This window comes from Diceros bicornis (assembly GCF_020826845.1).
Source record: "Diceros bicornis minor isolate mBicDic1 chromosome 1 unlocalized genomic scaffold, mDicBic1.mat.cur SUPER_1_unloc_3, whole genome shotgun sequence".
Taxonomy (NCBI): Eukaryota; Metazoa; Chordata; class Mammalia; order Perissodactyla; family Rhinocerotidae; genus Diceros; species Diceros bicornis.
In genome coordinates this window covers 3,090,390-3,162,478 of record NW_026690856.1, presented here as the reverse complement: position 1 = coordinate 3,162,478, position 72,089 = coordinate 3,090,390, and positions in this window count along the sequence as shown.

Below are 72,089 nucleotides of genomic sequence, written 5' to 3'. Positions count from 1 at the left end.
ATCCTCATTTATTCAGAACGGATGGGTTTTCCAGGATACAGGATGTTTAGTGTTCAAACCAGGGCAGTCCTAGACAAACCAGGATGTTTCCTCATCTCATAAGCCAGGCCCTGTGCCACATGCATGGGTTCCTGGAGAATCAGAGAGACCTTGTCCCACCTCCATGGAATTTATATTGTATTTGGGAATTTGGATTTTAGACAGTTAATGATGAGAGTGATGTGGGAGTTTGGCACAAGGGGACCCAACCTGAGGGGGCAGGGAAGCCCTCTTGAGAAGGACTGATATGTAGCTTGAGAGCTAGAGTTGGGACTGGATTTAGCTGGTCTGAAAGGTAGACTGGAGTGAGGGTGTGGGAGTGTGTTCAAGAGAGCGTTTCAGGCAGAGGGACCCGCATGAGGACACCCCTGAAGCAGAGAGCCTGTTGTGTCCGTGAACTGAGAAGACGGATGGATAAGCGGAGTCAACTCAAGGGGAGAGGTGTGAGCCAGACCAGCGAGTGGAACAGGCTGGACCAGGTCAGGCGTGACTTGGGACTCTGTTCTAAGACCAGTGGGAACACTCTGGAGAGATGCGAACAGATGGCTGATGTGATTGGCGTTTGGTCTAAGCACTTTGGTTAAAATGGACCTGAGGGTTAAGATTGAATACTTAAGAGGCAGATAAGAGGTGTTGGGAAGAAGATTACGAGTGAGGTGATTGTTCCCTAGGTCTGGGTGATGGCTGTGGAGTAGGAAAGAAATAGAAAGAAAAGATCTTGGAGTGTAGGACCGAGAGAATGTAACGGTACTTTCTTGCCTGCATGTGTCAGATGGCACAGGGCACTGACTTTTCTCCTCGCTGCTGTCCGTGTAGACGTGCAGGCGCCCCCTCACCCAGGTCTGTGTGTTCACCCCACTTGTTCAGTCACAGGCCCCCTTCCACATCGTAAACGAAGTCAGGCCTTACTTGTGAGGGGGTTGTCTCAGACGGGAGACACCAAGGAGAGCCCCTGCAGACATCAGAGCAGCCCATTCAGCCTCTCCCTCGGCCTCCTTCCTTCCACTCTCCCACTTTCCACACCCAGAAGGACACCTGCTCAGTATTGCACAGCCCCATGTTCTTCCTCCACCAGGCTTGAGAAGGGTGGGGCAGTCAGCGGGGTGGACACCGTCTGCACCTTCCACTCTGAGCCCCGCAGGTCCCGGGCTGGAGGGAGAGCAACTCTACTGGGAGCTGAGCCATGAGAACCTGGGCGTCACTCACCTGGTTTCCCTCACCCTGGACAGGGACAGCCTCTACATCAGTGGTGAGGGGCTGGGCTACAGCCATGCTCTCTCTGCCAGTCAAAGTTTTGTGTTGCCTCTGTTGCTCTAAAGTGAGTTTTGATCCATCTCTCTCTCCTTCTGGTCGGGGTTCAGTCTTCTCATCACGGTGTGACCGCTGGATTCAGCCACCTTCCACCTAGTTGCAACCCCCCCTGAACACCCCTCCCCTCTTCCCCTCTGCTTTTCCCTCTGCTTTTCCCATAAACGTCCCTACATCCTCCCTCACCCTTAATCCTTTATGTTCACCCCTACCCTCGCTCAGCTCCTCTTGCCTTCTCTCCACAGGTTATACTTATGGAGCCACAGCCCCGACTACCACCAGTGAGTATTCCTGGCCCTGATGTCCTGGGTCCCATCGCATTTGGGGTTGGGGAGCACTTGTACTCCTTCACCCGCTGTCCTTGGTGTGGGAAGGACCTGGAAGGACCCTAACTCATCCCTTCTCTCTCTCTTGGGTTCTGGTGGAGTGTCCCAGCTCAGGGTGAGGAAGCCTTAGACACAGACATGTTCTCCACCACATTCTGACTCCACATGGTTTTCACTTTTATTCCCCTGAAGCCCCACACTTGGTCCTCCTTTTCCAGGTATCCCATCCGTCTGTCCAGTTTTCTGCCCGTCCATCTTTCTCTCCTCTGTATTCAGTCTCTCTTATTCACCCATCTTACTCTCTTGGGCTCCTCTCATCCACAGGCTTGCTCATCCCTCTACTCACACAGTGACCCGTCCCCTCACTCTCATTTGTGCTTCACCTGTGAATGGTGGTCCTGGGACAGCCACTGCTGGAGGCTGGGTGAGCTTGGGAGCTCCTCCTACTCTGTCCCTCCCTGATGACAGCCCTCTCCACAGCTCCCTAGCCGGCCACCACATCCCTGCATACTTGATCATCACCTGTGCCACCAGAAGCCACCACAGGTATCTGGGTGCCCCTTTTCCTTCCCAAGAGAAGCTCTCCAGCCCCTACCAGCCAGTTGTGATCCAGGAGCTGGGAAGCCAGGGTGTGAAATTCTGGTTTTAGGACAATCATGCTGATCACAAAGATTATACCAATGATTCAGTCTAAGGCCAGCCCTCAGAGATCCCCTAGTCTTGTGAATTAACACACCATTATAACACAATGTGGGAGGTTTCGGGGAGTGGCACCTGGCATAATTTGGAGGGGAAGAGCTTGCTAGAGAAAGTTTCACCTGAATGGAGTCTTTAAGAATGAGTAGGACGAACCCTGGCAAATAGAGGATGAAGAGTTTTCCTGGCAGAGGGGATTCCATGAGCAAAGACTCCAACCAGAAACAACATGCCGTACGGGGAGAATTGAAACGAATTTGGGTTACATGAAACATGAAGTTTAACTCGCAGTAGATAGATAAAATGAGACTGAAAGGTCAGCAGGAGCCAGATGGAGTAGAGCCTTGAGTGCCAGGTCAAGAAGGTTGAACTAAACACTGAAGGCCATAGGGAGCCATGGGTGGTACTAGAGCAGTGGTGGCCCTAGTGAGGTATTCATTTCAGAAAGATTCTTCTAGTAGTCCATGTAGAACATCCTTTAGACAGAGCATCCAGTGTGCCTGCTGGGGTGTTGGTCTGGGTGAAGGAATTTAAGACTTGAGTTGGGACAGGGATGGAGTGTATGTGAGGACAAGTGTGCAAGGTGAATGGGTGTTACTGGGAGGGAGGAGGAGCTGAGCAGATATGCTGGTTCTGACTTGGGTGACCACACGGGTGGGTGGTGGTGCCACTGTGAGAGAAGATGACAGATTATAATGAGTGCAGGACTCTGGTGTGGTCTCAGTCCAGCTCTCAGTGATGACCATCGCTCTCCCGGTCGTCTTGCAGCTTTGGGGCACAACCTGAAGTCCCTCACAGTCAACGTCACCATCTCCACCTTCTGGTATTTATCAGACAGGAGCAACAGCTCAGCCACGTTCAACTCCACTGAGAGGGTCCTGCAGAGCCTGGTGAGACCCTGGTCCCAGCAGCTCCTGGTGGGTTAAATCCCACCCAGCTCCTCCCCCAACCCCTGTCCCTCCTACTCATCCTCCTCCTCCTTCCTCCCCAGCTGGATCCTTGTTCAATATGAGCAGCCTGGGCCCCTTCTCCTTGAGTGGCAAACTGGTCTCCCTCAGGTAAGACCCTCCCTTGAGCACTTGCCCCTAATGAACACTTTTGTGACCACCTCTCTCTCAGTTTCCCCACTCACCTCCCATTTCCTCCTTCCTGTTCTGGCCCAAACCCCAGAGGTTTCAGGACCTCTCTCTAAATTCCCCACGTCCCTCTGTCCCCAGGCTTGAGAAGGATGGGACAACCACCAGTGAGGACGCTGTCTGCACCTACCACCCTGACCCCGTGTGCTACCATGCCTCTGTGCTGGGAGCTGAGAGTCTCCACCTGTCTGCTCTTCCTTTCAGTGGCTCCAGGCTCTGCACCCTGGAGTTTATGCATGCAGAGAGAGCACCAGCTGCATTTCCGCAGCATCAGCTCATTCCTCAGCAACCCGGAGCCCGCATCCTCAGAGTACACTGCTCTGCTGAAGGGACAGCCAGGACCAGGTTGGGTCTCCCCTCTCCCGTCTCTCCTTGCCCTGAGAGCACCCTCATTCCTCTTCCTGACTTACATCTGTTACATTATTGTTTCAATCCTTCACTTTCCCAGCGTGTCTGGCTTCTCTCACTTTCCAGAGGTGATGTCCTAGCTGCCTTCCCCATTTCTCAAGTGGGTAAACTGAAGCTCAGAAAGGGGAGTATTGTGCCTAAGGTCACACAGTGAGTTAGGGGCAGAGCCAGGAATTCAAGTCAGGTCTCCCTTGCTCCAAGGTCTGTGATCTTTCACTGGCTCCAGTGGCCCCCTGCATCCCCAGGAGATATCCATCTCACCCACTCTCCCTCCCATTTGTTCTAGGTCACCAAGCTCTACAGAGGCAGCCAGCTGTGAGACATATTCCACTCCTGCCTGGTCACCGACTTGATGTAGGTTGAGGAGATTGGAAACATTGGTTGAGATTATGGCTGATGGTTCTGAGCTCCCGTGACACATCCTTGATCTGGAAGTCACTTACATAGTGCCCATTCTCCCCCACATCTCTGTCAACTAATCCTACCATCTCCATCCATAGGTTTTCGAGGGTTAAGAAAAGCATTAACATTTGAGGCCACCAACCTCGAGCATCCTCCTCCTCCTCCTCTTCTGGAGACTTTCAACAAATATCAGCAGTCTAACTGTGCTCTCCAATAGTGAAGCCACTAACTACATGGGGCAATTTAAATTTTTTATACACCTGTTGGGATACGATTCACATATTGTGGGGGGGGGGTTGTATTTTTTAGGTTTTTGTATATACAATATCTTCTTCTCTGCAAAACAAATAGTTTTACCTCTTCCCTTCCAATCTGGGTTTCTTTTATTCCTTTTTCTTGCCTAATTGCCCTCATTAGAACCTCTAGTACCTGTTATTAACATATGAGATGAGGGAAGATATCATTGTCTTGTCTCTGGTCTTAGCGGGAAATTTTCAGTCTTTCACATTGAATATGGTGTTAGCCTTGGGTTTTTCATCGATGCTATTTATAAGTTGAGAAAGTTTTTTTCTATTCCTAATTTGTTGAGTGTTTTCTTTTTTAGGCATGAAGGGTGTTGTATTTTGTGAAATTCTTTTCTATACATATGGTTGAAAATACGTGGTATTGGCCCTTATTCTATTAATATGGTGTATTACATAATCAAGTTTTCAGATATTAAGCCAACCCTTCAAGTAGAGGTGAGAGATTAAGATGTTCTCAAGTCTGTCCTGGCCCTGCCACATCCCTGAGCCTTTGTGGCCTTCTAGATGCCCGGAAATACACTGCAGCTTTTCCAAGCCCCCTGTGGACATCTCATTCCCCCAATTTTTCTTCTAAGTTTTTGGCTCACCACTTACCTGCCTCAGCTGGAATCACTCCCTCAGGCCACTACAATAGAAAACAATTAGCGCTGATTGTTTTTACCAAGTGCCTTGGGGACCGACTTTCCACCCTGGGCAAGCTCTGAGTCAAGTAAGGACAAGCCCTGAACATGGGGCTTTTTCAGGCATCTGCCAGGCAGGTCAGCTAGTGACAGTTCGATGGGGATGGTTCTTTTCAGAGCTCTAAACCCATTATGGCTGCTTGGCTGCTGGTTGTCTCAGCTACAATGCTTCTAAGACTGATGGTTTTCAAAGTTTGGAGGATATTGTGAGAGCAGGATGGGAATAGTGAAAGTTATAGTGCCACAAAGTTTGCTACCTTTATCATGATTCCACCGTGTGTCTTCACTAAACCCTCCTCAGATTCTTACAAGCCTTTGATTAATTTCTAGGCTTCTAAAAAGTTGATTTTGACCATTTTTACCAGTGTTCTCATTGTTTTTATGCATTTTCAAAAGTCCTTACTCCAAAGTTTCAAAAATGTTCTCCCTGTGGTTATTTATTTATAAATTACATACTTGAAATTAAATTACATGAGAAATTCAGTTCCTCACTCACACACACTAGCCACATTTTAAGTGCTTGATAAGAATATGGGGCTAATAATGAGTGTATTTGGTAGTGCAGACAAATATTTACATTACTGCAGAAAGGTCTCTTGGACAGGACCCAGAAACGGGGTATCTAGAATCAGGGTAGAATTAAAGATACTCTTGTTCATCCTTTGTGCCCTTCCAGGTCTGTCCCCCCCAGTAACCACACTGGAGTGGACTCCTTGTGTACCTTGACACCTTGGCACAGAGACTGGACAGAGTTTCCATCTATGAGGAATTCCTGTGGCTGACCCAGAATGGTACCCAGCTGCAGAAATTGACCCTGGACAGGGAGAGTGTCCTTGGGGATGGTAAGTCTCCCTGGTCATTGGGAAAGGAAATGAGGCCTTTCTGGGGACTCTGGATGCCTGGGGATGAGAGAGCATTGAACTTTCTCAGGCTGGCAGGTGGTGGCACAGTCCCCCAGTCTTTCCCCACCATTGAGAGAGAGAAAAGGACACCAGTGTAATGTAGGTGGCCCTCACCTTCTCCTAGACAGCTCTGTGACCTCAAACTAGTCACCGCCCCACTCTGGACATTTGTTTCCTCATCTCTGCACTGAAAGCCACTGGGCCAGATGGTCAGTGAGGGCCTCCACCTGTGCGTGAAGCAGACTTACAAGTTTGGGGGTGGATGTGGTTCCTGATCCACAGGCTGTAGTTTGCCAAGTCCCACTCCATATGAGCACCAATGCTCTAGAACTTTCTGCAGCGGTGGAATGTTCTATATCTGTGCTGTCCAGTGCATAGCCGCATGTGGCTGTTGAGTGCTTGAAGGATGATATTGTGACTCGTCTTTATTGTTACTGACTTTTAATGTTACTGAGGTACTAGAATTTTTATTTTATTTAACTAAAGTTAATATTAATTCAAAAAGAGACTTGTTGCTGCTGTATATCAGACAGCACACCTCTAAGTGGTTGTCTGGATAGAGGCACACTTAGGGGGACCTGCACCCCTGCCCCCATGCCCACTGGGTGTTGTGTGTCCTCCCCTCCTGGAGTTTATGTTGTAGCTGGCAATAACAAGAATAGAGAATTGAAACTTATCAATTATTTGATGTGAACAAACTCCTACTTGCAGGTGGAAATCAGAAAAGACTTCCTGCAGGAAATTACATTGTAGGTTAATCCAAGAAAATGAATATTAAGCAAATAGATAAAGGAGAAGGGGATGATGTGTTTCTAGGCATGGAAGAACACTTTTCACTGTGAATTTACAAATTTAGAGAGATCCCATAGGCTTGCCAACTGTGATGACCCATTCTCCCCCAGGCCGTCGTAAGAAAGTCCATTCAAATTCACTCATCTGTGCCCAGAGGTGTGAATTTGGTTTAAATTATTAAACTTTTGTTCTGTGATAATGGCCTTGGATTTTGCAGCAAAGTGTTCTCACTTTTTAGAGATGGAACTAAAATGGGGTGAAACGTCATGATGTCTACTTGACTTTAATATTTCATTGAATAAGTGGGATGAATCAAGTGTGGCAAGTGTTAATAATTTATACATTGATGAAACATTGTTTTAATTGGATGGACTATATATTGGTAAATCTAGATTATGGATGTTTATGAGACTGTTCCCTTTATTTTTCTGTGTGCCTAAAAAGTTATATTAAAAAGAGAGAAACACACTCACATGCATTCTCCATTTTATTCACTTCCAGAATATTCTCCCAACAGAGATGACACCTTGATTGTGAAGCCTGGTAAGCCTGCAGGAAGCCCCAGCCCAGGGTAGGAGGCGAGTATCTTGATGCTGTGCCTCATCGAAGAGAGCCATGCGCACAGGGTCTTGGATGATAAGTAAAGTTGGCCAACCCTTGTCAAGGAGGGTTGAGGCACAGTGGGGTCACCAGGAGCCCTGGGGCTATGACAGGACGTGGCTCATCCCACCACATGTCTCCCCAGACCTCCCCTTCTGGGCCCTCATCCTCATCTGCTTGGCGGGACTCCTGGTGCTCATCACAGACCTGATCTGCTGTGTCCTGGTAAGCCATGACGTGTTGCTTGTCTTCTTATTATTGAGTTGTAAGAGCTCTTTATATACTATAAATACATGTCCTTTTCTAGGGATATGTTTTACAAATGTTTTCTCCCAATCTGTGCGTGGCTTGCCTTCTCCTTCACCACATGAGTCATTGGGGAAATGTAAGTTACAGTCATCATGAGATTCCACCACACTTGAGAATGGCTAAAATTAAAAAGACTGACTATAGCAAGTGTTGTTGAAGATGTCAAGTCACTGAAACTCTCATCGAGTGCTCGTGAAAAATAGCTTGGATGCGTCTTTAATAATTACATACATCTACCCAGCCATTCCTCTCCTAGTAATCCATCCAAGGGAAATAAACACATATGTCTATACACAGACTTCTACACACATGTTGATAACAACCTATTTATAGTACATAAAAATGAAAAACAACCCAAATGTCCATCTACTGGTGAACGGATACACAAAGTGTGGTTTATCCACACAGTGGGATACTATTCAACCATAAAGAGGAATGAATTATTTTTTTTCTTTTTTAATTAATCTATTGAAATTATAAAGGGTTTTAACATGGTGTAATTTCGGGTGTTTATGATTATTTGTGAATTTCTGTATAGACTGCATCGTGCTTACCAGCGGTAGTCTAACTTTTATCCATCACCATGCATATGTGCACCTTTAACTCTTTCACTCAACACCCAGCCCCTTTCCCCTCTGGAAACCACTAATCTGTTCTCTTTATCCCTGTGTATGTTTATCTTCTACATATGATTGAAATAATGCTAAGTGTCTTTGTCTGGCTGATTTCGTTTATCATCATACCCTAAAGGTCTATCCAGGTTGTTGCAAACAGGACAATCTTGTCTTTTTTTCTGGCTGAGTAGTATTCCATTGTATATAATACATACCGCATTTTCTTTATCTGTTCGTCTGTAGCAGGGCACTTGGATTGCTTCCATGTCTTGGCTATTGTGAATAATGCCGCAGCGAACACAGGGGTGCATAAATCTCTTTGAATTGTTGATTTCAATTTCTTTGGATAAATACCCGGTAGTGGGATAGCTGGAAGGTATTTCTATTTTTAATTTTTTGAGAAATCTCCATACTGTTTTCCCTGGTGGCTGCACCAGTTTGCATTCCCACCAGCAGTGTGTGAGGGTGACCTTTTCTCCTTATCCTCTCCAACATTTGTTATTTTTTGTCTTGGGATTTATAGCCATTCTGACAGGTGTATGGTGATCTCTCATTGTAGTTTTGATTTGAACATCCCTAATAATTAGTGATTATATACATCTTTTCATGTATCTGTTGGCCTTCTATATATCTTTTTTGGAAAAATGTCTGTTCATATCCTCTGCCCATTTTTAGATTGGATTATCTGTTTTTTTGTTGTTGGGTTGTATGAGTTGTTTATATATTTTGGAGATTAACCCCTTGTCAGATATATGATTTGCAAATATTTTCTGCCAGTTAGTGGGCTGTGTTTTCATTTCTTTTTTTTTTTTTTGTGAGGAAGATCAGCCCTGAGCTAACATCTGTGCTAATCCTCCTCTTTTTTTCTGAGGAAGACCGGCTCTGAGCTAACATCTATTGCCAATCCTCCTCCATTTTTTTCCCCCAAAGTCCCAGTTGATAGTTGTATGTCATAGTTGCTCATCCTTCTAGTTGCTGTATGTGGGACGCGGCCTCAGCATGGCCGAACAAGCAATGCATCTGTGCGCATCTGGGATCCAAACCTGGGCCTCCAGTAGCGGTTCGTGTGCACTTAACCACTAAGCCACGGGGCCAGCACTGGCTTTTTGTTTTGTTCATCATTTCCTTTGTCTTGCAGAAGCCTATTAGTCTCATGTAGTCAACATTTGTATATTTTTTCTTTTCTTTCCCTTGCCTGAGTAGACATGGAATTGTAAATGATGCTACTAAGACCGATGTCAAAAACTGTACTGTGTATATTTTCTTCTAGGAGTTTTATGGTGTCAAGTGTTAGAGTCAAGTCTTTTATCCATTTCAAGTTAATTTTTGTGTACGGTGGAAGATAGTGATCTACTTTCATTCTTTTACATGTAGCTGTCCAGTTTTCCCAACAGCATTTATTGAAGAGACATTCCTTTCTCCATTGTATGATCTTGGCTCCTTTGTCAGAGATTAACTGACCACAGATGTGTGGTTTTCTTTCTGGGCTTTCAGTTCTGTTCCATTGATCTATGAGTCTGCTTTTGTGCCAACACCATGCCATTTTGATTACTATAGCTATGTAATATCTTTTCCAGTTAGGATTGTGATGCCTCCTGCTTTGTTCTTTCTTCTCAGGATTGCTTTGACTTTTCAAGGTCTTTTGTTATTCCATATACATTTTAGGATTCTGTGTTCTATTTCTATGAAGAATGTCATTGGGATTCTGATTGGGATTGCATTGAATCTGTAGATTACTTTAGGTAATATGGACATTTTAACTGTGTTTATTCTTCCAATCCATGTGCATGGAATATCTTCCTGTTATTTCAGGTCATCACTGATTTCTTTCAATAATGTCTTATAGTTTTCATTGTATAGATCTTTAACCTATTTGGTTAAATTTATCCCTAGACACTTTTTTCTTGTTGTTGCAATTGTAAATGGGATTGTATTTTTGAGTTCTCTTTCTGTTAGTTCATTATTAGAGTATAGAAATGCAACTGATTTTTGTAAGTTGATTTTGTACATTGCAACTTAGCTGTAGTTGTTGATTATTTCTAATAGTTTTCTGATGCATTCTTTAGGGTTTTCTATATTTACAATCATGTCATCTGCAAACAGCAAGAGTTTCATTTCTTCCTTTCCAATTTGGATTCCTTTTTTTGCTTTTTTCAGCCTATTTGCTGTAGACAAAACCTCCAGTACTATGTTGAATGGAAGTGGAGAGAGTGGGCACCTTTGTCTTCTTCCTGTTCTCAGAGGAATGGCTTTAAGTTTTTCATCATTAAGTATGATGTTGGCTGTGGGTTTGTGATATATGGCCTTTATTGTGTTGAGGTACGTTCCTTCTATACCCATTTTATTGAGAGTTTTTATGATAAATGGATGTTGGATCTTGTCAAATCTTTTCTCTGCATCTGTGGAGAGGATCATGTGATTTTTATTCCTCATTTTGTTAATGTGGTGTATCACATTGATTGATTTGCAGATGTTGAACCATCCCTGTATCCCTGGTATAAATTCCACTTGATCATGTTATATGATCCTTTTAATATATTGCTGTGTTCGAATGGTTGATATTTAGCTGAAGATTTTTGCATCTGTGTTCATCAGCGATATTGGCCTGTAATATTCCTTCTTTGTGCTATCCTTGCCTGCTTTTGCTGTCATGATGATGTTGGCCTCATAGAATGAATTAGGAAGTGTTCCACCTTCTTCAACTGTTTGGAATAGTTTGAGAAGCATAGGTATTAAATCTTGTTTGAATATTTGGTAGAATTCTCCAGAGAAGACATCTGGTCCTGGACTTTTGTTATTAGGGAGGTTTTTATGACTATTTCGTTCTCTTTACATGTGATTGGTCTGTTCATTTTCTCTATTTCTTCTTGATTCAGTTTTGGGAGGTTGTGTGAATCTAAGAATTTATCTATGTCTTTTAGGTTATCCAATTTGGTGGTATGTAAGTTGTTCAGTGTATTCTCTTATTGTCCTTTGGATTTCTGTGGTATCTGTTGTAATTTCTCCTCTTTCATTTCTAATTTTATGTTTTTGAGCCTTATCTCTTTTTTTCTTAGTGAGTCTGGCTAAGGGTCTGTCAATTTTGTTTCAGTCTTCTCAAAGATCCAGCTCTTTGTTTCATTGATCCTTTCTACAGTTTTTTTAGTCTCTACTTCATTTATTTCTGCTCTAATTTTTATTATTTCCTTCATTCTGCTGACTTTGGGCTTCATTTGTTCTTCATTTTCTGGTTCTATTAGGCATAGTTTAAGGTTACTTATTTGGTATTTTTCTTGTTTGTTGAGGTGTGCTTGTATTGCTATGAATTTCCTTTTTAGAATTGCTTTTGCTGCATCCCATAAGAGTTGTATTGTTGTCTTTTCATTTTCGTTTGTCTTCAGGTATTTTTTATTTCTCCTTTGATTTGTTCATTGATCCAATGTTTCTTCAGTCGTGTGTTCTTTAGTCTCCACATATTTATGACTTCCCCATCTTTTTTCTTGTAGTTGATTTCAAGTGTCATAGCATTGTGGTCAGAAAAAAAGCTTGATATGATTTCAATCTTAAATTTATTCAGTCTTACCTTGTTTCACAACATATGGTCTATCTTTGAGAATGTTCCACGTGCATTTAAGAAGAATGTGTATTCTGCTGTTTTGTGAGGGTATGCTCTATGTATATCGATTAAGTTCATCTGATCATATGTTTCATTTAATTCCACTATTGACTTGTTGCCTTTCTCTGCATGATCTATCCATGGATGTAAGTGGGGTGTTCAGGTCCCCTGCTATTATTGTGTTGCTGTTAATTTCTCCCTTTATGTCTATTAATAGTTGCTTTATATTCTTTTGTGCTGCTGTGTTAGGTGCATACATCTTTATAAGTGTTATGTCCTCTTGGTGGAAAGTCCCCTTTATCATTATATACCTCCCCTCTTTGTCTCTCATAGTGTTTTTTATCTTGAAGTCTGCTTTGTTTTATATAAGTATGGAAACACCTACTTTCTTTTATTTGTCATTTGCTTGCAGTATTGTCTCCCATCCCTTCATTCTGAGCCTGTCTGTTTTTAGAGCTGAGATATGTTTCTTGGAGACAGCATATTGTTTGGTCTTGTTTTCTAATCCACCCCACCACTCAGTGTCTGTTGATTGGAGAATTCAATCGATTTACATTTAGAGTGATTACTGATATATGAGGGCTTAATCCCACCTAATCTATATTTCCATTGTTTCTCTTCCTTTGTGTTTCTGACTACCGTTTCATTTTGGTTGTTTTCTGTGGAAGTTTTCTCTTTTTTTATGATCTATGGCTCTGTTCTGACTTTTTCTTTGCTAGTTACTGTGAGGTTTGTATGAAGATCTCATAGATGAGATAGTCCATCTTCTGATAGGCTCTTATGTCCATTAGTCTAAGCAGGTTCCATCCTTTTCCTCTTCTCCTTCTGAGTTATTGTTGTCACAAGTTATTCATTTTTGTGTTGTGCGTTTGTGACTAAGTTGAAGTGTTTATAGTTACTTTTGATGCTTTCCTTCCCTTCTTCTTTTAAGTTATAATTAAATATTTGCTACCCTGTTGTGAAACAAAGCTGTAGCTTTCTGATTTTGTCTGTCTATTTATCTTTTTGCTCAAAGGTTTGTAGACATTTGCCATCTTTTCATTTCTGGTATGAGGACGTTCTTGATCATTGCTTGTATGGGACATCTAGTGGTGTTGAACTCCGTCAGCCTTTGTTTATCTGGGAAAACTTTTATTTCTACATTGTATCATAAGGATCATTTCACTGGATAGCGTATTCTTTGCTGAAAGTTTTTGCCTTTAAGTATTTGTAATATATCATTCCATTCTTTCCTTGCCTGTAAAGTTTCTGCCAAGATATATGCTGAAAGCCTGATAGTGGTTCCTTTGTAGGTTATTTTCTTCTGTCTTGCTTCCCTTAATATTTTTTCTTTTTCATTGGCTTTTACCAATTTTACTATTATATGCCTTGGAGAAGGTCTTTTAACATTGATGTTATTAGGCATTCTCTTGTCTTCATGTACTTGTAAGTCTGGTTCTTCCCCAGGTTTGGGAAGTTCTCAGCTATTATTTCTTTGAACAAGCTCTCTGTTCCTTTCTCCCTCTTTTCTCCCTCTGGAATACATATAATTCTTATGTTGCTTTTATAATTGAGTCGTATATTTCTACAAGAATTCCTTCCTTTTTTAAAAATCAGAGTTCTCTCTCCTCGTCCACTGGAAGAATTTCTATTTTTCGATCCTCTAAATCACTAACTCTTTCATCCATAATATCAGCTCTATTTCTTAAGGATTCTAGATTATTTCTTATCTTTTTAATTATGTTCTTCATATCCAGAATTTCTGCTTGTTTTTTTTTAATAGTTTCATTCTCTTTGATGAAGTATTACTTTTCCTCATTAATTTTATTCCTGAATTCATCGAACTGTCTGAACACTCTTAGAATTTGGTGAGTTTCTTTATGACAGTTATTTTGAACTCTGTCATTTAGATTGTAAATTTCTGTGACTTCAAGGTTCATTTCTGGAGATTTGTATTTTCCTTCTGCTCTGAATTGTTACTGTAGTTTCTTATGCTGTTTGATGAACTAAACTTTTGCCTGTGTATTTGTGGTAGTATCAGCTCGCAGATTCCACCTGCTACTGCTATGGGGAAAGCATGAGCTGTATTTCTGATCCCGCCCCATATGCATGAAGTTGCGTGGGTACAGTGGGTGTTCCACTCACTGGGAAAGCATTCCCACTGGGCTCAGAGCTGCCGCCACATGGAGGCACATACACAGTTGTGAGACCGCAGCACTACTATGGGTATTTGTGCCATCTGGGAAAGCATTTGCATGTGCACATATATCTGCTGCTGCCTTTTGTAATGCTCATGCCAACCTCTGTGCTTGGTGGATGGGGCTTCTTCATGGGTTCTGAGCATTGGCCAATCATTGGGACTGCAGTGGCATGGTGCGCTTTCCAACCATCCAGGAAAGCATTCATGTGCTGGTCCAGGACTGCCGCCAACCCCTCCCAGAGTTGCACCAAGGCGCATTCCTACTTTTGGGGATGCAGCATTACTATTGGCTCTCACACCAACATGAGAAGTGCCCAGGCGTGTGCACAGTGCTGCCAGGGAAGTGTTGGGGATAGGAATGAATTCATAGTACATGCAATGACAAACATAAATCTCAAAATAATTATGCTGAGTGAAAGAAGCCAGTAAAAAATGAGTACATAGTATATGACCCCATTTATAAACATTTTTGTAAAATACAGGAAAATCTATAGGGACATATACCAGATCACTCTTTGCCTGGGAATGAGAATGTGTTTGCAAACAGCAGGGAAGGAGTAATTAAAATGAGCATGAGGAAATTTGGGGAAGCTAGAATTCCTTTTCTTGATTGTTGTGATGGTTCAATAAGTTATAATCAAAGTGTATCAAATTGTTCACTTTAAATGTATGCAGTTTTCTGTATGTCGTGAATACCTCAATTAAGCTAGAACATGTAGGGCAAAGAGAGAGAGAGCCAAACGAGGGAAAAGGGAAGGAAAAGAAGGACTGAGGGTGAAAATTAAGTGGAAAAAACGAAGAGGGAGACACAGGAGGCATCGGGTCTCTGTGGCTTTGGCATCTCCTTCCCCTGGAGTCTCCCATACTGGGCAGCTGACTGGACCATTCTGATGCGCTCTCCTCACCTCACAAGTCACTGTCTGTCAGCGGAAGAAGCAGGGCAACTATGAGGCCCAGTGACGACGCCTGGGCTATTACCTGCCTCATGGTGTCCTACGGAAGCTGTGATGACTATATCTGACTAGATATGAGGTCCCTTTTTCCCAGCTGGGGTCCAGAGGAGCTTGACTGGAACAGAATGAAACCACATTGGATGGATGCAGGTTCTGAGCCTTTCTAGACTTGGCCCCTGACTGGCTCAGAGGGGACTATGCTGAAAGGTTTCACCTTCCTGAAGTCCTGAAAGTGACTGCAACTTCTGTCCTGTGGTGTCACACCAGTTCATCCCTCAGGGACACCAGAATTGGTGAAACCAGCACAGACGTTGCCATCATGTAAAATTGAATCCCCACTTCAGTGCAAGATTTCCCTTCTTAGGAAAATTTGGAACATCCCTCCCCTTGACTCTGTGCAGCCATTACACCCCTCTCCGTTCCTCCATATTCCTCCCCCACTGAAGGCCTGGCAGTCTCAGGTTCCCCTTTTCTGCTTCATTCTCTGAAGCTCAGATTCACCAGGACATCTAGATCAATCTTCCTTGATGGCTCCTCTCCCCAGTCATGGGTCCTCGGTGACAGGAAACAGGCCAAGATGGGAGGAGTGGGTGAGACATGATTCTGCAGTCCCCTTGGGCCTTGGGAGCTGAAATGACTAGGTGTCTGGGAAGCCTGAATCCCAGAGAAACACCAAGGATCTGGGAAGAGAGTGTCTGCTCTGAATGTAAAAGTGAATAATACTCGGCAGGAGAAATCTGAGGGAAACGAAAGATTCTTTTTTCATCTTTCTCTGTACAGAATCCAACTAGCCTCACAGCAGCGACTCCCCAACAAGCAGCCCAGCGCATCCCAGGCATGAGGCAGGCTGCACTGTTCTGCAGTGTGTCTGTTGGAACATATTACATTATCTGTACACACTGTACAGATGACCACAGCTGAAGATACTCAAGAGCTGAGAATTAAAGTCACAGTCATGACACTCTCTCAGACTTTTTGTGTATGAGCTTCACATTCTCAATCTGAAGCAGTGATTCTCTGAGAATGCACACTATGAAGAAGATTCTAATGATTAATAATATTAATATATTATTATTATACATTGCATATATTATACATTATATACTGTACATTATAATTATAAATTAATGTATAATCATTATTATACATTAAAATATTATTATATAATCGTTATTATAATATCATTATAAAGGTTAATAATCGTTATCATTATTGACTAATTTCTTCTAAGTAACATGACTGGAAAGCTCTGCGTGTATTATCTCAGTTACAGTCACAATTTTAGGGATTTATTCCCATTTTCAGCTAAAGATGTGGAGGCTCAGAAATATTAAATAACTTGACAAAGAAGGAAAAAAATTACTACAAAGCTAAATTAAACACCTATTCAAACTATGTGTCAAAGAAAGAAAGACGTTATCTGACCTACATACATACTCAAAGTTGACCTCCCACAGGCCCGCAGTGAAAGAAGCGGTAAAGAATGTACATCAGGAAGAAGAATTGTGAACCCAGGAAAACATAACAGGAGTCACGAGGAAAGGAAAAAACGTCAGTCTAATTTAGTATTAGTTTTAAAACAAGAAATTAAAAAAACATTCGAACCAAAATTCCAGATGATTAACACATGGAAGAAAAGAGGAGAGAAGATTTAGCTAAAAAATAACTCATTTTTTAGGGAATATATAAATACTAAGATACTCTATTATTGTTTAACACATTGCTCTCAGAAACTGAAAAATCTGTGGGACAAAAGTAAGTAATGATAAAGAGGATTTGAAGAGTGCAACATACTCGATCAGGCAAATAGGCAAATCCCAACACACTGGCTTATTGTGAGACTTGTGATGCTGAAAACAGTCGTTCTCCTGACAGCATGATACCACAATGGCATATCATTTTTCATGAATCAAATTTCCAACACATATAAATCTGAAAAAAGGGCAAATCCAGTATTTCATTATACGTAACTGTGATTCAACATGCAACAAATACCAGAAAAATAGAGACCCAGAAGTAGGTGTCTTTTTTTGAGAAGACAGATATAACAGCTCTTTAGTGACATATTATGTTGGAATCTATTGGAATATTACACAAAAAAGACAATCCATTTGGACTAAGTATGTTTTCTCTGTGACTGTGAGGGCAAAACTCTAAAGAATCCCCTGACTGTGATAACTCTTGGTCTCTTGGTCTTAAAATACAAATATATAACACTCAGTAAAGGAAAATGAGAGAACAAAATGAGAAAGAAAGAACTCCTTTCTCTCCTCACCTGAAACCCAATCACTCACCTCAGAAGGATCACTGTCTGTATCTTCTCTGTCATGCAAAAGAATCAAAGAAAAGAAAATGATTGGTATATATTAAAGTTTCAAGAGCTCAATGCAAGAAATCATCAGGACCCTTGCATAGGCATTAATGTAGTGTGAGATCCATGTCATCTGTGCCGCCTTCTGTTTTCTTCATCGTGTTTGTCGGGATGTCCTTTTTGGCCCCTCACTCTCCCTGCCTCACTAGCGAGTGTGTCTGCATCAGTGCTACCACCAGTCTGTCCCTTGCCGTCTTCAATCTCCCTTCCTGTTTCCTGATATCTTCCTCAGTCACCAGCAGACGTTTGCAAAGGAGCTGTGGGATGTACAGACCAGGTCCTGGGATCATCTCTGCTGAATCTGAAGACCAGGCAGGGGTGGGGATGGGACTGGAGTTCAGAACACCTGCGAGCTCACCTGGCAGGGATACACCTCTGCAACTAGGTGCAAAATTCAGCAGGGCTTTGGCAAGGTCCGAAGCACTTAACAGTTCTCTTGCACTCTGCAGGCCTGGAGACCTTGCAGTCTCTTCTGCCAGCAGAGTTGTTGGGGCTGCTCCAAGGTTTCCTCCCTTTGTTGGCATCTGACCTCATTGCCAGGATAGGATGTGATTCTAGTAACTGGCCTCTTGAATATGTAACTGGACATCCTCAAAGGGATGGAGATGCTCAAACCAGGCTTTGGTTTAGATTGCTTTCCACAATCATTTCACTTCCTCTGTGATGATTTGACCAATATACTTCCTCTCCTCTTACCCTATAAAAATAAATTTTGAAAGTGGATCAGAGTTATAAATGAAGCCTGCCTTCCCAGGACAATTATGTCAGATGCCTTGTACGTCTACCTTCCCTCTCTCCCTGTGGGGATTAATCTGACCTTTGTCCTGGGACATCATCAAAGAGATTTGGGTCAAGAAAAGAAACAACGAGGTCAAAACTCAGGACGACGGCAGGTCATTTCTTCTCCCCCATGTTATTAGACACTTATGTGCATGACTGTATTCTATTTTTGTCCTTGTCTCTCTCAACAACAAAATCCTTGGTGCTCCCTGTCAGGACACACTGTCCCCAGTCTTTTTCTAAATCCCAAATCATACCATACTTCTATACTATATGACTATTCATTTGATTAACCCATTGACCAGTTGGTGTTCATAGCTCCATTAGAGCTTAAATCACTAGTGAAATTATCATCCACCCCACTCCTAGTGTCTCTTATTTGACAATTGTGAACATTAAATCTCAGTGCTGAGAATGTATGTCTGAAAAAACTCGACTTACAAATGGAGATTGTACTGTAAGTGGGAAGTACACAGTGGATTTATGAAACACAGAAAAAAAATGTAAACTCTCTCATTATTAAGTTTTGTATAGACAGCACCCACATTGATAGTATCTTGGTTATGGTGGGTTAAAATATACTGTTAAAGTTAGTTTCTCCTGTTTGTTTTCATTTTTTAAAATCTGGCTACTAAAATATATATAAATTCCATAATATTGAGTGCTTAATGTTACTATTGGACAGTGCTGGAGAAGCCATCAGTGAAAAGAAAGTCCAGAGAAAGTGATTAGGGAAATTTTTTCCCTAGAAAAGGAGTCTACACTGGCCCACACTGCCAGATGCAGCAAAAAGTCTCATACACCCCCACACACATGCGCACACACACCCACACTGACAGAATGAATCAAACCTCTTCCTAGAGTTCCACCACTTCTCACGTGGTATGAGGTTGCACTCTTACTTAATCCTAAGTGGACTAATCTCAAGAAAGAAGGCAGAAATCTAGGTAAATTACCAGTTAGGAAGATCTAAAACCAGAGACTGAATCTCAAGATATGTGGTGAATTTCCTGTCGTGGATTCTGTCATTAATTCAATATGTTAGGGAGACTTTTCCAAGGAGGGTTGTTTTAAAACTCACTTTTTCTTTACTATGTAAAAATAGACAGGCTATGTAAAGAATAGTTACTCTAGCCAATCAATGAAAAGGAGATGATAGATCATGAATACTCTTATTGTAAGTCACTACTGGATTAGAGAGTCAGGGAACAGCTGACATTGTGTTAATTTGGCCTTAATTAGGCTGATTCTGATTTCATGATCGTCATATTGATTGTATTATGCTAGAACCTAAGAAACTTCCCAGCCCACCTACTATTTAACCACCAAGGCCCACCAACCAGACCAGTCCTTGCTGACACATCCCCTGCCTCCATCCCTTCTGACAACACCTGGAGGATTTTCCCCAAATCCCACTCTGTCCATGCGCTCTTCTACCTGCCCCAGGGCCAGGGAGTCATTTTCTCCAAGGCTCAGGCTCTGTGTGTTCCCAGCTCTGTGGCTGGCACTTCTCGCTCTAGTGAAGACAAACATCACAGTGCAGACCCTGTGAGCTGCAGCAATTGGACAAAGACTGGGGTTTGCTGACAGAAAAGAAACTTTAGTGGGCACGGTTACCAGGGTCCAAGAAGCCCCAGTGATTCCTCCAGGGAATGTGTTGCAGGACAGAGCAGGAATGTCTGCATGTGGTTCAGCTTGGGAATGCCTGTAGGGTGATATAGGTGACATTGGTAATGCATTCGCCAATGTTGTTCACTCATTTATTCATCGTATGTCATGGAGTGCTTTCTACATACGTCCAGGCAACAGTCTCACCCTCTGGGGCTCACAGGCAGTGTCAGAAGAATTTCTAAATTTTATTTCTAATATATAGGTACAGCACTGGTAATACACTAGGTGTTCCAAGCATTTTTCAAACATTAACTCCTTTAATATTCTCCATAAACCTACAAAGTAGGTATGCTGGTCATTATTGTCAACTGAGATATGAAGAAACTGAGGCACCAATCAGGTAAATAACTCAGTCAATACAAATATCTAATAAGGGATTGAGCTGGAATTTGGACTTGAGGAGTTAGCTCCATAGTCTGTGTTCTTAACCATGACATTTACTCCCTAAAGACTTCACATCATGAAAAAATTTGATCAGTTATCCATTTGCTTGGTGCATTGAGTAGCCACACTATTTTATCTGTCTGAAAAATAGAATTCATGCGTAGAAACTACTGCACATACACGCTCAAATTACATCTACCTATGTCCCCCCTCCCTGAAAATTAATACAGAGAACATTTCACAATGTTTCTTGCCGAGGTTGGGATGACTCTAAGGAAATCTCAGTGTTGCTATAAGAAGCTGAGGACAGGCTGGGAGTGGGTCTCAGGGGAAAGTTGTCCTCAGGAGTCACCATTGAATGACAACATTGATGGGTGCATCTCAACAGTGACTGAATTCAGGATCTGGTGGTTTTTTAACCTGGTGCTTATCTTCTGGCTGTGGGTTTATGGTGATGTAGCACAGGGAGAGGGGATGGTTCACTGTGTTGTTGGGGAAACCAGACCCATGAAAGAGAGGGAATGACGGTTTCCTTAAACAATGGACACGTGGTGGGAAAAATTTGGCCTGGAAGAGACAGTCGTGTGCCTGCTATAACCAGAAGGAGTTGCCTCTGCTTCAGCGAAAGCAGACAGCCCGTCCTCATGCACTCATTTTATCTCAATGGGAGGAAGGAGGAGGAAATCATGTAATGCTCTTCTGGATGTGAGATCTGTGATGGTAGAGACTGTGCTAGGAGGTTCTGAAAAGCTGCCCTGAGGCATTTCAGACCTTTGCTGTGACCAGAATGACAAGTGTAAGCACCCCTGTGTATGTCTGGGAAGAGTTAGTGGTTCAAGGAGAAGGCACCCTGGTGCAGAGACTCACAGGAAGAAGCGAGTTTGACCAGGGAAGGTCAGAAATGTGGCCAGTGTGGCTGGAAGGAGCCTGAGAAGAGAGAGAAGTGAAGAGGGGAGGGTGATCAGGCTGGATCCTGGGACATGGTAGACTGTTGCTTTCTGTTCCTCTGTGATAACTTTACTCCAAAACCTGCCACCTATAAAGTACAAATATTTAACATCTCACAATTTCTGTTAGCCAAGCATCAGGCATGGCTTTACTGGGTGCCTCTGCCTCAAAGTCTCTGTGAAGCAGGGGCTGTGGTCTCCACAGGGCTCCAATGGGGAAAGATTCCCACCCAAGATCACTCACATGGGTTTTGTCAGGATCCATTTGGACTGAGAGTCTGAGCTCCTGTCTGTCTGTTGGCTGGACACTCCCTCAGTTCTCTCCTATGGAACCTCCACATAGTGCAACTGAAAACATCAGCACTTGCTCTCCCAGTTCTGGTGATTTGATAGAGAGCAAGAGTGAGAGTAAGAGAGAGAGAGAGATGGAAACAGAAGGAGGGAGGTAAGTAGGGAACCTAAGTAAACCAGTAATTTGGAAGTGACAGACGTTTTGTAATTAAAACTTGGAAGTGACATCCCATCACCTTGGCTGTGTTCTGTTGTTCAGAAGCCAGATACTGACCACTTAGTGCTGGCAAAAGATGTACACTCAAAGAGGCAGGTTCACTGGGATCATTGTGGAGGCTCCCACCACGTAGGCCAACATGAGGCTCTTGGGACTGATTCTGAGTAAAACAAGGGACCGTGGAAGGCTTAATGCCAGTGGATCACAATGTCTGAATTTCCTCTAATTTCCACCCCTTCAGGATGCAGACCTGAAAATGAGGCTCAGAGCGGCAGTGACTTACCAAAGATCACATATCTGGGACCCAGAGAAGTTCTGACAGGTATTCTATGTGATGTCCTACTCTTTGTACTTCCTCCATCTCTAAGTGTGTTCATTAGACACATGTGACACCAGCTCACAGGTGTTGTACGTATTATTACATATACACCTGAAGAGGTCTCTAGGAAACTGTTTTTAGCCCAACCCTCATTGTGCAGATTGGGAGACTGGGGAGATCTTGTAAGGCACAATAACTTTTCCAGGACACAGAACTGGTAGGAAAAAAGATGTCTGACCTCAGCTCTGTCTCCTCAAACCTGGGACCTGGATCCACTCCCAAGGAGCTGTGGGGAGTGTGGTGATGGGTATTTGTGTACAGTGATGGAGATGACACGGGCAAGGAGGGAGAGCAGCCAACAGCCTAGCGGGGGATTTGGGTGGATCTCATTGAAGGAAGGGGCTAAGTAATAGAACCTTGAAAAAGTGACCTCACTTCCTTGGTGACAGCCCCCAACAGAACTTAGAACTCTGGTTACCAGGCACCCACATTGCAATCACAGCCACTTGTCCAGTTCATTTGAGTGGAGACACTCGACACAGCAGGATGTTCTCGTGTTGTCCCGTGACTTTCCGAGGCTCTGACCCCCAGAATGCCCAGAATGAGAGTGTGTTAAGTCGCTTTAGACATTGGCTCAGCCCTCACCTCGAATATGTGTGGCCTTTTGGCAGGAGGAACCATGAGGTAACAGTGTAGGCCACGGCAGACCACTCTAAGTCAGGCCAGAACTGTGATCCCAAAAGGACAGCCCCACACCCCTTGACCCTCATTGTGTGTGTGTGTGGGAGGTGGAGTTGGTGAAGCTGGGGATGAGGAGGATCCAACCTGACCAGGAGCAGGAAGCCATATGGTGGGATTCGGGCAGTGTGTCATGTTCATTGCCAAGATCTTGGCTGCAGGAGAGGAAGGTGAGTGCTGGGGACCGAGCTCCTCTATCCGCATGTGAATGCTGGGCCCTCAAGTTGTCCTCGCATTCCTTCCCTGGTGAAGTGTATGCAGATACCCCTCTGTGCCTGATCTATCGTGGGATTTCCCACTGTGGCAAAGTCCAGGCAGGCCCCTGATCCCTCCTGACCTGACTGCTGGGCACTGTCACTGCAGAGCTGCATCCAGGAGATGGTCGAGGAGCTGGTGGATGCTTTCCAGTTTGCCATCTCCCTGGAGTGGACACAGGTGCACCAGTCCATCAATGACCAGGGCTGCTCTGAGGTGAGTGTGGGTGCAGAGGGGTATTCACATCCAGGACCCTGAGATGATCAAGGCAGTACTAGAATCCAGACTCAAATATGAGATTCCCCTGGGACCCGCTGCCCCAGAATTTACTAACTTCAGTGCTCCGAAGTCCCACTCTCAAAGGAATCTGGACCTCCACTCCGCCCCACAAGCTACACAGGAGGGTAGAAAGTCACCTCAGTCTTCCTGGTGGTTCACCATGATGTCACTGACTGTATGTTCCTCCTCCTCTCCCCCCGTGTCAGGATGAGTCCACTGTGAATTTAAATGAAGATTGTAGGATGCGTGGCGTCCAGGCAGGCATGATGGAGAAGCTGACAGAGTCCATTGCACCAGCTTTCCTGAGTAGGAACATCTAGAGTTTCACCACCTTCATGATCAACTACTCGGCCTCAGACACATCCCACCGGGTCCTGGACCAGCTGTTTATTAGGTGAGTAGCCACTCCCTCGTCAGCACAGTAGTGACTCTGTCCTCTGCCAGCTGTGTACCTTGGGCAAATCCCCGCATCTCTCTGAGCCTCAGTTTGCTCTTCTGAAATGTGAGGGGGGATAAATTTCATGGTGATTTGTAGGGACTAATGGGATCAGCCATGGCAGGTGCTCACCTGGTGCCTGTATCTGCAGAGAGGGCTGTGGACATGCTGTGGTTGGTCCCCAGCAGCCCTGAGCTTGGTTGGTCCCTCAGACCTGGCCAGGGGAAGCTCATCCCCTGGCTCCCTCTACCGGAGCATCCAAGGGCAGGCTCAGCGCCAGCCCCACCCTACTATCCACTGCAACAACTATCGTCCTTCCACAGGCTGCCTGGGCAAGACAGGGACCCGGGTGTGGGACGCCTCCAGATCTCAGGTCTGACACAGCGCTTGCCAGGCTGCTTCCTCCTCTGAGGCGGGCCCAGCATACACCCCAGGAGACTTGGCATCCGTCCCCAGGGCTATGTCCTTCAGAGCTCGTCCCTTGGAAGGGGCCTGGCCCAGCTGTCAGGTTCGGCTGGTTGGCCAGCATCCTTTGGAGAAAGCAGGCAAGCCGAGCCAGACTTGCAGTGGCCATGGGCATGACACCTGCGACCTCAGGCAGAGGGCCCCACGCGTGCCCTCCATGGCGGATTGCTCCTCGGAGCCGTGGTCTGGGCACCAGGAAGGCCAGGCCTTCCCAACTCCAGGGAGGGGGCTGGGACCTGTCGCCGGAAGGGTTTGCCCAGTTTGGCCCTGTCTACATAGCCCTGTGGTGCCATCTGCCTGTCTCGGCCCTTCTGACTCCACAGAGCCTTTCCTAGACCTGGTCTGGCTGCAGTCGCAAAGTGCAGGCGTGGGGAGAGGCCATGGCTTTGTCTTTCCAGGAAGAAATGAGCCCCTGGACAAAGCAGCTGGTCCAGGCAGAGCCTTGAGGTTGAAGCCCAGTACGCCTGTGGCCATCAGGGCCAGAGCAATGCTTCCAAAGAAGGGAAGCGGCCTTCAAGCTGAGTGGGAGTGGGGGAGGGGGGGAGCTGGTCAGAGCTTGGCGGGAGGGCAGGGTCCTCATTGAGGACCCCCGAGGCCAGCCCTAGGCCCGGGAGTCACGCATGCACACTTGGCCTGTGCAGAGGTGTAGGGGGTTGAACCCAAGCCCACAGGGCTACTGGAGCGGCTAGAGAAAGAAGTCTCCGTGGGGGAGGTAGGGCGAGGTGGTCATGGCGTGCCACCTTCCTCCTCTCAGATCCCAGAGGGGGAGAGAGAGAGAGAGAGAGAGAGAGAGGAAGAGACAGAGAGAAAGAGAGAGAGAGGAAGAGACAGAGAGAAAGAGAGAGAGAGAGGGAGAGAGAGAGAGATCCATGACGTCTGAATCGCTGCCTCCACCACTGGCTGGTGCCAACTCACACGCCATCCCACTTGCACCCATCACCCCCACGCCCACCCCAGGGCCAGCCCCACAACAGAGAGGCCAGTTCCTGGTCACCTCTGTGCCTTTTCTTCTGGACCTGACCCCAGTACATGGGAAACTGTCCGGACAAGCCTTTACATGTCTCTCTGCATGACAATAGTCTTGATCTCCTCTCCCATCCCACAGGCCCACCCACGACATCCGCCTTTGTCAATAGCGCAGGAGAGGATGCAAGACGAGAATCTCTGCCATTGTGGCGAGAGACTCAATTTCCTGGTTCTCTCCCATGGAAACATGTTCTTCACCTGGGTCTGATTTTCTCCAGCCAACCTGTCTTGTTAAGGATTTGACCAGCCCTAAGAACCTGCAGGGAAAGGGTGGAGGGGGATTCTCTCTCTGCCTCCGGCAGCCCCATGCTGGGTCGGTCCCTCAGGCCTGGCCAGGGGCAGCCCACCCCCGGCGCCCTCTCCTGGAGCATACAAGGGCAGGCTCAGCGCCATCCCCACCCCTCTGGCCACTGCCATGACCATCGTCCTCCCTCAGGAGGCCTGGGCAGGACAGGGTCCCGGGTGTGGGAGGCCGCCAGAACTCAGGTCAGGCACACCGTTTGCCAGACAGCTTCTTCCTCTGTCTGGGGCCCAGCACACGCCCCAGGAGCCTTGGCAGCCGTCCCCAGGGCTATGTCCTCCGGAACTCGTCATATTGGAGGGGGCCTGGCCCAGGTGCCAGGTTCGGCTGGTGGGCCAGCCTCCTTGGGAGGAAGCAGGCAAGCCGAGCCAGGCTTGGAGTGGCCTTGGAAGTGACACCTGAGACATCAGGCAGAGGACCTCACGTGTGCTCTCCATTGCTGATTTCTCCCCGGAGCTGTGGCCTGGACAGCAGGAAGGCCAGGCCTTCCTGACTCCAGGGAGGAGGCTGGGACATGTCGCTGGAAGGGCTCACACAGTTTGGCCCTGGCTCCCTAGCCCTGTGGTGCCATCTGCCTGTCTCAGCCCTTCTGACTCCACAAAGCCTTTCCTACACCTGGCCTGGCTGCAGTCGCAAAGTGCAGGCGTGGGATGAGACCATGGCTTTGTCTTTTCAGGAAGAAATGAGCCCCTGGACGAAGCAGCTGGCCCAGGCAGAGCCTTGAGCTTGAAGCCCAATACACCTGTGGCCATCAGGCCCAGAGCAATGCTTCCAAGGAAGGGAAGAGGGCTTCCAGGTGAGTGGGAGTGGGGGAGGGGAGGGAGACAACAGCTGAAGCCAAGTACAGAAGAGCAGCGATGGAACAGCTGCAGCAGGGTGGCACCAGGGGTCCGCCCCCTCCGGTCAGAGCCTGGCGGCAGGGCGGTGCCTTCACTGAGGACCCACGCAGCAAGCCCTTGGTCGCGCATGTGCCCTTGGCCTGTGCGGGGGTGTGGGGGCCTGAACCCAAGCTCTCAGGGGTTCCGGAGCTGCCAGAGAAAGAAGGGCCCACGGGGGAGGTAGGTGAGGTGGGCAGGGCACGCGACCTTCCTTTCCTCAGGTCCCCGAGGGGGAGAGAGAGAGGGAGAGAGTGATAGATCCATGACCTCTGAGTCGCTGCCTCCACTGCTGGTACCAACTCACATGCCATCCCACTTCCACCTACCAGCCCCACGCCCGCCCCGGGGCCAGCACCACCACAGAGAGGCGGGTTGTTGGTCACCTCTGTGCTGTCCCTTCTGGACCTGACCCTGGTGCAGGGGAAACGGTTCCGACAAGACATTACGTGTCCCTCTGCATGACAATTGTCTTCTTCCAGTTTTGACTTCCACATGCCCACCCCCAACATCCTCCTTTCTCATAAGCTCAGGAGAGGATGCAAGATGAGAATCTCTGCCTTTGTGTGGAGAGACTCATTTTCCCGGGTTTCTGCCATGCACTCATATTCTTCAGTTCGGTATGATTTTCTCTTGTGAACCTGTCTTGTTAACGGTTTGGCAAGCCATAAGAAACTTAAGGGAAAGGGCGGAGTGGGATTCTCTCTCTGCCCCCGACTGCCTCGAGCTGGGTCAGTCCCTCAGACCTCTCCAGGGGCAGCCCATCCCCAGGCGCCCTCTCTTGGGACATCCTGGGTCAGGCTAGCCGGCAACCCCACCCCACTCGCCCCTGCCACGACCCTCGTCCTCCCTCATGAGGCCTGGGGAGGACACGGACCCGCGTGTGGGAGGCCTCCTGATCTCACGTCTGGCACACCCGTTGCCAGGCTGCTTTCTCCTCTGACGGGGCCCAGCACACGCCCCAGGAGACTTGGCGGCCATCCGCAGGGCTATGTCCTCTTGACCTTGTCCCCCCTGGAAGTGGCTTGGCCCAGGTAGGATGTTTGGCTGGTTGTCCCGCCTCCTTTGGAGAAAGCAGGTGAGCCGATCCAGCCATCCTATCGCCCTCTGCCTGGCACGTCTGCACTCAAACACAAGGTGTCACACGTGTCCTTCGTCATGCTTTTCTCCCCAGAGACATTTCCTGGGGTACTCTTAGTGTTACGTTAGTGTTATGTTTGGTTTCCAGTTACTGTCAGTTTTAGGGTTTAGTTTAGTTTTCGGGTTAGTGTCAGGTTTATATTTCGGTATATGTTTCTGGTTAAGGTTAGGTTTATGGTTCTGGTTAGGGATAGGGTTATGATTCGTGTTAATGGTATGTTTGAGTTTAGGTTAGTGTTAGGGTTAGGGTTGACGTTAGTGTTATGGTTGATTGCCAGGTTTGGGTTAGATTTCAGGTTAGGGTTAGGGTTCAGTTAGCATAGGGTTATCATCTGGTTAGTGTAAGTGTTAGGGTTTCTGTTACTATTGGGGTTAGGGTTATGGTTAGCATTAGGGTTATGGTTCTGGTTAGTGTTAGGGTTTGGGTTTGGTACAGATTTGTTTTACATGTAGGGTTAGCTTTATAGTTTAGGGTTAGGCTTAGGGTTAGGTTCACTGCTCAGGTTCAGTTTAGCGTTGGGGTTAGTGTTAGGGTTCCAGTTAGATTTAGGGTCATGGTTAGGTGTAGTGTTAGTGTTAGTTTTCGGGTTAATGTCAGGGTCAGGGCTTGGTTTTGATATCAGTTTAGGCTTAGGGTTGTGGTTGGGTTAGTGTTCGGGTTCAGGTTCGGGTTCTTGTTAGGGTTAGGATTCAGGTTAGCATTCGGGTTAGTGTTAGAATTGGGGTTAGGCTGAGGTTAGGGTTAATATTCAGATTAGGGTTATTATTAGATTTCAGGTTTGAAAAATGTTGAGCTTTAGCTTTAGGTTTCTTGTTAGGGTTAGGGTTAGGGATAGGGTTAGGGTTAGGGTTAGGGTTGGGTTTGGGTTATGGTTAGGGTTAGGTTTACGTTTTGGTTTCTGATTAGGGTTATGGTTAGCGTTAGGGTTCGATTTAGGTCTAGGGTTAGGGTTAGAGTTATGGTTAGCATTGGGTTTGGATTAGGGTTAGGGTTAGAATTAGGGTTAGAAATATGTTTAGAGTTCAGGTTATGGTTAGGCTTAGCAATAGGATTCGGGTTAGGGTAATGTTTAGTTTTAGTGTTAGGGCTAGTGTTCGAGTCAGGGTTAGGCTTAGGGTTCAGGTTCGTGTTCTGGTTAGGGTTAGGGTTAGAGTCGGGCTAAGATTAGGTTTAGGGTTAGAGTTACATTTCAGGCTACGATTGCCGATATGGTTAGGGTTAATTTTCATGTTAAGTTTAGGGTTATGTTTAAGGTTAGGGTTGTTTTTGGGTTAGGGTTATGGCTAGGGTTCGAGTTCATTTTGTGGTTAGGGTTGGGGTTATGTTTTGCTTTGTTGGGACAGTTAGGATTAGGGTTACTGTTAAGGTTATGTTAAGGTTTAGGGTGAGGTTAGTGTTTGAATTAGGATTAGAGTTAAGGTTTGGGTTTTTGATAGTGTTAGTGTCAGGGTCGGATTCGGCTTTGTGTTTGTGTTAGTTTTAGGGATAGAGTTAAGGTTCGGGTTAGAGTATGGGTTAAGTTTGAGGTTCAGGTTATTGTTAGAGTTTGGGTTAGCTTTAGGCTTAGGGTTAGGGCTGGGGTTGGGGTTAGTTTTGGATAAGGGATAGGGCTGGGTTCAGTTGGGTTTGTGTTCGAGTTAGGGTTAGGTTTAGGATTCAGATTCGAGTTACGGTTAGAGTAATTTTTCGTGTAAGACAGCGTTATGGTTACGGTTAGTGTTGGGGTTAGGGTTATTGTTAGGCTTAGGGTTAGGTTTTGGCTTAGAGTTCAAGTTAGGGTTATGTTTTGGTTTGGGTTAGGGTTAGCATTAGTTTTGGTGTTAGGGTAAGTGTTTGTTTTAGGGTTATAGTTAGTGTTTTGTGTCAGTATCACGTTAGGCTTATTGTTAGGGTTCTGGTTAGCGTTTGAGTTAGTGTTGGGGTTTGGATTCGGGTTCGGTTTAGGGTTAGTGTTCACCTTAGTGTTAGGGTTAGTTTTATGGGTAGGTTTGGGTTCTGGTTCGTTTTAGGTCTATGGTTCTGTTTAGGGTTAGGGTTCCGATTCGTGTTCATATTAGGGTTAAGATTAGGGTTATTGTGAGGTTTAGGCTTAGCTTTATTTTGAGGTTTGCCTTCTGATTAGGGTAAGGTTTAGGTTTCTGGTCAGGATAAGATTAGGTTTATGTTTAGCGTCAGATTAGGCTTCCGGTTAGTGTTAAATTTGTGGCCCTGTTTAGGGTTTTGGTTAGGGTTTGGCTTATGCTTAGGGTAGCTTTAAGGTTAGAGTTGGGTTGTGTTATGTTTACTGTTAGTGTTCATGTTAGGGTTAGGTTATGTTTAGTCTTAGAGTGAGTGTTCAGATTAGGGTTAGGGGTAGGGGTAGGGTTAGGGTTAGGGTTAGGGCTGGATTATGTTTAGGGCTAGAGCTAGGATTAATGTTATGGTTATTCTTAGAGTTAGATGAGGTGGTTTGTGTTTCAGTTAAGGTTAGGTTTAACAGTAAGGGTATGATTAGGAATAGGGCTGGTGTTTGTGTTAGGACTGGTTTAGGGCTACAGCAAGGGCTACGGATAGGGTTAGTGTTGGATTACATGTAGGGTTGTGGTGAGAGTTAGGAGTAGGTGTAGTGATAGTGTTAGTGTTATGGCAAGAGTTATCGTTAGGGCTGGGCTTAAGGCTAAGTTTAGTTATTACATTTAGAGTTAGGATTCTCTTTAGGTTTATAACTAGATTCATTTTTATGGTTTGGGACGGGGCAGGTTTTGATGTTAGGGCTAGGGGTATGATTAGGGTTAGGTCTGACGTTACTGTCGTGTGTGCCTTAGGGTGGGGACAATGGAAAGTGTAGGAACAAGCGTAGGGTTTTTGTTTGGGTTAACAATAGGGTTAGAGTTAGGGTTATGCTAGTGTTAGGGTTACTGTTAGGGCTTGGGCTAGGACTAGGTTTTAAGTTATGGTTAAAGTTGGCTTAGGGTTACAGTTACAGTGGGAGTGCATATGATGAAGGTTAGGGCTAGGGGGAGTTTTAGGGCTTGGGGTAGGTTTAGGGTTAGAGCTAAAGTTGGGTTAGGGTTCATGATACAAAACCCAACCCTAGCCCTAAAACTAATGTCAACATTAATCCGAACGTGAAGCCTAATGCTCACCATAGCCCTAAACCTAACCCTAACCATAGCCATAACCATAGCCTTAGACATAACCTTATCCCTAACCCTAACCCTAAATCTAAACCTACAATTACCCCTACACTAAACCTACAGTTACCACTAACCCTATACCTGACCCTTACCACAACACATCTCCAACTCAAACACTAACATTAACAACAACGATAATTCAAGAATTAGCACTAAACCTAAGCATAGCCCTATCCCTAACACTAACCCTAGTCCTAGACTTAATCCTAACCCTGGCACTAGCCCTAGCCGTAAACCTAACCTTAACTGTAACCCTAACACTAACACTTGCCCTAGATCTAGCCTTAACCCAAACTACAGCTGAAACTAATCCTAGCCCTAGCCCTAAAACCTAGACCTTACACTAGACATAACCCTATCTCTATGTCTAAACTTAGCCCTTGCCCAAATCTTAACCCTAACCATAACACTATGCTAACTCTAGTACACTAAATCTAAACATTAAGGCTAACACTAAACTTACATTTAATCCTAACAATAACCCTAACACTAATACAACCCTAGCCCTAACCCTAACCCTCACCGTAACTCTAACCCAAACATTATCCTTATCCCTAATCTTAAATCCAATCCTAACGCAACCCTAACCTCAACCCTACCCCTCCTTCTCTCTATAAAACTAACTCTAACCGTAACCAAAACCTAACCCTAAGCCTATCCTTAAACCTGGGAACAGGTTTGTATAGGACAGGGAATCCAGAGTAGAGCTGAGCCAAATCATGTCTAGCACCCATTCCTGGAAATAAATTCATACCCCATCTCCCTTCCCTTCAGCTAGTAAGGATCACATAATACCTAAAATACATTTGGCACAGATTGCTGTTTGGAATCCTAAACCAAAACAGTACACAAACCCTAATCTGAACCCTAACCCTAACCAGAACCTGAACCCTAATCCTAACCCTAAACTGAACGCAGACTTAACCCCAACCCTACCCCTCCTTCTCTCCATAAACTAACTCTAACACTACCCAAACCCTAACCCTAACCCTAATCCAATCTGAAGCCTAAGCCTAAGCCTACCCCTAACACTAATCGTATGCAGAACCCTAACGCTAAGAGAAACATTAATATTAACCATAACACTGACTAGACATCACCCACACCTAACATTACCCCTAACTTTAACCCTAAACCTAACCCTAACTTTGACCTTATCCCTACGCCTACTCTTAACCCAAACACTTAGCTTACCCCTACCCAAAGCCCTAACCCTAATCCTACTCTAATGTTACCCATAGCCTTAAAATAACACTTAACCTAGACCTAATGCTAGCCCGAACCCTAAACCTGGCTCTAGCCCAAGCCCTATCCCTAACATTAACCCTAAACCTAACACAAACCCTAGCGCTACCCTAACCCTATCCCTAAGCCAACACTTACCACTACCCCAGACCCTAGTCATAGCCCTAAACCTAACGCTAACACTAACACTTAGTCTAACCCAACCGTAACTCTAACCGTAATCCTGGACAGACTCCTAACACAAACTCTTGCCCTAACCCTAAGCCTATTCCTAACCCTAAGCCAAACCTAAACACTAAACACAATGGTAACCTGAACACTAAACCTACTCTTAAACCTAACCTTAACCCTAATATCAGCCCTAAGCCTAACCCAATTGCTAAGTCTAACACTAGGTTTAACCAAAATGCTAGCACTACACATAACACTAACCCTAAAGCTAGCACTAACCATAAACCTAACCCTAGCACTAGACTTAACCCTACACCTAACCGTAGCACTCCACACAATCCCTAACCCTAACACAAATCCAAGCCTCAGAACTGACTATAAACTTAGCCCCAGACATGACCATATCCATAACCCTAACCCTAACTCTAGGCCAAATTCTAAACCTAACCATAACTATAGACCTAGGTTTAGCCCTAATGATAACCCTAGCCCTTTTCATAGCCCTGGCCCTAATGCTAACTCTAACACTAGCACTATCCATAAACTTAGTACTAACACTAAGGCTAACCTTAACCATAGCCCTAAACACAACACTAGCCCTAGTCCTAACCCTAACACTAAGCCTAGACATAAGACTAGCCTTAACACAAACCCTAGCCCTAAACAAAACATTAAGCTTAACTATAACTCTAACGCAGCACTAACCTTAACCGTAGATCTAAAACTACCCCTAACCCAATCCCTTATACTAACCCACCCTAACCCTAGTCCTAAACCTATCCATAAATCTAGGCCTATTATCAGTCCTAACCCTAACCCTTGCCCTAACCTGAACTCTAGCTCTAATGCTAACTCTAACACCAAAACTACCCTTAACTCTCACCATAACCCTAACCCTAACCCTGACCCTAACCCTAAGCCAAACACTAACCTAACACCTACACTTACTACTACCTCACCCCTAAACCTAACCCAACACTAACCCTAACCCTACCCCTAACCCTAACGAAACCTAACTCTAACCCTAACCTGAACCGTAATTCTCACCCTAGCTCTAGGCTTAAGATTATCTTTAACCCTAACCCTACCCCTACACCAACCCCTCCCCTAAACCTAAACCTAACCAAACACCTACCACTACCCCAACAATATCTGTAACACCAAGCATAACCCAACCCTAATGCTAACTCTAACACTAATCTTAGCCCAAGTTCGAATCCTAACCATGGCCCTAGTTCTAACACTAAACATAACACTAGTCATAACTCTAAACCTAACCCTGTCCCTAGCCCTAACCTTAACCATTACATGAACCCTAACCCTAACCCCAAACCTAACCATAACCATAACCCTAATCCAACCCCACCCCTATCTTTACGCTTACCTCTAATCTTAAAACTTATGATAACTATAACTGTACCCTTTTATGTAACCCTAAACCTAACCCTAAACCTACCGCTGTGACGAACCCTAAACAAATGCGTAGCTCTAAAGCTAACATAGCCATAAACCTAAAACTAACACTAAACCTAGCCCTAACCCTCGCCATAGCCATAAACCTAACCCTAGCACTAACCCTAACCCTAACCCTAACCCTTACCCTAAACCTAAATCTACTTCTAACCATAACGCTAACTCTAACCTTGACCCAAGTCTTGAACTAACCCTAGCCTTAAACCCAACCCCAACCCTAACCCTAATCCTTGTCCTCACCTGACCCCTAACACTGTCCCTAGCCTTAACACTAACCCTAATGTTATCCATAATCCTAAAACGAGCTCTAGCCCTAGACCTAACTTTAACTGTAACCCTAACGCTAAAACTGGGCCTAAAACTTAGCCCAACCCCGAACACTAACACTAATGCAGCCCTATGCCTAGTCCTAAATCTGACACTAAACTTAACAGTAAAACTGAACCTAACCCTAGTCTAAGCCCTAGACCAAGCCATAGCCATAAGCTTAATCACAGCCCTAACTCTAGCCCTAGCCCTAATGTTAATCTTAATGCAATTCCCACAGCTAACCATATCACTACCCCTAACCTTAATTGTAACCCTACCCCTATCCCTAAAACACTCTTTACCCAGACCCTAAGACTTAAGGTAACACCAAGCCTAACACTAACCCAACCCTAAACGCAAACCTAACTGTAACCCTAACCCTAAATTAAGCCTAACAATAACCCAATCCCTAGTGATAACACTAACACTAATCTTAAGCATAATCATAACCCTAAACCTATGCCTACACCTAACCGTAACCCTATGCCTAACTGTAAACATAACCCTAAATATTAGCTAACTCCTACACTTAAGTTTAACCCTCACCCTAACTCTAACGCTAACCCTAAGACTAACCCTATGCCTACACCTGATACTACCCTGAACCTTAATATTAACACTTTAATCCAACCAGAAACCTAATCCCAACACTAATCCTAGCATTAACCCTAATCAAAACCCTTGCTCTAAACCTAGCACTAACCCTAACCCTAACCCTAACCCTAGCCCTAACCCTAAAGCTAGCCATAGACCCAGCCTTAACCCTAACCCTAAACCTAAGACAAACCCAAACCCTAACCCTAATTGTACCCCAGACCTACCCCTAACCATAAACCTACCCTTAACCCTAACTGTGGCTCTAGACCCTAATGCCAACTCTAACACTAGCCGTAAACCTAAATCTAACCCTAACCCTAAAACTAACCATAACCCAATCCCTACAACTACCACTGACCTTAACCAGAACACTAACCCTAAACCTATCCCTACACCTACTCCTCCCCTAACCATAACCTTAATCCAAACCCTAGCCCCTCCATAACCATAGGCCAAACTCAAATGCAACCCTAACCCCAACCCTACCAATAACCATAAAACTAACCCTAACCCTAAACCAAACTTAAACCCAACTCCATCCCTAATAATAACACTATTCCTAACACTAGCCATAATCCTATCCTTGGCCCCAGCCCTAACCCTAAACCTAGCCCTAGCCCTAAACTTACCCCTAACCCTAACACTAACATTAACCCTACCACTATCCCTACACGTGCCGCTCTGCTAAACCTAACCTTAAGCCAAGACTAACACTAACCTTAACCCCAGTCCCAGCACTAACATAAACCCTAAGCCTAAGCCTAACTCTACCCAAACACCTACACCTCCCCTAATCCTAATCCAAACCCTAAGCTTAAACCTAACCCTAACGCAAGCTTAAACCCAAATATGACCCTAACGTTAACCATAAAACTAACACTAACTCTGTACCAAACCTAACCTTAACCCTAAAACTTACCCTAACACTAATCCAAGTCCTTCACCTACACCTACTATTAACTCTAAACCTAACACTAATCCAAACCCACCACTAACCCCCCCACCCCTACCCTTACCCCTAAACCTAATGTGAACTGTAACCCAGCTCTGCCCCTAACGCTACCTCTAACGTTAACCCTAACACACTCGTACCCATTCCTTAATCCTAGCCATAACCCTACACATAAAACTAACAACAGCCCTAGCCCTAAACCTGACCTAGCACTAACCCTAGCCCTAAACCTAACACTAAACCTAGCACTAAACATAGTCCTACCCTAACCATTGCACTAACACTCCATCGCCACCCTGAGCCCTAACTCTCACCCTAACCCAAACTCAACCCGAAACCTAACCCTAACCCTACCACTATCGCTCACAGTAACCATAAACCTAGCCTTAACCCTAACCCAAGCTCTAACCCTATCTGTAATGTTAACGTTAACCATTGCCCTAGACCTAACACTAAACCAGCCCTACACATGAAATTAACCATACCCTAGTCCTAAACCTAAACAAAGGCCTAGACTTAGCTCTAAATCTAGACCTATCTTTAACTCTAGCCATGGCCCTAACCTTAACCCTAACATTAACACTATCTATAACCCTAGCACAAACACTAATGCTAACCCTGAACCTAACCAAACAGTAAAAAGCCATCTCCATTACCCACTATAAACCCATCACCATAGCCCTAACACTAACCCTACCCTTAACCCTAAAACTAGCCCTAACCGTGACCCTGCACTACACCTAACCATAAACCAAATCCTTACCCTACCATAACTCCTAATCTTACCTTAATTCTAGCCCTAGCCCTATCCGCACGCTAGTGCTAGACCTAACACTAACCCTAACACTAACCTTAACTCTATCCTAGCCCTATCCCTACCTTTAAGACTAACACTAGTCCTAACCCTAACACAAACCCTAACACTACCCTATGTCAAACTCTACCCTTACACCTGACTCTAACCCTAACCATACCCTAACCCTAACCCTCAACGTTATCCTTAACCCAACACAAATCCTAACCCTAGATGTGACCCTAAACTTAGCCCTAGCCCTAGCCATAACTCGAACCCTAACACTAACCCTAGCTCTAACCCTAACACTAACCCTAATCATATATCTAGACCTAGTCCTAGCACTAACGCTAACCCTAACCCTGTCCATAGCCCTGGCTCTAACCGTAACCCTGACACTAGCCCTATCACTAACCCTAACCCTAAAACTACCTCTAAACCTAATCTTAAACCATCTCTAACCCCAACCCTACCCATTCCCCCAGGCCTAACATTAACCCTAACTCTAACTCAGCCCTAGGCTAAACTTGACCCTAACACTTACCCTAGACTAAGCCACAGCCCTAACCTTAGTTTCATCACTAACACTACCCGTAACTCTGTCCCTAACAAAAACCGAGCCCCAGCAATTGCCCTAGTCCTGCCCCTAAACTAAACTTACCTCTAACAATAACTCTACCGTTAAAAGTAAACCTAATCCTAACTCTAGGACTAACTCTAAACCTAAAACTTATCCTAAATCTAACTCTAGCTCTAGGCCTAACCCCAACCTGAACCTAGAGGTGACCCTAATGCTAACACTAACCATCACCCAACACTAATCATAACCCAACACTAACCCTAACCCTAATGTTAACTCTGCCCTAATCCTAGCCCTAACCCTAATGCCAAAACTAGCCCAAGTCCAAACTCTAACCCTAACCCTAGTACTAATCCTACTCCTAACCATGATACTAGCCCTAAACCTGACACTAACCCTAAGTCTATACGTAACCCAAACTCTAACCCTAAATATAACCTTAACCTACCACTAACCTTAGCTGTAGCCCTAAAATTGCCACTACCCATAATGCTAAGCATAACCCTAATCCTAGCCCTACACTTAACCCTACTCCTAATGCTAGGCCCAACCCTAGCCCTCAGCATAATCCTCACCCTAAGCCTAACTCTAGTCCTAACGCTAACTCTCATGGTACAATCAGCCCTAACACACATCGTAACGTTAACCCGAACCCAAATGTCACCCTACCCCTAAGCCTACCACTCTAACTCTAACCCTAACCCAACTCTTACCACTATACTAACCCTAATCCTAACCTAACCCTTACCCTACCCCTACCCTTAACTGAAAACCGAAAGAATCCCTAACCATAACCATAACATTATTCCTAACCCTAGCCTTTATCCTAAGCATAGCCCTAGCCCTAACACTATCCCTAACTTAGGTCGTAACACTATCCCTAACTTAGGTCGTAACCCTAAAGATAGACCTAGCTCTAGCTCTATTCCTAACCCTAGCTCCAAACTAACCCTAACCCTACAGTAATCCGAACCCTAGCCCTAACCCTAACCCTAAACCGAAGACCAGCCCTAACCCTAATCCTAACTGTAGCACTAACTCTAGACCTAACCCTAACTGTAGCTATAAACGTAACCCAAACCCTAAGCTTAAACCTGAGGCTAATCCAGGGCCTAAACCTAGCCCTAACACTAACCCTTGTCCTAACAGTAACCTTAACTCTAGACTTTCCCGTAAATCTAGCACTAAATCTAAACCTAACACAACCATATCCTTAACCATAACCATAGATCGAACCCTAACCCTAGCCCTAACTCTAACCCTACCCTAAACCTAGCTATAACTCTATCCCTTCCCCTAAACATAAACCTAAAAGTAGCTCCAGTACTAACCCTAAACCTAACACTGACCCTAAACCTACCCATAGACCTAAGGCTAACCGAAACCCTAGACAGAGACCTGAGCCTTACCTGAGACCTACCTCTAACCATAACCGTAACTGTAACCATAAAACTAACCATAACCCTAGCCATAAGCTTAACTTCTACCCTAGCCGTAGACCTGACCCTAACCACAACCCTAACCCTAACTCTAACCCAACAGTAGCCCTAACTGTAATGCTAACCATGACCTAATCATAGCCCTAGCCCTAACCTCAACACAAGCCCTAGTCCTAACCCTAACCCTAACCACGGATATAAGTCTAGCTCTAAACCTAAGCCTAACCCTAAACATAGCCTTAAGCCTAACCCTCACCCTAACCCTAAGCCTAACATTAACCCATACTCTAATCCTAACACTAACCCTAGACCTAGCCCTAGAAATAACACTAATCCTAGCCTTATCCCTAGACCTAGTGCTAACCTTAACCCTATGCCTAACACTAACCTTGACACTAATGCTAACCCTAAACCTAAGCCTAAATCTAGCCATAACCCTAGCCCTAGCCTTAACCTTAATGCTAACACTAACAGTAGCCCTAACCCAAACCCTAACCCTACCCCAACAATAGCCATAACTCTAACCCAACTCTAACCTTACCCCTAAATCCACCACTACTCCTACCCATCACCTTAACACTTACATTATTTTTCCCCCAAAGCCACAGTAGATAGTTGTATGTTATAGCTGCACATCCTTCTAGTTGCTGTATATGGGACGCGGCCTCAGCATGGCCGGAAATGCGGTGTGTCGGTGTGCACCTGGGATACAAAGCTGGGTCGCCAACAGCGGATCCTGCGCACTTAAATGCTAAGCCATGGGGCCGGACCCATGCTTACCCTAAATATAAACCTAACCTTACACATAACACTAAAGTTAACCCTGACCCTACCCATAACCCAAACTCTAACACACGCAACTTTAAACCTAACACTAACCATAATCTTAGCCATAGCCATAAGCCTAAGGCCAGCCCCAGCCCTAGCCCTAACCAGCATCCTAGCACTAAACCTAGCCCTAACGCTAAACATAGCCATAAACCTAACTGAACTCTAACCCTAAACCTAAGCTTACCTCTAACCCTAGACCTAAACCTAAGCCTTTCCCAAAACCTAATCCTAATGCTAACCATACACCTGACTCTCACCCAAACACTAAACCTATCCCAAGTGTAACCCTAACCCTAACCCTAGCCCTAGCCTTAAGCCTAGCCCTAAGACAAACCAGAACTCTGTTCCCAACCCAACCCCAAGCCCTAAAAGTAACCCTTTCCCCAACCCCAACCAAATCCGCTACCCATATCCCAAACCTAAGCCTAAAACAACCCTAAGCCTAAACCTAGGCCTATGCCAAATCCTAACCTTAAGTGTAACGTTAACCTTAACACTGGTCCTAGACCTAATTCTAACCCAGCCCTAAACCGGACCCATACACTAGCCCTAAGACTAACCCTAACCACAGACTATCATTAGCACTAAGTCTAACCCCAGTCCTAACCTGAGCCCTGGTCCTACCCCTAACCTTATCCCTAACCGTAGCCACAACACTAATGCTAATCCTAACCCTCACCATGACCCTAAACCCATCTCTCCCATTCCCAACCAATAGCCCAACCGTTAACCCTAAACCTAACAGTACCCCTGCCACTAAGTCTAACACAAACTCTGACCCTAAACCAAAACATGATCCTAGCCATAGCCCTAACCATAATGCTAGACCTAGACCTAACCGTAGCCCTAACCCGAACCATGGCACTAACCCTAATGCTCAATCTAGCCCTAGCCATAACACTAACACTAACCCAACTGCAGCACAAAACCAACACCTACCACTATGTGTAACCCTAACCGTAAACAGAGTATTAATCCTAACACTAACCCAAATCCTATCCATAAACCTAACCCTAACCATAGCCCTAGCGTTATCACTAATGTAACCTTAAAGCTAACACTAATCCTAACCCTAATCTGTAACCTAACCCTAACCATAGCACAGACTTAATCCTAATCCTGACTTTAACCCTCACTTTAACCCTAAAACTGACCCTAACCCATAAGCCTAACCCTAAACCTCACCGAATCAGAACCCAAACACAAACCCAAACACTTACCCGAACACAAACCTGAAACTGAACACTAACAAGAACCCTAACCTTGACCTCAATACTAGGACTAACCCTAAACATAAACTTAACCTTAACCATAGCCCTCAACCTAACTCTAACCCTAGCCCTAATGCTAGCCTTAGACCTAGACCTAGACCAAGCCCTAACCATAACTGTAAACCTAAGGCTAACCCTAGCCAGAACACTAGGCCTAGCCTTAGCTCTAAACCTAACACTAGCGCTAGACTAGCCCTAACTCTAAGTCTAGAGCTAACAGTAGCCCTAGCCCTAAACCTAGCACTAAACCTAATCCTATTCCTAGCCCTGGACATAACCCCAGCCATAACACTTACCCTAACCTTAACACTAAGCTAACCATAACACTAAACTTAACCATAAGCCTAGCTCTAGCAGTAACCCTAACTCTAACCCTCACCCTCACCCTAACCCTAGCCCTAACCCTAACACAAACCCTAGCCCTAAACCTAACACTAAACCTAACGCTAATAATAGCCCTAACCCACACCCTAGACCTATCCATAACCCTGGCAATAACCCTAAACCTAGCCCTCACCCTAGCCTTAGCCCTAAACCTAAACATAGCCCTAGACCTAACCCTACCTGCAAGCCTAACCCTAGCCAGAACCCTAACCCTATCCCTAGGGTTAATAAGCCTAGTGCTAAACCTAACCCTAGCCTTAGACCCAGCCCTAGCCCTAACCCTAAATCTAGCCCTATCCCTAACCTTAACCCTAACCAAAACTCTAAACCTAATGCTAACACTAACCCTAACCCACACACAATTGGTTTGATTTCAACATATGTGAAAGTTATCACACACAATAGGTGTGATGTCATACATAAAAATGTGAATTATGTCACAAAAAAGGCGAATGGTGTCACACATATCAATGGGTGTGTTTTCACACACAAATGTGAGTCTTGTCACACATACACCATTGGTGTGATGTCACACACACATTGAGTGATGTCAGACACACAATGTGTGTGAAGACACACACCAACCTGGTGAAGTCACAGACAATAGGGGTGGTGTCTCTCAGGAAAATGAGTGTGAATTCACATATAATGAGATTTACACAATACACACGTGGGATTTAAGTCAGAGTAAAATGTGAGAGATTTCACAGACACCTAGGTGTTATTTCGTACATAAGAGTGGATGTCACATCACACTGAACAATATGACTGCCGTCACATGCAATGGGAGTGTTATCACACAATTTGTGAGATGTGACTGGCTATCCTGTTGTTATCACAATTAAGGTTTGTGATGTCCAAAAAAAGGGAGTGATGTCACACATAACAATTGCAGTGATGCACACAAAATGTGAATGATGTTGCAAGCACAAGGTTGGAGTGATGTCAAACACACTATCAGAGTGATGCCACACTCAATTGGTGTGATGTCATACATAATACTGGGGATGACAACAACATAAAGACAGTTGGGATATCATATCCTAATTAAGGTTGGTGTCACACACAATTGATGTGATGTGACACAAGATGAGGATGTTGTCACACACACAAGTGGTGTGGTGTCACACATAACCATGTGTCATGTCACGCATAACAATGGGAGTGATATCCCATGCACACAGTGGGATTGATGTCACACTAGAAAAGGTGAGTTGTGTCAAAAGAGACTCGACGATGTCACACATATCAGTGAGAGTGTTGTCACACAATTCATATGATGTCACACAAAATGTGAGTGATGTCACACAGAAACAGGTGAGTAATGCAGCAGAGGACTCGTGATTGATGTCACACGTGTGTCAATGATGTCACACTATTGGTGTGATGTCATAAAAACAACAGGAATGTTGTCTCAAATAACAGAGAGATGTCACTCCAAATATATGAGTGAAGTCACAGAAACACCATGAGAGTGATGGCACAACAGTAGTAGAGTGATGTCCTCAAGAATTAGTGTGACGTCACACAGAATATTAGGAGTAACATCACACGTAACAATAGCGATTTCATATGCTAAATTGCATTCATGTCACATGCAATTGGTGTGATGTCAACATCTGAGAATGTTGTCACGCTCATAATAGGTGTGATGTCATACATAAAAAAGTGTCTTGTCTTATGTCACAAAAAATTGAATGGTGTCAAACATATCATTGGGTATGTTTTCAATCAAAAATGTGAGCCCTGTCACAAGTACACCATTGGTATGATGTCAGACACACAATGTGTGTGAAGGCTCACACCGACCTGGTGATGTCACAGACAACGGGAGTGGTGTCTCTAAGGAAAATGAGTGAATATTCACACATAACAATGAGAGTTACACAAAACACACCAGTGTGATATGTCAGAGTAAAATGTGAGAGATTTCACAGAATCCTGGAAGTGACCTCATACATAACAGTGGGTGTCACATCACAGTTAAGAATATGACTGTCCTCACACACAATGGGAGTGATATTACACAATTTGAGAGATGTGACCGTCTATCCTATTGTTAGCACACTCATGTTGTGTGATGTCCCAAAATGGGTGTGATGTCCCATATAACGATTGGAATGATGTCAGACACAAAATGTGAACCACGTCACACTCAATTGGAATGATGTCAGCACTATCAGAGCGATGCCACACTTAATTGGTATGATGTCATTCATAATACTGGGAGTGACACCACACATAATAATGGTTGATATATCATACGGGAATTAAGGTTAATGTCACACACAAATGTTGTGGTGTGACACACAATGAGGATGTTGTCACACATACAGTTGATGTGATGTCACCAAGAGTCATCTAGTCACGTCATGCAAAATAATGGGAGTGATATCACATGCACACAATGGGAGTGATGTCACCCTTTAAAATGTGAATTATGTCACTAGGGACATGTCACTGATGTCACATATAGTGGATGTAATGTCACACTATTGATGTGATGTCACACATAATGAGACTGAGGTCACACATAAACATGTGAGTAATATCACAAAGGACATGTGACTGATGTCACACTTATGTGGGAGTGATGACACACCATTGGTCTGCTGTCATACAACACAACAAGTGTGATATCACACATAACAGAAAGATGTCACCCAAAATATACGAGTGAAGTCACAGAAACACCATGGGAGTGATGTCACAACACTAGTAGAGTGATGTCCTCGAGAATTAATGTGACATCACACAGACTATTGGGAGTGACATGACACTTAACAATAGCCATTTCATATGGTAAATTCGAGTGATGTCACACACAATCGGTGTGATGTCAACATATGTGAATGTTGTCACACACACAATAGGTGTGATGTCATACATAAAAATGTGAATTATGTCACAAAAATGTGAATGGTGTCAGACATATCAATGCGTGTGTTTTCACACACAAATATGAGAACTATCACACATACACCATTGGCGTGATGTCATACAGACATTGAGTGAGGTCAGACACACAAAGTGTGTGAAAGCACACACAACCCTGGTGCTGTCATGGACATTTGGAGTGGTATCTCTAAGGAAAATGAGTGTGAATTCATACATAACAATGACAGTTACATAAAACATACAATATGGATATAAATCAGAGTAAAATGTGCGAGACTTCACAGAAAACTGGGAGTGATTTCATACAAAACTGTGGCTGTCATATCAAAGTTAACAATATGACTGCCCTCACACAATGGGAGTGATATCACACAATTTGAGAGATGTGACAGGCTAACTTAGTTTTATCCTGCTCAAAGTGTGTGATGTCCCAAAATGGGTGTGATGTCACACATAACGATGGGAGTGATGTCAGACACAAAATGTTAACCATGTAACACACCCTTGGAGTGATGTCAAACACTATCAGAGTGATGCCACACTCCATTGGTGTGATGTCATACATAATACTGGGAGTGACACCACATATACTAATGGTTTGATATCATATGACAAGGTTGATGTCACTTACCATTGATGAGATATGACACAGAAGGAGGATGTTGTCACACATACAAGGGGTATGATGTCACCCATAAACAAGTGTGTCACATGACGCATAAGATCGGGTGCGATATCACATGAACACAATGTGTGTAATGTTACAAGTTAAATGTCACTGATGTCACAGATAGCAGTGGGAGTGGTGTCACAGAAATATATGGGTAATCTCACTAAGGACACATGACAGATATCACAAATATGCTGTTAATAGTCTACACTCAGGTTTCTATCCAATGTATTGAAAGAGCTATTCTGCTGAACTCAGCTTGCCAATAGCTGTAGGGTACATACTCTAATGCGACATTTTATACTTTTCACTACAACTGGTACAGCTTATCTGTAACATCCATTCAATGAAAGTACAGTGTGAAGAAAAACTCCTTTTTTTTATCTCTTTATGATCGTCTTGAAAAGTCCCTTTTCAAAGGTTGCAGTTTGCGTCTTTCATTCAGGCTTTCTCTTACATGGAATGAAAGAATGTGCTTGTTGAGCTTGGTTTGCCAGTAGCTGTTAGGGAGCATCTTCCTATGAGAGGGCTTAAACTTTTCACTACACAAGGAAGAGAATATCTCTAATATCCATTTATGAAAAGCACAGTGTGGAGAAAAACTCTTGCTTGTACCTGTTTAGCATCTGCACTGAAAAGTACTTTTTCAAGCATTGCAGCTCACGACATTTACTCAGGCTCTCTCTCACATTATAGGAGAGAATGTTCTTGCTGAGCAAGGTTACCATTAGCTGTAAGTAAGATCTTCCCATGACAGCTTTGATCCATTTCACTACTGCTGGGAGAAAGTACCTATAACATCAATTGAAATAACATACACGGTGGAAAAACACTCATTTTAGTTGTTGAGGATCACCTTGATGAGTGAACTTTTCAATCATTGATCTTCATGGCCTGCACTCAGGCTTTCCCATAAATATAATGAAAGAACACCCGTTCTAAACCCAACAGCCCTGTAGATGTAAGTCAGCTCTTCCTTGGAGGGCTTTTAAACTTGTCACTACACCTGGGAGAAAGTATCTGTAACATCCATAAAATGAAAGTCAAGTGTGCAGAAAATCTCTGGCTGGTATGTCTATAGGATCCTCCTGCAAATTGCCTTTTCCATCATTGTAGTTAACGACCGTCACTGAGGCTCTCCTATGTAAGGCAAGAAACTACTTGCTGAACTCAGCTGGCAAGGAGCTTTAAGCAGGATCCTCCTCTGAGAGCTTGTAAACTTGCACTGCAGCTGCAAGAGAGTATCTGTAACATCCATTCCATGTAAGATCTCTGTGGAGGAAAACACTTCCTTTTAGCTTTTTAGGATCATATTGTAAAGTGCCTTTCATCATTGCAGTTGATTGCATGCACTCAGGCTTCCTTCCTGATATAAAAGAAAACACCCCTGCTAAACCTACTTTGCCAGTGGCTGTTGGGAACACCTTCCTAGGATAGTTTGCACTTTACACCACAGCTCAGAAAGAAGCTGTATCACATCCATTCAATGAAAGTACACCATGAAGAGAACCTCCTCTAGTAAATGTTTATGCTCATGTTCTTAAGTGGCTTTAACAGTGCAGTTCAATCTGTATTCAGGGTCTCACTAGCATATCATGATGACCATTATTGCTTATCACAGCTTGCCAGTATCTGATAGTAACATCTTCATATGAGAGGATTTAAAATTTCAGTAACACTGGGAGAGTGTATCTATAACATCCATAAAACGAAAGTCCAGTATCTATAAAATTTCTTGCTTCTATCTGTATACGACTATGCTGATAATTGCCTTTATCAACATTGCAGTTAACCACCTTCAATCAGGAATTCTTCCCCATGTAAAGCAAGAAAGTTCTTGCTGACCTCTTCTTCCAAGTACTTTACAGGAGGATCTGCATCTGAGAGCCTTTAAACTTTCCACTGCAGTGATGTGAGTATAACTCTAACATCCATTTCATGAACCTACTCTGTGGTGAGAAACTCTTAATGTTAACATTTTAGGATATGTTAAAGTGTCTTTTCCTCTTTGTCGCTCATTGCCTGCACTGAGTCTCCCTTCCCAACTGAAAGACAACTCACAACTGCTCAAACAAGTTTGAAAGTAGCTATTAGGAACAACGTCTTATGACAGCTTTCCAACTATCACTACAGGTGATGCAGATGATCATTACCATCCATTCAATAAAAGTTGACTGTTCAGAGCAGCTCCTGCTTGTAGGTGTTTAGGATCATCTTGAGAAGAGTCTTTTAATTACTGCAGTTCAATCTGCATTCGGGGTCTGAGTAGCATATTATGATGAACACTATTGATTAACACAGGTGGCCAATATCATAGGTTACATCTTCATATGAGAGGTTATTCAGTTTCACTGCAGCTAGAGGAGAGTATCTATAACATCCATAAAATGAAAGTCAAGTGTGGACAAAATCTCATCCTTGCGTCTATATAGAATCTTCTTGCAAATTGCCTTTTCTCTCTTTGCAGTTAACGACCTTCACTCAGGCTCTCTCTCCCAAGACATGCAAGAAAATGTTTTCTGAACTCACCATACAAGTATCTCTGAGGAGGATTTTCCTCTGAGATCTATTAAACAATTCACTGCATCTGGGAGAGAATATCTCCAACATCCATTCCGTGACCATACTCTGTGCAGAAAAAGTCCTCCTTATAGGTATTAGGATCATATGGTAAATTGCCTTTTCCTCTTTGCTGTTCATTGCCTGCAATGATGTTTCCTTCACTATATAGAGACAAAACACCACTGCTCAACCAATTTTGCCAGTAGCTGTAAGGAACATCTTCGTATGAGAGATTTCAAAGTATTACTACAGGTTTTGCTGATTCTATTTAACATCCATTCCATTCAAGTTGAATCTTCAGAGACACTCCTGATAGTAGCTGTATAGGATCATCTGGAGAAGAGATGTTTAGTACACTACAGTTCAATCCACTTTCAGGCTCTCATGAACATATCATGACAAACGTTATAGCTTAACACATGTGGCCTATATCTGTAAGTAACATCTTCATCTGAGATGTTTTAAAATTTCGGTACAGCTGGGAGAGGGTATCTATAACATCCATAAAATGAAAGTGAAATATGCAGAAAATCTGTGGCTTGTCTCTTTATGGGATCAGCCTGCATATTGCCTTTAGATCACTGCAGTTAACGACCTTCGCTCAGGCTCTCTAGCCCATGTAATGCAAGAAAGTGTTTCTTAACTCGCCTTGCAGGAATCTTTAAGGACGATCTTCCTCTGAGAGCTTGTAAACTTTTCACTGCAGCTAGGACAACATATTCATTACATCCATTCCATGTAAGTACTCTGTGGAGGAAAACACTTGCTTTTAGCTTCTTTGGGTCACATTGTCAATTGCATTCTCATCTTTGAATTTCTTTGCCTGCCCTCAGGCTTCCTCCCCGATATAAAGAAAAAACACCACTGCTAAACCTACTCTACCAGTAGCGATTAGGAATACCTTCCCATGAGAGTTTACACTTTTCACCACAGCTCAGAAAAAAGCTCTATCACATCCATTTAATGAAAGTATTCCGTGAAGATAACTTCTGCTTATAACTGTTTAGGGTCATCTTCATAAGTTACTTCAAATACACTGCAGTTCAATCTTCGTTCAGTGTCTCACTAACATGTCATGACGAACACTATTGCTCAACACAGGTGACGAATATCTGTTAGTAACATCCTCATTGGCGAGGTTTTAAAATTTCAGTACGGCTGGGAGACAATATATGTAACATCCATAAAATGAAATTCCACTTTGGGGACAATCTCTTGTTTATATCTGTGTAGGATTATCCTAAAAATTGCCTTTTACATCATTGCTGTTAACGACCTACACATAGAAATTCTCTCCTTGTAATGCCAAATAGTCCTTGCTCAACTTGCTTGCAAGTATCTTTAAAGAGCACCTTCCTCTGAGAGCTTTTAAACTTTCCATTGTAGCTGGGAGAGAATATCTATAACGTCCATTCCATGAACATACTGTGTGGTGGAAATGTCTTCCTTTTAATTTTTTGGATCACATAGTAATGTGCCTTTTCCTCTTTGTAGTTCATGTCCTGCACTGAGGCTTCCTTCCCACAGGAAAGACAAAATACCACTGCTCAACGAAGTTGACCAGTAACTCTTTGAAACACTCCTAGGAGAGCTTTCAAACTATCACTACATGTGGTGCAGATTATCATTACCCTATGTACAACGAAAGCAGACTCTTCAGAGAAACTCTGCTTACAGCTGTTTGGGAACATCTTGAGAAGAAACTTTGACTACACTGCAGTTCAGTCTGCCTTCAGGTTCTCAGTAACGTATCATGATGAACACTATTGCTTATCACAGTTGGCCAATATCTGTAAGTAAAATCTTCATATGAGTGGTTTTCAAATGTCAGTACAGCTGGAAAAGGGTATCTATAACATCCATCAATTGAAATTCAGGTGTGGAGAAAATCTTTGGCGTGTATCTGTATAGGACTATTCTGAAAATTGCCTTTTCCAACATTGCAGTAAATAACCTTCATCCGTGCTCTTTCTCCCAAGTCAGGTAAAACATGTTTGCTGAACTCAGCTTGGAAGTATCTTTAAGGAGGCTCTCCCTCTGAGAGCTTTTAAACTTTTCACTGCAACGGGGAGCGAATATCAATAACATCCATTTCAGGAATGTACCCTGTGGAGAAAAATTCTTCCTTTTAGCTTTTTAGGATCATATTGTAAAGTGCCTTTTCCTGTTTGTCGTTCATTGCCTGCACTGAGCCTCCCTTCCCGATGGAAATACAAAACACTCCTGCTCAATGACCTTTGCCAGTAGCCATCAGAGCATCTTCTTAGGAGAGCGTTTGAATGATCACTACAGGTGGTGCAAATTATTGTTATGATCAACTCAAAGAAAGTTGACGCTTCAGAGAAACTCCAACTTGTGGCTGTTAAGGGCCATCTTGAGAAGAGACTTTTAATAGACTGCAGTTCAAACTCTAGTCAGGGTCCCACTAGCATATCATGATGAACTATATTGTTTAAGACAGGTGGCCAATATCTGAAAGCAACATCTTTATCTTAGAGGTTTTAAAATTTCAGTACTGCTGGGAGAGAGTATCTATAACATCCATAATATGAAAGACAAGTTTGGTGAAAATCTCATTCGTGTATGTGTATGTTCATCATGCAAATTGCCTTTTCCCTCATTGCATTTAATGACCTTCATTCAGCTCCCTTTCCAAAGTAAAGCAAGAAAACGTTTGTTGAACTCAGCTCGCAAGGTCCCTTAAGAATGATCTTCCTCTGAGAGCTTTTAAAATTTCCACTGCAGGTGGGAGAACTTATCTATAATATCCGTACCATGTAAGTACCATGTGGAGAAAAACGCTTTTAGCTTCATCAGATCATATTGTCAATTGCATTTTCATCTTTGCATTTCATTGCCTGCACTCACGTTTCTTCCCTGATTTAAAGAGAAAACACTATTGCTAAACCTACTCTGCCAGTAGCTGTTAGGAACACCTTCCTTTGAGAGTTTCAACATTTCAACACACCTCGGAAAGAAGCTTTACCAAATCCATTCAATGAAAGTATACCGTGAAGAAGACCTCTTCTTGTACCTGCTTAGGATTATGTTCATGAATGACTTTAAAGGCACTGCAGTTCAGTCTGCATTTAGAGTATCATTAGCATATCATAATGAACACTATTGCTTAACACAGGTTGCCAATATCTGTTAGTAACATCTTCATATGAGAGGTTTTAAATTTTCAGTACAGCTGTAGAGAGTATCTATAACATCCATGAAATGAGAGTTCAGTGTGGAGAAAATCTCTTGGTTGTATCTGTATAGGAGTATCCTGAAAATTGCCTTTTCCACCATTGCAGTTAACGACCTGCACTTAGGAATTTGCTCCCAGGTAAGGCAAGAAACATCTTGCTGAACTCAGATGGCAAGTGGCTTTCAGCAGATCTGCCTCTGTGAGCTTTTAAATTTTCCACTGCAGCTGGGACAGTATATCTATACCATACATTCCATGTAAGTACTCTGTGGAGGAACATACATCATTTTAGCTTTTTAAGATCATCTTGCAAAGTGCCTTTTCATCTCTGCAGTTCACTGCCTGCACTCAGGCCTCCTCCATAACATAAAGACAAAACACCACTGTAAACATATTTTGCCAGTTGCTGCTAGGAACACATTCCTATGAGATGTTAAAATTGTCACCACAACCGGGAAGAAACTCTATCACATCCATTCAACGAAAGTACCGTGTAGAATATCTTTACGTGTTGCTGTTTAGAATCATATTCATGAGTGACATTAAAAACATTGTAGTGCAGTCTACCTTCAGGGTCTCACTAGCATATCATTATCAACAGCATTGTTTAACACAGGTTGCAAATATCTGTTAGGAATACCTTCATATGAGAGGTTTTAAAATTTCAGTACAGATGGGAGTATCTATAACATCCATAAAATGACAGTTCATTGTAGAGAAAATTTCTTGCTAATATCTGTATAGGACTATCCTGAAAATTTCCTTTGCATCCTTGCAGTTAACAACATTCACTTAGTAATTCTCTCCTCATTTAATGAAAGAAAGACCTTGCTGAACTCAGATTGCAAGTAGCTTTCCCAAGGATCTGCCTCTGAGAACTTTTAAACTTCCCACCGCAGCTGGGACACAATATCCATAACATCCAGTACATGAAGGTACGCTGTGCAAAAAAACTCTTCCCTGTAGATTTTTGGATGATGTGGTTCAGTACCTTATCCTATTTGCAGTTCATTGCCTGCACTGAGGCTGTCTTGCCAATGGAATGACAAAACACCACCAAGCAACCAAGCTTGCCAGTAGTTTTCAGGATCATCTTACTAGGAGAGCTATCACTACAGGTGGTGCAGATTATCCTTACCATCCATTCGATGACAGTTGACTCTTCAGAGAAACTCCTCCTTGTAGCTGTTTAGGATCATCTTGAGAATTTGAATACACTGCAGTTCAAACTACATTCAGGGTCTCACTAGCGTATCATGGCAAACACTTTTGTTTAACACAAGTGCCCAATAAGTGTAAGTAACATCTTCATATGAGAGGTTTGAAAATTTCAGTACACCTGGGAGATAGTATCTATAACATCTGTAAAAGGAAAGGCCAGTCTGGAGCAAAATTCTTGTTTGAATCTGTAGAGGGCTATCCTGAAAATTGCCTCTCCCAATATTGCTGTTAACGACATTTACTTAAGAATTTTCTCCCTGGGGCCTGCCCGGTGGCACAAACAGTTTCCTGTGCACGCTCAACTTTGGTGGCCTAGGGTTTCCAGTTACCCAACCTTGGGCACGCACCAACACACTGCTTGCCAGGACACGCTGTGGTGGCGTCACATATAAAATAGAGGAAGATGGGCACAGATGTTATCTCAAGGCCAAACTTCCTCAGCAAAAAAGAGGAGGATCAGCATCAGATGTTACCTCAGGGCTGATCTTCCTCACAAAAAAAAAAAAAGAATTCTCTCCCATGTTATGCCAGCAAGGTCTTGCTTAATTCTGCTTGCAAGTATGTTTAAGGAGCATCTACCCCTGAAAGATTTTAAACTTTCCACTGCAGCTGGGAGAGAATATCTATAGTATCCATCTAATGAACATACTCTGTGGAGAAAACATTTCCATTTAGTTTTTGAGGGTCATAATGGAAAGTGTCTTTTCTTCCTTTGGTTCGTTGCCTGCACTGAGGCTGCCTTCTCAATGGAAAGACAAAATACCACTGCTCAGGCACTTTTGCCAGTAACAACTAAGGAAATAACTTCGTGCCCTGTCTCTCTTCCTTCCAGCAAATGAGGTCCACCTTTCTTAACCAGGTTGGGGACATATTGCCATTTCAGGCCTTGAGAAGGAATATCACATTCCTTTGAGAAGGCAATTTCTGATCCCAGGTTCTAAGTTGAGTTCTAGGAACAAGTTAGTAATTGAATTTCAATGATTACTGGAACTTAGCTGAACTATGTATAAGACCCACTGTTGGAAATAACTTCATGCCCACTATCTCTTACTTCCATCTCGTAAAGATCAGAAACCTAAAATAGGTATATAAAAGAATGCAGTTTTAGGTCTTGAGATTGAATCTCCTATTCCTTTGAGAGGGCACTTTCTGACCCAGGCTTGTAAGCAAATGTCTAGAAACGACTTTGTATATGAGTGGCAATCATTAATACAGCTGAGCTAACCTATGGCTAACACCGATTTCTGGAAATATCTTCATGCCCAATCTCTCTTCCTTCCAGCTCTGAAGGTTTACATTCCTAAAACTGGTTTTGAATATATTGCTGTTTCGAGACTTAGGAGGGAATATCACAGTCCTTTGCGAAGGCAGTTTCTCGTCCCAGCATGTAAGTAGATGTCCAGAAACAAGTTAGTATAAGAATGGCAATCATCACTACAGCTGATCTCATCTGTATAAAATACCCATCCCTGGAAATACCTTTGTGCTCACTCATTCTTCCTTTCAGCTAGTGAGAATCACCTTCCTAAACCTGGTTTAGAACATAATGCTATTTTGGTCATTGAGAGCAAATCTCACATTCTTCTGTGAAGACACTTACTGATAACTTCAGGTAAGTAGATGTCTAGGAACAAGTTTATATTGGAGCATCAATCAGTACTACAGCTGAATAAAATGATTTATAATACACATTCCTCGAAATAACTTCATGTAAAAACTCTCTTCCTTCTAGCACTAAGCATCACTAAACTAAACCAGTTTTCGACCATATTGCCTTGTTGGGCCCTGAGAAGGATTCTTGCATTCCTTTGAGATGGCACTTTCTGATCCCAGAGTGGAAGTAGATGTCTAGGAACAATTTGTATATGAGTGGCAAGCGTTACGACAGCTGAGCTAAGCTGTGTGTAATACCCATTCCTGAAAATAACTTTGTGCCTCATCTCTCTTCCTTCCAACTCATAAGGATCACAAACCTAAACCAGGTTTGGAACATATTGCCATGTCACTCCTTGAGTTGGAATCTCATATTTCTTTGAGAAGGCATATTCTGATCCTGTCCAGAATGTTGAAGTTTAGGAATAAGTATGTATATGAGTGTTAATCATTACTATATCTGAGCTCAACTGTCTATAACAACCATTCCTGGTAATACTTATGCCTCATCTCTCCTCCTTCAATCTCATAAGGATCACAAATATAAACCAAGTTTCATGCATTATGCCATTTCAGGCCTTGAGAATGAATCTCACACTACTTTGAAGGCACTTTCTGATCCCTGCTTCTAAGTAGATGTCCAGGACAAGATTCCATATAAGTGGCAATCGTTACTACAACTGAACTATTCTTTGAATAACACCCAATCCTGAAAATAACTTCATGCCCAATCTATCTTCCTTCCAGCTCGTAATGAAGACCTTCCTCAAGCAAGTTGGGAACCTATTGCCATTTCAGACCTTGAGAAGAAATCTCACATTCCTTTGAGACAGCAGTTTCTGATCACAGCCTGCACGTAGACGTCTAGGATCAAGTTTGTATGTGAGTGGCAATCACTAATAGAGCTGTGCTTCTGTCTTCCTTCCGTCTCGTAAGGATCACAAACCTAAATCAGCTTTGGAACATAATGCCATTTCAGGCCCTTGAGAACAAATCTCACACTTCTTTGAGAAAGCACTTTCTGTCCCGGCTTGTAAGTAAAAGTCTAGTAACGGGTTTCTAAAGGTGTGGCAATCATTACTACAGCTGAGCTAAACTATGTATAAGAACCATTCCTCAAAATAACTTCCTACCACATCTCTCTTCCTTTCAGCTCTAAAGGATTACATTACTAAGCAAGGTTTTAAATGTAATACCATGTCGGGCCTTGAGAAGGAATCTCACGTTACCTTGAGAAGGAACTTTCTGATCCCAGCTTCTAAGTAGATCCCTAGAAACAAGTTTGTATATGAGTGGAATCATTACTACAACTAAGCTGAACTATGACTAACACCTATTCCTGAAAATAACTTCGTGCCGGTCTTTCTTCCTTCCAGATCATAAGGCCCACGTTCCTCAACCACGTTTGGAACATATTGCCATTTCCGGCCTTGAGAAGGAATCTCATATTCCTTTAAGAAGGCACATTCTGACCACTGCTTCTAAATATATGTCCAGGAACAAGCTTCTATATAAGTGGCAATCGTTAGTACAACTGAGCTATTCTATGAATAACATCAATTCCGGGAAAAAAACTTCATGCTCAATCTCTCTTACTTCCAGCTGATAAGTACCACCTTCCTCGCCAAGTTTGGAACATATTGCTTCAGACCTTCAGAAGGAATATCACATTCCTTTGAGAGGTCACTTTCTGATCCTGGGGTTATGTAGATGTCTAGGAACAAGTTTGTATATGAGTGGCAATCATTACTACACCTGAGTTAATCTATGTAGAAAACTCATTCATGGAAATGTCATTGTGCCCAATCTCTCTTCCTTCCATCCAGTAAGGATAACAAACCTAAGCCAGGTTGGGGACATATTGCGGTTTGGGGCCCTGAGGAGGAATGTCACATTCCTTTGTGAAGGACCTTTGTGTTCCCGACCTGTATGTAGATTTCTATGAACAAGTTTGCATATGAGTGGCAATCATGATGACAGGAGCTAAAGTATGTATAAAAGCCATTCCTGGAAATAACCTCATGCCCAAACTCTCTTCGTTCCGGCTCGTAAGGACCCCCTTCATCAACCAGGTTTGGAACATAGTGCCCTCTCAGGCCTTTAGAAGGAATCTCACATTCTTTTGAGAACATACTCTCTGATACCAGCTCCTAAGTAGACATCTAAGAACAAGTTTGTATAGGCGTGACTGTCATTACTACAGCTGACAAACTTGGTATAACACCCATTCCTGGAAGTCACTTTGTGCCTAATTTCTCTTCCTTCCATCTCGTAAGAATCACAAACCTAAACCAGATTTGGACCATAATGCCATTTCAGTCCTTAAGAAGGAGTCTCACATTGCTTTCAGAAGGAATGTTCTGATCCTGGCTTTTACGTAGATGTCTAGGAACAAGTTTGTATATGATTGGCAATCATTACTACAGTTGAAGTGAACTTCACATAACACCCATTCCTGGAAGTAACTTTGTGCCTAATCTCTCTTCCTTCCATGTCATAAAGATCACAAACCTAAACCAGATTTCGAAGATACTGTCATTTCTCACCTGGACAACAAAACTCACATTCCCTTCAGAAGGCTCTTTCTAATCCTGGCTTCTAAGTAGATGTCTAGGAAAACGTTGCTGTATGAGTTTCAATCATTAGTAGAGGTGAGTTTTATTTTGTATAACACCCATTCCCGGAAATAACTTTGTGCCTTATCTCGCTTCCTTCAATCACGTAAGGATCACATCCCAAAATGAGGTTTGGTAAATAATGCCAATTCGGCCATTGAGAATGAATCTCACATTTCTCTGAGAAGGCAATTTCTGATCCTGGCTTGTAAGTAAATGTCTAGGAGCAAGTTTGAATGTGAGTGGCAATCATTACTACAGCAGAGATGAAATATATATCACCTATTCTTGAAAATAACTTGGTGCCCCATCTCCCTTCCTTCCAGCAGCTACAGATCTCCTCCCAGAAGCAGGCTTGTAAACAGGGCCATGTAGGGCCTTGAGGCAGGATCACTCTCAAATGCCTTGGAGAACACAATTTCTTTTCCCGGTTTGAATGTAGACAGTATGAAACACCTTAGTATCTGAGAGGCATTCATTACTACAGCTGAATTGAACTATGTATTACAACCATTCCTGATAGTAACTTCATGCACATTCTGTCTTCCTTCCAGCTCCCAAGGATCGCCATCCCAAAGCAGGTTTTGCACAGGGCCATGTAGGGCCTTGAGAGAGAATCTCACACACATGCCTTAGAGAAGGATCTTTCTTATTCCGGTTTGTAAGTAGATGGTGAGAAACATCTTTCTATCTGAGTGGCATCACTACTACAGCTGAGTTAAACTATGGATAACTCCAGTTCCTGGAACGAAGTTCAGGCCCAATATCCCTTCCTTCCAGTATGTGAGGATCACCTTCCCAACGAAGGTATGGAACGAGGACCATATAGTGCCTTGAGACAATCTCACTCACAAGCCATAGAGACCACACTTAATGATAGCGGATTCTAAGTAGATGGTTAGGAACATGTTTGTATCTGAGTGGCAAGAATTGCTACAGCTGAGCTAAACTAAGTATAACACCCATTCCTGGAAATGACTTAGTACCCAATCTACCTTCCTTCCAGCTCCTAAGGATCGCCTTCTCAAAGCAGGTTTGGAAACAGGACTTTGTTTGGTCTTGTGACAACATCTCACTCATAAGCCATTGAGAGCGTGTTTTCTCATACTACATTCTAAATAGATGGCTAGAAGCATGTTTGTATCTGAGTGGCAGGCATTACTACAGCTGAGCTAAACTTAGTGTAACTCCCATTCCTGGAAATTACTGTGTGCCCGATCTCCCTCCTTCCAGCTCCAAAAGATCACTTTCCCAAAGCAGGTATGGAAACAGGGCTGTGTAGGGCCTTGACACAGGATCACTCTCAAATGCCTTAGAGAACGGAATTTCTTATCCTAGGTTGGAAGTAGATGGTTAGAAACATGTTTGTTTGTGAGTGGCAAACATTACTACAGCTGAGTTAAACTGTGTATAAGACCCATTCCTGGAAACAACTTGGTGCCCAATCTCCCTTTCTCCCAGCTCCTAAACATTGCCATCCAAAACCAGGTTGTGCACAGTGCCACGGAGGGCCTTGAGAGAGGATTTCACACACATGTCTTAGGGAAGACACTTTCTTATCTCGGCTTGTAAGTAGATGGAAAGAAACATCTTTCTATCTGAGTGGCAATCACTACTGAAGCTGAGTTAAACTATATATAACACCCATTCCTGGAAAAAACATCTTGCCAGATCTCCCTTCCTTCCAGTGCATAAGGATCGCCTTGCCAAAGCAGGTTTACACAGGCCCATGAAGGACCTTGAGAGACAATCTCACTCACATGAATTAGAGATTTATTTTTAGGGTTAGGGTTAGGGTTAGGGTCAGGCTTAGGTTTAGGGTAAGCTTTCGGGTTCGGGTTAGGGTTAGGGTTACTGTTAGGGTTAGTGTTAGGGTTATGGTTTGGTTCCGCTTACGGTTAGGGTCAGGGTGCGGGTTAGAATTCAGGCTGGTTCATAGTTAGGGTTACATTTATGATTGACATTAAGGTTAAGCTTGGGATTCTGGTTAGTGTTCGGGTCGGGTTAGGCTTTGGGTGAGGGTTAGAGTTAGGGTTCATGATTGAGTTATGGTTAGGCTTATGGTAAGTGTTACTGGTTGCTAAGAATTAGGGTTATCGTTGCCTTCCCATTAGGGTTAACGTTTGGGTTATTGTTAGGGTTCAGGTTAGTGTTAGGGTTATGGTTCAGGTTAGGGTATAGTTTAGGGTTAGTGTTAGGGTTAGGGTTGGTGTTAGGATTAGGGTTAGGGTTCTGGTTAGGTTGGAGTTAGAGTTCGTGTATTGTTTTGGTTTAGGTTTAGGGTAAGATTTAGCCTTCAGGTCAATGGTCGGGTTAGCTTTAGTTTAAGCTTCGTGTTATGGTTCAGGTTAGGGTTAGGTTTAGTGGTCTTGTTAGTGTTAGAGTTACAGTTAGTGTTAGTGTTAGGGTTAGGGTCGGGTAGGTTTTCAGGTTAGGGTTAGGCTTCGGGATCGGTTTACTTTACGAGATAGGGTTAGGGTTCGAGTTAGGTTTAGGGGTACGGTTGGGTTCGTGTTTGGGTTAGCGATAGGCTTCGGGATATGGTTGGGGTCTCTTCGTGTTCGGATTAGATTTAGCGTTAGTGTTCACGTTAGGGCTAGGGCTCAGGTTCGGGTTAGTGTTAGCATTAGGGTTAGGTTTCAGGTTAGGATTAGGGTTAGGGTTAGGGTTAATGTTAATTTTAGGATTAAGGTTAATATTATGGTTCGATTTCGGGTTAGAGTTAGGGTTAGGATTCATGTTACGGTAAGGGCTACAGTTTGAGTTAGCATTAAGTTTAGTTTTAGTGTTAGTATTTGGATTAGGATTATGGCTAGGTTTCAGGTTTAGTTTAGGGTTAGCTTTAGCCTTAGAGTTCACGTTAGGGTTAGGATTACGGTTCGTTTCACTTTAGGGTTAGGAGTTGGGTCATGTATAGGGTTATGTTTAGTGTTCGGATTAATGTTACAATTAGGTTTCACTTTCGGTTTAGGGTTAGCCTTAGCTTTAGGGTTCGTGTTAGGTTAGCGTTATGGTTGGATTTATGGTTATGGTTCGGTGTAGTGTTAGGTTTAAGGTTAGGTTAAGGGTTAGGATTGGGTTTAGTGTTAGAGTTAGTGTTCAGGTTAGTGTTAGGGTTAGGGTTCAGCTTCAAGTTCATCTTAGAGTTGGGTTATTGTCGGGTTAGGAGTTGAATTAGTGTTAGGGTTACGGTTCAGGTTAGGTTTTCCTATAGTGTTAGGGTTAATATTCGTGTTAGGATAATGGTTAGCTCTATGGTTAGGGTTGGGTTCTGGTTAGGGTTACATCTGGGGTTCAGGTTAGGTTTAGGGTTCAAGTTCTTGTTCGGGTTAGTGTTAGTGCTACGTTTCCGGTTATGTTTAGTGTTAGGATTAGGGTTACAGTTATTGTTAGTGTTACATTTAGGGAGAGGTTAGTGTTCGGATTAGGGTTAGGGTTAGGGTCCGGGTTCTGGATTGTGCTAGGTTTTCGGTTATTGTTGGGTTCGCCTTCATATCAGGGTTAGGTTTTGGGTTCGGTTTAGTTAACGGTTAGGGTGAGGGTTAGGGTTAGAGTTTGGTTTCTGGTTACTATTAGGGTTGGGGTTAGGATTAGGCTTCGGTTTAGTACTAGGGTTAGGGTTAGGGTTGGTTTGGGTTAGGGTTAGAGTTTGTTAGGGTTAGGGGTAGGATAGGGTTAGGGTTCAGGTTTGGGTTTGGATTAGGGTTAGTGTTAGGGTTTGTGTTAGGGCTAGGCTTCGGGTTAGTGCTAGGGTTAGAGTTAGGGTTGGGTTGGGTTACAGATACCATTAGGGTTCAAGTTTAGGTTAGGGTTCGTGTTAGGGTTATGGTTTGGGTTAATGTTCAGGTTGCTGTTAGATTTCGAGTTAGGATTAGGCTTAGGGTTAGGGCTAGCTTTACTCTTAGGCTTTGGTTGGCTTAGGGTTAGGGTTTGGGTTAGTGTTTGTGTCATGGTTAGGTTTCAGTTTCTGGTTAGGGTTAGGGATAGCCATAGTATTCAGGTTAGTGTTAGGGCTAGAGTTCGGTTTATGTTTGCTTTTTGGTTAGAGTTCGGATTAGGTTTATGTTTACCTCTAAGTTTAGGTTTCAGGTGAGGATTAAGGTTAGGGTTAAGGTTACAGTTAGGGTTTGTGTTAGGGTTAGGGTACAGGTTATGTTTAGAGTATGAGTTAGAGTAAGGGTTAGGGTTAGTTTTATGATTCAACTTCAGGTTAGGGTTTGGATTATGTTTCGTGTTAGGGTAAGCGTTACAGTTTGGGTTAGGGTTAGATACAAACTTAAGTTTAGTTTTAGGGTCAGTGTTTTGATTATCGTGAGGGTTAGGTTTCAGGTTAGGGATTGGTTATGGTTAGGATTAGGGTCGGGTTAGGCTTCAGGTTAGGATTAGGCTTAGTGTTAGTGTTCTGGGACGAGTTAGTGTTAGGGTTAGGCCTAGGGTTAGTGTTAGAGTTGGCTGCTGGTTTGGGTTAGGGTTAGGGATATGGTTACTCTTAGGGTTAGGTTTATGGTTATGGTTGGGTTCCGGTTAGGTTTAGGGTTAGGGTTAGGGTTAGGTTTAGGGTTACGATTAGTGTTAGGTTTCAGGACAGGATTACGGTTAGGGTTACTGTTAGGGTTACGTCTAGGCACTGTTTGGGTTATAGTTAGTTTTAAGGTTAGGGTTCAGGTTAGGGTTTGGATTAGTGTTAGGGTTCAGGTTAGGGTCTGGGTTAAGGTTCAAGTTATGGTTTAGGGTTGGGGTTGTGGTTAAAGCTAGGGTTAGGGCTCTGGTCAGTGTTAGGTTTAGGGCCAACACCAGTTTTCTTTAGGCTTAAAGTTAGTCTTAGGGTTTAGGGTTAAGTTTATGATTAGTGTTAGGATTAGTGCTTGGGCTAGGGTTGGGGTTAGGCTTCGTTTTGGAGATCTAGGAAGTTTTAGAGTTAGGGTTGGGGTTCGAATTAGTGATAGGGTTACTGCTATGGTTTGGGTTATGGTTAGGCTAAGGTTTATGGCTAGGTTTAGGGTTAGGGTTATGGTTCGGGTTAGGGTTAGTGTTAGTTTTCAGGCTAGGGTTAGGGTTAGGGTTAGTTTTAGGGTTACTCTTAAGGTTAGGGTTAGTACAAGGGTTAGGGTTCGGTTTTGGTTAGGGTTATGGTTAGGTGTAGGGTTAGAGTTAGTGGTCTGATTCGGTTCTGGTTCCAGTTCGGGCTCGTGATTCAAGTTAGGGTTAGAGTTAGGGTAGGATTAGGTTTCGGGTTAGGGTTTGCATTAGGATTAGGATTAGTGTTAGGGTTAGAGTTCGGGATCGGGTTTGGGTTACATTTAACAGTAGGATGGGGTAATGCTTTGGGTTAAGGTTATCTTTTGGTTCAGGTTAGGGTTTGGGTTAGCATTATGCTTAGGGTTAGTGTGCTGGTTAGATTAGGGTTAGTGTTCTGGTAGAGTTTAGTTAGTTTAGAGCTAGTGTTTTCTTTATGTTTATGGTTAGGTTTAGGGTAAAGCCAGGGTTCAGGTTAGAGGTATGTTACGGTTAGGGTTCGGGTTCTGGTTAGTAATTGTGCTCGAATGCAGTTTAGGGTTATGTTGCATTAGGGTGTGGGTTAGTTTTAGGTTGCCGGTTATGGTTATGTTTATGGTGCAAGTTAGTGTTAGGGTTAGGGTTCCGTTTAGTGTTTGGGTTAGGGTTATCTTTATTGTTAGTGTTCAGGTGGGTTAGGGTTAGCATTCCTGTTGTGGTTTAGGTTAGGTTTAAGGATAGGGTTAGGGTTAAGGTTAGGGTTCGGTCTCAGGTTACGTTTAGTGTTAGATTCTGGGTTTGGGTTCAGCGTTAGGGCTAGGGTTGGGTTTGTGTTAGGGTTCTGGTTACTCTTATGGTTTGGGTTAGGTACAGGTTTAGTGTTATAGTTAGTTTTCAGATGAGGGTTAGGGTTAGGGTTAGGCTTAGGGTTCAGGTTCGGGATCTGGTTAGGTTTAGGGTTAGTGTTAGGCTTCTTGTTAGGGTTAGCACTAGGATTCAGGTTAGGTTTAGCATTATGGTCAGGTTTAGGGTTAGACTTATGGTTAGGTTTACAGCTCAGGTTATGGATAGGTTAATGATTTGCGTTAATGTTATGGTTAGGGTTAGGGTTAGTGTTAGGGTTAGGATTGGAATTAAGATTAGGTTTATTGTTGGTGTCAGGATTCTGGTTAGGGTTAAGGTTAAGATTCAGCTACATTTTAGGTTAATGTTTGGATTAAGTTTAAGTTTAGTGATATGATCAGGTTAGGGTTAGTGTTAGTGTTGCTGTTGGGGTTAGAGTTAGCATTAGGGTTCTGTTTAGGGCAAGGCATAGTATTCGTGTTAGTTTTAGTGTTAGGGTTAGGATTCAGTTTCAGTTTACAGTTAGGATTGCATTCGGGTTAGGTATTAGGGACAGGCTTATTGTTCAGATTAGCTTTATGGTTTGGGTTAGAGTTCTGTGTCAGTTTAGAGTTAGCATTCAGGCTCTAGTTATGGTTAGGGTTAGGTTTTCGGTACCGTTTAGAATTAGCATGCAGGCATGGGTTAGTGTTACTGTTCTGTTTACGTTAATGGTGGGGGTTCTGGTAAGGGTTAAGGTTATCATTAGAGTTCAGTTAAGTTTGGAGTTATGGGTAGTTCGGGTCAGTGTTAGGTTTAGGCTATGGTTTGGGCTTTCTTTAGTGTTAAGGTTAGGTTTCGGGTTCAGTTTAGATTTAAGGTTTTGTTTCAGTTAGGGTTGTAGTCAGGGTTAGAGTTCAGTTTAGGCTTAGTATTAGCATGCGGGTTAGTGTTAGTGTTAGGTTTAGAGTTAGGGTTAAGGTTTGAGTTATGGATAGGATTTGGGTTCGGGGTTCAGTTAGGGTTAAAGTTAGGGTTCACCCAACCTTGGGCACTTGGAGGACCAGGGCTTCACTACTCCAGAGAAGAGGCTGGGATCTTTCGCCTGAAGGGCTCTCCAAGGGTGGCCCCAGGTCCTTAGGCCTCCGTCCTGTGGTGGCCAAACTCACTGCCTTGCCATATGCCTGTCTCCGCACTTGTGACTCTACATTGGCTTTCCTCTACCTGGCTGGAGTTGAAAAGTACAGGCGTGGGGTGAGGCCATTAGTTTGGTCATCCCAGGAAGAAATGAGGCCCAGGACGAAGATGCTGGCTGAGGCAAAGCCTTGACCTCGCACCCCAGTCCGCCTTGGTAGCCAGAGCCAGACTACCCCTTCCAAAGAGGGAAATGGCTGGTGAGCTGAGTGGGTGTGGAGACATAGGAGGGAGACAACAGCTGAAGCCAAGTCAAGAAAGGCAGCGTTCCTTCTTCACCTGCACGTGGCAGGTGCGAGAGAGCGCCCCAGTTGGTCAGAGACCAGCAGGCTGGTGAAGCGTTCAGTGAGGACACCCGAGGCCCGGTGGCCGTGCCTGCGCCATTGGCCTGACACATTGAAGCCAAGCCCACAGGGGTCCCTGAGCGGCCAGAGAAAGATGGGCCCATGAGAGAGGTAGACACGGTGGGCAGGTTGAGTCCACATCTCTCCTCAGGTCCCTGAGGGAGAAAGAGAGAGACACAGAGAAACAGAGAGAGAGAGAGATCTCTGAACTATGAGTCACTGCCTCCACCACTGGTGCCAACTCACACACCATCCCACTTCCCCTCACCACCCCCATGTCCGCCCCTCGGCCAGCCCCACCACAGAGAAGTTGGTTCCTTGTCATTTCCATGCTGTCCTTTCGGAACTTGATGCCAGAACAGGGGAAAACTTTCAAAGCTTTCCATGTCCCTATCCATGAGAATGGTTTTCTTCCCCTCTCAAATCTGAAAACCTCACCCCCAACATCCTCCTTTGTCTTGAACTGAAGATAGTATTGAAGAGGAGAATCTCTGCCATTGTGTTGAGAGACTCAGTTTCCCTTGTTTCTCCCATCTACACATGTTATTAAGCTTGAGATTATTTTCTCCAGCTAACCTGTCCTGTTAATGATTTGGCGAACCATAAGAAATATAACGGAAAGTGCAGAAGGGAGTTCTCTCTCTGCCAATGAGATCCCTGTGCTGGGTCCCTCCTTCAGACATGGCCAGGGACAGCCCTTACCCAGAGGCCATCTCCCAGGGCATCCCAGGTAATGCTTACTGCCAGCCCTCACCCTCTCGCCACTGCCAACTCCATCATCCTCCCTTGGGAGGCCCAGGCAGTTCAGGGACCCGGGTGTGGGAGGCAGCCAAATCCAGGTCTGGCACACCAGTAGCAAGGCCGTTTCCTTTTCTGATAATGTCTAGCACACACCGCAGAAAACTTGGCATCAGGCCCCAGGGCTCTTTCCTCCAGAACTTGTCCCCTTGGAAGGGGCCTGGCCGAGGAGTATGGGCTGGCCAGATAGCCGGTCAACTTGGGACAAAACAGGCGAGCCGAGCCATCCTTCCAGTTGCCCTGGGCTTGGCACTGGCCACCTCAAGGAGAGGGCCTCACTGGTGCCCTTCATGGTGGATTTCTCCCCAGAGCCATGGCCTGGGCACTAGGAAGGCCAGGCCCTCCTGACTCCAGAGAAGAGGCTGGGACCTGTTGCCAGAAGGGCTTTCCCAGTGTGGCCCCAGCTCCCTGGGCCTGCAGTCTGCTGGGGCCACAATCAATGCTTTGCCATAAGCCTGTTTCGCTCCTTCTGACTCCACAGAGCCTCTCCTCCACCTGGCAGGAGTCGACAAGTGCAGGCGTGGAGTGAGGCCATGGTTTTGTCTTTCCAGGAAGAAATAAGGCCCGGCATGAAGCAGCTGTCCCAGGCAGAGCCTTGACCTCGCACCCCAGTCTGCCTTTGGCTACCAGGGCCAGACCACCACTTCCAAAGAAGGGAAGCATCCGGCGAGCTGAGTGAAAGTTGTCGGATGGGAGGGAGACAACAGCTGAAGTCAAGTCAAGAAGGGTGGTGTTCCTTCTTCACCTTCAACTGGCCGGTACAAGAGAGCCCCCCACCTGGTCTGAGCCTCACTGGCAGACAGGGCCTTCACTGCGGACGCCTGAGGCCCAAATGCTGTGCATGTGCCCTTGGCCTGAGTGGTTGAATTCAAGCCGCAGTGCTCCGGGAGAGGCCAAAGAATGGCCCACGGGAGAGGTAGGCGAGGTGGGCAGGGTGAGCCTCCCCTCCTTGCCTGAGGGCCCCGAGAGAGGGAGACACAGTGACACCCAGAGAGATGGAGAGAGAAAGAGATCCCTGACCTCTCTAGATTTCAGGTTAGAGTTATGGTTCCGTTTAGCTTTGGGGTATGATCAGGTTATTGTTAGATTTAGTATTACGGTTGGGGTTAGGTTTAGGGTTAGCATTAGTGTTAGGGTTCTGGGTAGGGTTAGGGTTTGGGCTTGGTACGGGTTTTACATGTAGGGTTTGGTTTAGAATTTAGGGTTACTGTTAGGGTTAGGATTAGGGTCAGTGGTCGGGTTCAGTTTAGTATTATAATTAGTATTAGGTTTCGAGTTAGAGTTAGGGTTATTGTTAGTGTTAGTTTTCGGGTTAGGGTCAGGGTTATTGTTTGGTTTCGGTATCGGTTTAGGCTCAGGGTTATGGTCGGGTTAGGCTTCAGGTTAGTGTTAGGGTTCTTGTTATGGTTAGGATTCAGGTTAGGGTTCGGGTTAGCTTTAAGTTTAGGGTTAGTATTAGGATTAGGGTTATGATTAGGTTTCGGGTTCAGGAAAGTCTTAGCTTTAACATTAGGTTTCTTGTTAGGGTTAGAGTTAGAGTTAGGGCTAGGTTTACGTTTAGGGTTAAGGTTGAGTTCAGATTATGGTTAGGGTTAGTGTTAGGTTTTAGTTTCAGATTAGGGTTAAGGTTAACATTAGGATTCAATTTAGGGTTAGAGTAGGGTTATGGTTATGGTTGGGTTTGGGTTAGTGTTTCGTTTAGGGTTAGTGTTAACATTAGGGTTAGAATTATGGTTAGAGTTCGGGTTAGGGTTAGGGTTAGCAATAGGGTTCAGGTTAGGTTAATGTTATTTTTAGTGTTAGGGCTAGTGTTCGAGTTAGGGTTAGGGTTAGGGTTCGGTTTCAGGATCAGGTGAGAGTTAGCGTTAGAGTAGGGCTAGGATTAGGGTTATATTTAGGGTTACGGTTAGGGCTGCTGGTAGGGTTAGTGTTAATTTTCCTGCTATGTTTAGAGTTAGGTAAAGTTAGGGTTGGTTTTGGGTTAGAGTTAGGGCTAGGTTTCGGGTTCATGTTCCAGATAGGGTTAGGGTTATGTTTTTTTTTGTTTTTTTTTTTTTTGTGAGGAGATCAGCCCTGTGCTAACATCCGCCAATCCTCCTCTTTTTTTTTTTTTTTTGCTGAGGAAGACGGCCCTGGGCTAACATCTGTGCCCATCTTCCTCCACTTTATAAGGGACGCCGCCACAGCATGGCTTGCCAAGCAGTGCGTCGGTGCGCGCCCGGGATCTGAACCAGCGAACCCCGGGCCGCCGCAGCTGAGCGCGCGCACTCAACCGCACGCGCCACCGGGCCGGCCCCTATGTTTTGTTTTTTTTTTGTCATGGTTAGGATTAGGGTTACTGTTAGTGTTATGTTAACGTTTAGGGTGAGATTAGTGTTTGGTTTAGGGTTAGGGTTAGTTTTAGGGAAAGGGTTAAGGGTGGGGTTAGAGTCAAGGTTAGGGTTAGGTTAGGGTTATAGTTAGGATTAGGGTTAGGGTTAGTGTTCACCTTAGGGTTAGGGTTAGTTTTAGGGGTAGGGATGTGTTCTGCTTCGGTTTAGGGCTAGGGTTCGGTTTAGGGTTAGCTTTCCGGTTCATGTTCATGTTAGAATTAGGGTTAGGATTAGGCTTACTCTGAGGGTTAGGCTTAGGTTTATTGTGAGGTTTGCCTTCAGATTAGGGTTAGGTTTCGGTTTTGGGTCGGGATAAGATTAGGTTTAAGCTTAGTGTCGGATTAGGCTTCGAGTTAGAGTTACTTTTGTGGTTCAGTTTAAGGTTTGGGTTAGGGTTAGGCTTATGCTTAGGGCTAGGTTTAGGGTTAGGGTTGGGTTGGGTTAGGGTTACTTTTAGGGTTCATGTTAGCCTCAGGGTTATGTTTAGTCTTATAGTTAGTGTTCAGATTAGGGTTAGGGTTAGCTTTCAGGTTCGGGTTAGGGTTAGGATTAACCGTAGGGTTTGGGTTAGGGTTAGGACCTGGGTTCGGGTTAGTGTCGGTTTTAGGTTATGTTTAGTGTTAGGGATAGGGTTAGGGTTGAGGTTATGGTTAGTATTAGGGTTAGGGTATGGTTTCGGGTTCAAACATGAGTTAAAGTTAGGGTTAGGGTCTGGTTAATTTTAGGGTTATGGTTTGGGTTAAGCTTATGTTTAGGGGTAGTGTTAGTTTTAGGGTTCAGTTTTGGGTTAGGGTTATGGTTTTCGTTAAAGTTTGAGTTAGGGTTAGGATTAGGATTAGTTTGGCTTCTGCTTAGGGTTAGGGTTCATGTTAGCGTTAGTGTTAGGGTTAGGTTTAGGTTTAGAATTATTGTTCATATTAGGGTCAAGGTTAGTTTTCGGGTTCAGGTTAAGGTTAGGATTAGCGGTAGGGTTCGTGTTAGGGTAATGGCTAGGTTTCAAGTTAGGGTTGCGTTTGGGTTAGGGTTAGGATTCGTTTGAGTGTTAGGGTTAGTGTTAGGGTTAGGGTTGGGCTTATGTTTAGCATTAGGTTTAGGATTTGGCTTAGGGTTAGGGTTCAGCTTAGGGTTAAGTTTAGAGTGCGGCTTAGTGTTAAGACTAGTGTTCTAGTTAAGTTTAGGTTTAGTATCATGGTTAAGGTTCAGGTAAGGGTTACAGTTAACGTTAGGTTTCATGTTAGTGCACAGTTTAGGGTTAGAATTAGGGTTAGGGTTAGGATTGGCTTGGATTAGTGTTAGCATTAGCGTTAGGGTTAGGTTTAGGGTTCGGGTTAGGTTTAGATTATGGTTCGGGTTCGGGTTAGTGTTAGGGTTACTGCTAGGCTTTGAGTTATGGTTAGGCTTAGAGTTAAGGCTAGGTTTAGGGTTATGATTTGGTTGGGTTAGGGTAAGGGTTAGGGTTTTGGTTAGGCTTATGGTTAGGATTAGTGTTAGGGTTAGGGTTAGGATTGGGATTATGCTTATGATTAGATTCTGGACTCGGGTTAGGGTTAGGCTTAGGGCTAGAGCTAGGGTTAAGGTTCAGCTCAGGGTTATGTTTAGAGTGTGGCTGAGTGTTACGCCTAGTGTTCTAGTTAGTTTAATGTTAGTATCATGGTTAGGGTTCAGGTTACGGGTTACGGTTAAGGATAGGTTTCATGTTAGTGTACAGTTTAGGGTTAGAATTAGGGTTAGGGCTAAGGTTAGCATTAGGATTGGGTTGGATTAGGATTAGGGTTGGGTTTAGGGTTCGAGTTAGGTTTAGAGTTAGTTAGGGTTTGGGTTCGGGTTATGGTTAGGGTTACTGCTAGGGTTTGGTTTATGATTAGGCTTAGAGTTAAGGCTAGGTTTAGGGTTACGGGTGGGTTGGGTTAGGGTAAGGGTTAGGGTTCTGGTTAGGCTTATGGTTAGGATTAGTGTTAGGTTTCAGGATGGTGTTAGGGTGAAGGTTACTGTTAGGGTTAGGGCTAGTGCTCAGGTTAGGGGTTGGTTGGGTTAGGGCTAGGGTTTGGTTTAGGTTTAGTGTTAGCTCTAGGGTTAGAGTAAGTGTTCGGGTTAGGGTGAGATTAGGATTAGAGTTCGGCTTAATGTTAGTGTTGGGTTTGGGTTCAGTTTAGGGTTAGCATTCAAGTTAGTGTTCGGGTTATGGTTAGGGTACGTGTTAGGCTTAGGGTTATAGTGTGGGTTAGTGTTGTGGTTCGGGTTAGTGTTAGGGTTCATGTTTGGGTTAAAGTTAGGGTTAGGGTTAGGGACACATTTCTGGTTAGGGTTTGGGTTAGGTTTAGAAACGGATTTTCTGTTAGGCATAGGGTGCTTGTTAATGTTAGTTTTAGGGTTTGTGTTAGGGTTAGAGACAGATTAAGTTTGATGTTTAGGGTTAGGGCCATTGCTAGTGTTAGTGCTAAGGTTAGGATAAGTTCTAGGGCTTGGTGAATTTTTATGGTTCGTTCTAGAGCCAGGGTTAGGGTCAGGTCTAGGACTGATTTTGGGTTATGTCCAGGGCAAGCAGTAGGCTTGGTGTTACAATTAGCGTTAGGGTTATTGTTGGTTACGGCTAAGGTTAGGGTTAGGGTAAATGTTAGAGATATGGCCATTGTTAGTGTTAATGCTAAGGTAAGGGTTAGATCTAGGGCTTGGTGAGGGTTTACGTTTCCTTCTAGATCCAGGTTTAGGGTCAGGTCTAGGACTGGTTTAGGGTTAGGTCCAGGGCAAGGAGTAGGCTTGGTGTTACAATTAGGGTTAGGCTTATTGTTGGTTACGGCTAAGGTTAGTGTTAGGGTTAGTGTAAGGGTTAGGGCCATTGCTAGGGTTAATGTTAAGGTTAGGGTTATGTTTAAGGCTTGGTCAAGCATTAAGGTGTGGGCTAGAGTTAGCATTAGCATCAGGTCTAGGACAATGTGAGGGTTAAGTTTAAGGTTAAGGTTAGGTTTAGGGTGAGGTTTATCGTTTGGGTCACGGTTAGTGTTGCTTATGGCTAGGGTAGGGTTACTCTTAAGGCTAGAGCTGGGTTATGATTAGCTAATGCTGGATTATGATTAGATAGGGCTAGGATTAGTCTTATGGTTATTATTAGTGATAGGAGTGGTGGTTTGAGTTTCTGTTGAGGTTAGGTTTAAGAGTAGGTATAGGATTAGAAATAGGGCTAGGTTTTGCGTTAGGACTGGTTTAGGGCTACAGCAATGGCTAGGGTTAGGGTTAGGGTTACGCTTGCATTACGTGTAGGGTTAGGGTGAAGTTTAGGTGTGGGGGTAGTGTTAGGGTTAGTGTTATGGCTTGAGTTATCGTTAGGGCTGGGATTAAGGCTAGGTTTCATTATTATATTGAAGGTTAGGTTTCTCTTTAAGTTTATGGCTAGATATATTTTTAGGGTTAGGATGAACCCAACTTTAGGTAGGATGAACCCAAATTTAGCTCTAAGCCTAAGCTTATCGCAAACCCTAACTCTAGCCCTAGCACTAACCATAATAGTATGCCTACCCCTAACACTCAGTGTAACTGTAACCCTAAGCCAACTCTAACCCTAACTTTCACCCTAGTCCTAGCCCTAGCCCTAACAGTAACCCTAACACTAGCATAACACTAACTCTAACCAACCTCCTAAGCCAAGCCAAAGCCCTATGCCTACTACTATCCTTTCCATTCTCCCAACTCTAAGGCACACCCAACACTAACGTCAGACCTAATACTAATCCTACCCCTAACCATAACCTCAAAACCAGCCCCATGCCTGACACAAACAACCTACCCTAACACTAATAATAACCATAACACTAATCCTAGCCCTATGTAATCATAACCCATCCCTAGCTAATCATAACCCAGCCCTAGCCTTAAGAGTAACACTACACTAGCCCTAAGCAACACTAACCCTAACCCAAACGGTAAACCTCACCCTAAACATAACCTTAACCCTAATCCTAACCCTCATATTCTCTTAGACCTGACGCTAACGCTAGCCCTAGCCCACATTTTAATGCTTGACCAAGCCTTAGACATAACCCTAACCTTAACATTAACCCTAGCAATGACCCTAACCCTTACACTAACCCTAACATTAACTTTAGCCGTAGCCAACAATAAGCCTAACCCTAATTTTAACACCAAGCCTACTCTTTGCCCTGGACCTAACCCTAAACCAGTCCTAGACCTGACCCTAACACTGGCTCTAGAAGGAAACATGAAACTTCACCAAGCCCTAGATCTAACCCTTACCTTAGCACTAACCCTAGCAATGGCCATAAACCTAACATTTACCCTAACCCTAACCTTAGCCCTAACCAACAATAACCCTAACCCTAATTGTAACACCAAGTCTACTCCTTGCTCTGGACCTAACCCTAAACCAGTCCTAGACATGACCCTAACCCTGACTCTAGAGCGAACCGTAAACATTCACCAAACTCTAGAACAAACCCTAGCTTTAGCACTAACATTAGCAATGGCCTTAACCCTAAACATAACACTAAATCTATCCCTAACCCTAACACAAGCCCTAAAACTAACAGTAACCCGCACCCTAAACCCAACGCAAAACCAAACACTAAACCTAACCCAAACCCTAACGAGAACTGTATCCCTGACGCAAACACGAACCATAACTCAAACTCGAACATGAACCCTAACACTAACACGAACCACAACACTAACCCACATCATAACCCTAACATGTACCCTAACTGTAAGCCAAACACTAACCTGAATGCTAACCCTAAACTGAACCCAAACTCAAATACTAACCTTAACCAGAACTCTAATCCTAATCTAACCCTAAGCCAAACACTTACTCTAACCATAGAACTAAGCCTAAGCCTAAACCAAACCCTAGACCTAACCCAACCAACCCCTAACCCGACCACTAGACCTAACCCTAACATTAACCCTATCCCTAAGCCTAACCCTAACCCAAACCAAATCGTAACCATAACCAAAAGCATAAACCCACCCTAACGCTAAATGTAACCTGAACTCGAACCGTAAGCATAACCTTAACACTAACCCTAATCCTACCCTAACCCTAAACACTAACACTAACACTAACCCTAAATAAAACCGGTGCCCGTACCCTAATCCTAACATTAACCATACCCATAACCAAGCCCTAACCCCAACCCCAACCTAACGCTAACCTGAAACTTAAACCTAACTGTAACCTGAAATCTAACCCTAACACTAACCCTCAAACAAACCGTAACCCGAACACAAACCTTAGACCTAACTGGAATCCAAACATAAGCTTAACCCTAACCCTAACAGTAACCCTCAGCCTAACACTATCCTGAAACCTAACACTAATACTAAGCATAAACCTAACCAGAACCTTAACCCTTACCCTAACCCAACCCAACCCTAAAACTAAACCTAGCCTTAACTCTAAGCCTAACCATAACCCAAACCCTAGCAGTAACCCTCAGCCTAACTCGTACCCGAACCCAAAACTTAACCCTAACCCTAATGCTAACCCTAAGCGAACCCAAACCTAACACTAAGCTTAGCCCTAACCCTAACTCTAACCCTAACCTTTACACTAACATGAAAGCTAACGTTAACCACAAACTGTACCTGAACCCTCACCATGATCCTAAACCTAAACCTAACCAGAACACTAACCCTAACACTAAGCCACACTCTAAGCTTAAACCTAAGCTGAACCCTAACCCTAGCCCTAACTCGAATCCTAAACCTAATCCTAAGCATAATCACTACCCTAACCCTAACCCTAACACTAACCATAATGCTCAACCGAACCCTAAGC